This window comes from Vicia villosa, linkage group LG4 (genome assembly GCF_029867415.1).
Source record: "Vicia villosa cultivar HV-30 ecotype Madison, WI linkage group LG4, Vvil1.0, whole genome shotgun sequence".
Taxonomy (NCBI): Eukaryota; Viridiplantae; Streptophyta; class Magnoliopsida; order Fabales; family Fabaceae; genus Vicia; species Vicia villosa.
Genome location: NC_081183.1, coordinates 95,457,439 through 95,529,527, shown reverse-complemented (window position 1 = coordinate 95,529,527; position 72,089 = coordinate 95,457,439). Strand labels below are relative to the sequence as shown.

At 34.7% G+C, this 72,089-nt stretch overlaps 5 protein-coding genes and 1 pseudogene across 5 annotated transcripts; 3 read left to right on the top strand and 3 right to left on the bottom strand.

The window, feature by feature from the left end:
* The first annotated feature begins 5,813 nt into the window (after window positions 1-5,813).
* Window positions 5,814-7,202, top strand: LOC131597541 (photosystem II protein D1-like; annotated as a pseudogene).
* A 1,835-nt stretch (window positions 7,203-9,037) lies between these two features.
* On the top strand, window positions 9,038-11,809 carry LOC131599366 (protein DEEPER ROOTING 1). Its single transcript, XM_058871749.1, has 5 exons — window positions 9,038-9,125; window positions 9,426-9,498; window positions 10,142-10,560; window positions 11,053-11,245; window positions 11,505-11,809. Exons 1-5 carry the CDS (start codon window positions 9,120-9,122, stop codon window positions 11,522-11,524), a joined length of 711 nt encoding a protein of 236 aa, XP_058727732.1. The 5' UTR covers window positions 9,038-9,119; the 3' UTR covers window positions 11,525-11,809.
* A 1,681-nt stretch (window positions 11,810-13,490) lies between these two features.
* Window positions 13,491-14,887, bottom strand: LOC131599365 (uncharacterized). Its single transcript, XM_058871747.1, has 6 exons — window positions 14,617-14,887; window positions 14,322-14,513; window positions 14,125-14,235; window positions 13,944-14,025; window positions 13,756-13,851; window positions 13,491-13,670 (listed from the first exon to the last, which is right to left on the bottom strand). Exons 1-6 carry the CDS (start codon window positions 14,775-14,777, stop codon window positions 13,566-13,568), a joined length of 747 nt encoding a protein of 248 aa, XP_058727730.1. The 5' UTR covers window positions 14,778-14,887; the 3' UTR covers window positions 13,491-13,565.
* Window positions 14,888-39,300: 24,413 nt separating this feature from the next.
* Window positions 39,301-49,473, top strand: LOC131594991 (sm-like protein LSM1B). Its single transcript, XM_058867198.1, has 6 exons — window positions 39,301-39,494; window positions 39,761-39,843; window positions 39,988-40,056; window positions 40,144-40,259; window positions 40,356-40,418; window positions 49,097-49,473. The coding sequence occupies exons 2-6, from the start codon at window positions 39,783-39,785 to the stop codon at window positions 49,172-49,174; spliced, it is 387 nt and encodes a 128-aa protein (XP_058723181.1). The 5' UTR covers window positions 39,301-39,494; window positions 39,761-39,782; the 3' UTR covers window positions 49,175-49,473.
* Window positions 49,474-50,035: 562 nt separating this feature from the next.
* Window positions 50,036-53,314, bottom strand: LOC131594989 (pollen receptor-like kinase 3). Its single transcript, XM_058867196.1, has 2 exons — window positions 51,231-53,314; window positions 50,036-51,107 (listed from the first exon to the last, which is right to left on the bottom strand). The coding sequence occupies exons 1-2, from the start codon at window positions 52,567-52,569 to the stop codon at window positions 50,536-50,538; spliced, it is 1,911 nt and encodes a 636-aa protein (XP_058723179.1). The 5' UTR covers window positions 52,570-53,314; the 3' UTR covers window positions 50,036-50,535.
* Window positions 53,315-53,447: 133 nt separating this feature from the next.
* Window positions 53,448-55,229, bottom strand: LOC131594990 (photosystem I chlorophyll a/b-binding protein 6, chloroplastic-like). Its single transcript, XM_058867197.1, has 4 exons — window positions 55,072-55,229; window positions 54,778-54,992; window positions 53,740-54,254; window positions 53,448-53,625 (listed from the first exon to the last, which is right to left on the bottom strand). The coding sequence occupies exons 1-4, from the start codon at window positions 55,119-55,121 to the stop codon at window positions 53,608-53,610; spliced, it is 798 nt and encodes a 265-aa protein (XP_058723180.1). The 5' UTR covers window positions 55,122-55,229; the 3' UTR covers window positions 53,448-53,607.
* Window positions 55,230-72,089: the final 16,860 nt, after the last annotated feature.

Below are 72,089 nucleotides of genomic sequence, written 5' to 3'. Positions count from 1 at the left end.
TATGTAGGCTCTTCTAGGCTTGTTGTGACCTTTGCTTTGATTCTTCTCTTTCTCCTTTTTAAGGTACGGACAATCAGGTTTGTAATGACCAACTTTACCACAATTGAAACAAGGACCTTTGGATTTTCCTTTGTTATTTTCATCTTGTTTGTACTTGTTGAATTGTTTCCTATAGTTGATCAAGCTTTTTGTCGGAGTGTTTTGCTCCATTTTTCTTTATGTATTTGTTGTACCTTCGCATAAACAGTCCCATTTCCTCATCATCCGAGTCTTCCTCATCACTAGTATCACTATCCTCTTGCTCTTGCTTTGAGGTCTTGGAGCTTGAAGCCTTTAGAGCTATTGACTTCTTCTCTACCTCTTTCTCCATGTTCTTATCTTTCTTTGCCCTTTTCTCATGCATGTCAAGGCATTTAAGATGTTGCTCATGTTCTTCAAGTTTACCAAAGAGAGTGGTGATGTCTAAGTTATTTAGATCATTTGCTTCCTTTATGGCTGTAACCTTGGGTTGCCATTCCCTGTTTAAACACCTTAAGATTTTGTTAGTAGCAATAGCATTGGAAACAGGTCTATCAAGAGAGTTTAAACGATTTTTAAGATGCACGAATCTCTTTTTCATGTTTTCGATGGATTCACCATCTTCCATGTGAAAGAGTTCGAATTCTTGAGTTAACGTATTGATTCTAGCTAGTTTAACATCATCCGTGCCCTCATGGGCAACTTGCAATGTGTCCCACATAGCTTTAGCGGATCTAAAATGGGAAACACGATAGTATTCATCAACTCCTAGAGCTGATATTAGAATGTTTCTCGCTTTCCAATCGTATCCATATCTCTTTTCATCTTCAGCATCCCAAGTATTTTCTGGTTTAGGGACAACAACACCAGCTGCATTTGTCATGGTAATTTGAAAGGGACCATTAACAATTGCTGTCCAAATGTTCCTATCAATTGCATTGATATGAACGCACATACAATCCTTCCAATAGCCATAGTTTTCACCGTTGAAAACTGGAGCTCCATTGTGAGCCCCTTTAGGTCCGAAAGCCATCTTTCCAATAAGTGTTTCACGTAGCACGGAATAAACCAGAGCTCTTGATGCCACTTGTTAGACGCTAGGCTTAAGGATCTAGAGGGGGTGAATAGATGCCTCGGGATTTTTCGGATTTATTTCAAATTTAGGCGAAAGCGTTTCGAGATCGACTCGCGTCTATTCCAAACCACTATTGAAAGAATCGGATATGTGATTAAACCACGAAATAGTTAAGAGTTAACGATGAAAAGACCGCTTAGAGAATCAATTAGTTAAGCTAATGTAAATCGTTTAACTACTTGCTTGATTAACTTTGTTTGCAATGAATTGATAATGGTTGAAGCAATATATCAAACACTTGGTAATAATGTCCAAATTGATTATGATTCAATGTGTGGTGACTTGTGATGTTTATGCAGAATCTTATCACACAAGTTTAACACTTGAACCTTTGATCAATTTGCAATTATGACCAGAATTAAGCGAAACGTAAAGGAAAAGATAAAAGCGATAAGAACACGATATTTGTTCTGGCAGTTCGTCGATCGTCCTCGCTACGACTACATTTGCCCCCAATTCCAAACGGGAATTGGGATGTCTTTCATTATGATTGAAAACAGTTTATACAAAGAAGATAACAAAGCGATAACGATAAACCGGATATGTTGATCCTTTAAATCTTCTTCCCCTTGATCTTGAGCCAGATCAAGTATCTTCCAAGAGCTTCACTTTGATTCCCTTTCTGCAGTGTTTTGAATTGCTCGAACCCTTGTTCTTCAATCTTCACACTCAGCTGAATCTTTGATGAAGACTCTTGATAAAACCCCCCCAAAATTCACCAATCTTGGAGGACAAAATCCGCAGATTTTATTCACCAAAAACCCCACAAATCTTCACCCACTAGGAATCTTCAATTCCGTTCCATGGACGTTATCGATCTTGATCGCAAACCCTCAACGCAAAAATGATTGTGTGTAGTTGTGTTGGAGTTGAGAAGAAGAACGAAGATGAGAACCCTTTGTGTCTCTTTCAGTTGTTGGTGTTGAAAATGAATAATTAACATAAAAAGATATATATAGGAACTGGTATGTTGGTGCATAGCAAACATACAATTTGGCAATTTTTGAGGAGATAGGTTGACCTCCATGATTGCTTAGGTTGACCTAAATGGAGTATATTGAGCCAATTTGTAATTGTTGGTCGTTGGGAGCCTAGGTCGACCTAAAATCAGTTAAAATACATTCTTGAGACTTTGCTTCAGTTTAGGTCGACCTAGGAGCGTGGGTGAGTCGACCTAACAAAAACATGTTGTTTTTTCTTCACTTTGAGTCGACCTGATGATGGGCTAGGTCGACCTAACAGAGACATACTTTGTTTGCTTCAGTTTGAGTCGACCTGATGATGAGCTAGGTCGACCTAACAGATGCAAAGATAGCCAAAAATTGCATTTCTTTGAGTCATTCATTTGTGCTTTTGTATTTGTTCACTTATGATGTTTGCCATGAATCAAAAACTCCTTGGTGAGTGTAAGCTTGTACTTACAAATATGTCATAGTTTCATATATGTTAATACACTAACGTAATAATATGCATTCAAATTTTTTTAATGCATTTTAATATGACATCGAGGTGTTGGTTGATTACTATAGAAGGAGATGAAATTTGGAAAGCCATGTGCAGCATAGGAAGAAATAATATTCCCAATATAACATGAACTCTAGGTTTGGAAAAACATTAGAAAATCATACCACTCTTTGATCAATTAAGCTATTGATTTATCACATATAAATTGCACAATCAAGCCAAATAATTATATATAAGCAAGAAATAGATGACAAATCATACCTGAGTAGGAGCCTCGGAGCCCTTAGGTTGCGCTAGCTTTGCTGGAGATCCATCAAATAAACGAAAACATTATGTGTAAGCAGATCCTATTCCAACTCCAGCACCAAAAGCTATAGATGTCCAGCAAGTCTGAGGACTCCCTAGTACAATAAAAAATAACTTGATTAGTTCCATATTTATATTTCAAGGAGGTCTCATGACTGTAAAAAGTTGAGGTCCTGTTATTAATTGCAATCCAAAAACGGCCCATTATATTCGGGAGAAAAGCTTGCAAACACAAATAAAACTCATAAAATGTATTGCACTGCTATTATAAAAAAGACATAATATACACCTATCTAAGTACAGATTTTAATTCACCATACCCATATTAACTCCATTCACCAAACAAGAGGTAGCTCTTTTAATTCACCATTCAATTTACACTCAACAATCCAACAAGAAACAACCATTCACCTTTACTCCCTGTGTGTACTGCTGGCAAAAAAAACATCACTTATCACTCTCTTTAATATCTAACCTTCTTCACCAATCAACTTCACTTTGAAACCAAATGCTTCAAAAACCTTAGCTTCTTTTTTGTGGCTAAGTATCAGATCACTCCAATGGAAAACATGAGTTTCATTCTGACAACATGTTTTTTCTTGAGTATAGTCTTCTTAACTTCAACAAATGTTGAGTTTACCAAAAACACTTACATCACTCAAATGGAAAACTCGGCGAAACCAGAAGTGTTTTCCAGTCATCTAGATTGGTATTCATCAAAAGTGAAATCAATTTTGTCTAAATTAGTAGAAGCTGAAATAGACAACAATGGTGAAGAGAGAATCATTTATAGTTACAACACTGCTTTTCATGAAATGGATGCTAAGTTAAGCGCTGAAGAAGCGAAAAAGCTAGAATCTGAAGATGGTGTTGTAATTATATTCCCTGATACAAAGTATGAACTACACACTACAGGAAGTCCTTATATTCTATCTATTATGATTTAACATAGAAGCATTTTTTGAACTATGTAGGGACTTGACTACCACTCTTGTGTTTGGTAATTTAATTTGTATCCGCAACCAATCCAAGACACATCGATTATTCTAATTTTTTATTAACCAATGGAGGAAAATTTTCACTATTTTAGAACTGGAGTACCTATAAGCAAACAAAAACTACAGATTTGTTTTCATAAATGCAATGAAAATCCATCAAACTTATACGCATATCAGAAACCTAAAATTGAAGTAAGATTTTAAATCAGAACCCTATGAAACCATAACAGTTCTTTTTTTGTATTAAAATTCTATAAACAATGCCAAAGTAAATTCATACCTCTAATGCCGAAGAAGAACGATATAAACCCAGATGAAAGCGATTTCGTTTTACCGAAAAAGAATATCACAATTATGGCTTAGATTATGGTTTTTCGAATTTGCTTAAGGGATTTTCGTGAGAGAAGAAAGAGGAAATTCGAAAGTGGGGGCTCAATTAGGGTTCTTCGAATTTAGAAGGTTTGTACGTGAATTCAGTAGATTTTTGGTTTGGGAGAAGAAGAAGAATGATAGGTTTTTCGTTTGGGAGAATAGTGTAGATGTTTTCAAGTTGGTTGCATTTGTGGTAAAACACACCTGGGTGTTTAATGTCTTGACAAATGTCATGACATGCTTTATATGGTGTTATGCAAGTTGCATTTGTTTAAGCTAATAAAGGTTTTTAGTGAATGTCATGACCGATGTCATGACATCCATGTTTGACAACAGGAGTTGTTATGTTTTACTATTATGTTTCCGGATTTCTCTCAATCTACAATTTAGGAAACATTTTATTGTGTGCTGAATATTTCTCCTAGAAGATTTCGTATACAACATATTCTGTAACAGCCTGATGACGTGTGAATTAGGTTAACTTGGTTAACCCTAATTTGTTTCTTGAAAATCCTAAGGCCCGAGAGCTGCATATAAGAAGACTGCAATTCTAATTTGGAACGTAGAGATTTTTGATTGTGAAGAACCATAGTTCTGTGTATGTGTGTTTAGTCTCTTGTACTCCAAGCAATTGTCTTTTGATTATTGTATTGGAATACGTTTTTTTTGTACTTTATCACTCTAAGCTTTAAAGCACGAGTGTGTGTCTCTTGATTGAATCGTTTAAGCAAGATCAAGGTGTGTTTTTTAAGTGTGTCTTCTCTCTTGTGGATTAAAGTATGTTTGTAATCACTGTTGTGATTGAGGGGGAGTGAGTGGAGATACTCAGGTCTAGGACTAGATTGGAATTGCATTTGGTAGGTCTTAAGTGATGACTTGTAAACGGGGGAGTTTAGCTCTGAATTAATACTGCTTATATTGGATTCCCTCCCTGGCTTGGTATCCCCCAGAGTAGGTAGTTAGACCGAACTGGGTAAACAATTTTTTGTGTTCTTTACTGTTTTATGCTTTTCTGTCTTAATGTATTATTCTGTGTTATTGTGGATGTCGTAACATCCAGTAAGAAATCGCGTGTGAGTTACTAGAATTTTCAATTGGCATTAGAGCAGGCACCCTGCTTGTCTATATCTGAGTGAGATCTAGGGACACCAAAATTATGGTACTGTGGAGAAGGAGTTGTTAGTGTTGAGGAATAGACCACCTATTCTGGATGGCTCCTACTATGACTACTGGAAACCTCGTATGGTAGCTGTTCTAAAGTTTGTCGACAGCAAGGCCTGGAGAGCTGTGGAAAATGGATGGAAACATCTTGAGAAGGTAATGGAAGATGAAACCACTGTTCTAATTCCTGAAGAACAATGGAGCAGAACTGAGGAAGAGTTGGCTTTGGGCAATTTCAAGGCAATGCTTTGTTCATTGGAATAGACAAGAACATATTCAGACTTGTGCATCATTGTGATCTGGCTAAAGAAGTTTGGGATATTCTCAAAACAACCCATGAGGGCACATCCAAGTTGAAGATGTCTAAACTTCAAATGCTGACCACCAAGTTTGAAAACCTTAAGATGAAAGAGGATGAAACCATTCATGAGTTCTTCATGAATATTCTGGAGATTGCCAAAAACTCAAGAGCTTTAGGAGAAAAAATGTCTAAAGAAAAGCTTGTGAGAAAGATCCTGAGATCACTGCCTAAAAGGTTTGCTATAAAGGTGACTGCTATAGAAGAAACTCAGGACATCAGCAACATGAAGGTGGATGAACTCATTGGTTCTCTACAAACCTTCGAGATGAGTATTTGTGACACTATTGAAAAGAAGAACAAGAGCATAGCCCTTGTTTCCAACACTGAAGATAATTCAAGAGAAATCAATGGTGGAAGTGATGAAAATTTATCATAAACCATAGCTTTGAAAATAATTCAACAGGTTCATTAAAAGGGTTGATCAGAAGTCCAGACTCAATGTCAAGAACACCTCCCATGACATCAGCAAGACCTATGATCCAAGCAAAAGATATAAAGCTGAAGAGAAGCCCAATCAAGACAAAGGGGTTCAGTTCCATGGATGTGAAGGATATGGAAATATTAGAGCTGAATGTCCTACTTATCTCAAGGAGCATAAGAAAGGGATGTCTGTCACTTGGTCTTATGAATGGTTATACAATTACGGTCCTTATGAACTAATTGTCCTATCCTTCTTACTTGGTGTAGCTTGTTACATGGGTCGTGAGTGGGAACTTAGTTTTCGTTTGGGTATGCGCCCTTGGATTGATGTTGCATATTCAACTCCCCGTTGCAGCTGCTACTGCAGTTTTCTTGATCTACCCAATTGTTCAAGGAAGCTTTTCAGATGGTATGCCTCTAAGAATCTCTAGTAATTTCAACTTTATGATTGTATTTCTGGATGAGCATAATATTCTTATGCACCCATTTCACATGTTAGGTGTAGTTGGTGTATTCGGTGGCTCCCTATTCAATGCTATTCACAGTTCCTTGGTAACTTCTAGTTTGATAAGAGAAACAACATAAAATGAATCTGCTAATGAAGGTTACAAATTTGGTCAAGAGTAAGAAACCTATAATATTATAGTTGCTCACAATTATTTTGGCCGATTGATCTTCCAATATGTTAGTTTCAACAATTCTCGCTCTTTACATTTCTTCCTAACTGCTTGGCCTGTAGTAGGTATTTAGTTTACTGCGTTAGGTATCAGCACTATGGATTTCAATTTAAATGGATTCAATTTTAACCAATTTGTAGTTAATAGTCAATGTCATGTAATTAATACCTGGGCTAATATTATTAATTGTGTTAACCTTGGTATGGAAGTTATGCATGAACGTAATGCTCATAAGTCATAATTTCCCTCTAGACCTAGCTGTGCTCGAGGTTCCATCTATAAATGGATAATATTTTGGTTTAAGGATGCAAGTTTCCTCCAAAAAGGGAAAATTGAATGAATTGATCTCAATTTTTTATGATATTTGATGATTTCTGCCTCCTATAAGGAAGAGCTTAATTGTAGGAAAAGTGGAATTTCCACGACGGTGGAAAAACCCTCTGATATTATTTGAGAATAAAAATTCTTATTATACCCCCAAAATGGATTTTTGTTAGAATCATTAGCCGAAATGATTAAAGATTATGTTGATACATTCGAGTAATTAACCGTTTTACAATTAGTAAACTATATTTATTGTCATAACCTTCATTTTCCACAAAAATGGATATATTCAAATTATGACTATAAGCAAGTCCATAAATATACTCCCTAAAAATAAGTGGGTATAGGAAGTCCTATTGGGGAGATCTAGCTCGTTCTAAATATACTTGATATTCTTTCATTTTTGAAATTCTATTTGGTCAACGGACCAAAGATTCATTTGATTATCAAATGATGCATAGTGCGATACAGTTAAAATAAGGTAATCTATATCTATATTCGAATTGAAAATAAAAAACAAATATGAATAGATAGCTAAAAAACGAGTGAAAATCCATTAATGGACTATCTCCTCTAGCTTGTTCCTTCTAATTTTTCTAGGACAACAAGCTAGTTAGTTAGAAATCCTTTATTTTTTGGACTAATCGCTCTTTTGATTTTGGAAAAAAATATCTTTATCAATATACTCTTTCTTCTACACATTTCTTGCTACCCCATAACATAATGGGGAATAACTAATAATTAGGACTCATAACAAAAATTCTTAATCCATTCGTGGGAAAAACTTTTTCTACAGCAAGCACTAATCCTTTTTTAACGTATAATTAATGTGGTAATCATTCAAATAAAAAATGAAAGCTCGTTGCTTATTGTTTCCCTATAATTGAAGTAGCTAAATTCTATCCCTTTATTAATTAAACCCAACGAAATTCATTTGTTCCGAGCCAACAATTCAAAGAAAAATATTGGTCAAATTCAATATGAATAAAAAAATTTAGAATTCACTGTTGATAGGACATGCTGCTTTTTCCATTCGTTCGTTTCTAGATCAGTCGTGGTCTTACAAACCCTACCGATGGTATGGATTAACCAATTAGTTCATAGAAATGTGTAAAAAATGGAGTTGCACTTAAAAGCTGAATACTCTACCATTGAATTAGCAACCTTAATCAAATTACAAACAAGAATGTGTATATCCAATCGCAGTAAAAAAAATGAAATTCTATAAATAATAGAATCAAATGTTACATATTACCATTAGTAATAGTTTTAATTTTTTCTTATTTTATACATGTTTTTTTTCTTTCATATTTCTATTTCACCTTGAATAAAAAAAACTTTTTGTTTGTATCAAACAAAATACAACGAATTTACAATTTGATGAAGTAAAAAACCTAAATACAACGAATTTACAATTTGATGAAGTAAAAAATCTATGTGACATAAGTCCATCGATCCATTTATTCTCAATATGATTTATATTTGTTTGATACACTCTTGTCACTATTAGTGTTGTCAACTACTACATTTTTTTCCTACCCTTCATCAAAGGCTCTACTTTTTTACCACCAAGTATGTTTACATTTTTATGCCACCATAAAAAATATCTGGTGGCTAAGATGACAAGTAAATAAATAAAAAGGAAATTAATTATGCATGGTTAGGAAGAGTAGTTGTTAAAAACAAAGACATGACAATGAAATCAAGGGGATTCGTATAGTCACTATTTGGAAACTTGAACCACTAACTATGTTGGTCTATTTAAAGTCATTTGCAGCTCATCATTTTCTGCACTTAACTTCTAAGATCTGTGCATGCACGCTCTAACTTTCATTTTCTTCTAGCTTGCTAAATAATCCTCCAAAACCACTTCACCAAAAAATATGAAGGTAAGCATGATTCATTTACTTTCCCTTAATTGTCATATTTTGACATTATTATTATTATTATTATTATTTATTATTATTATTATTATTATTATTATTATTATTATTATTATTATCATTATTATTATTATTATTATTATTGTTGTTATTACTATTATTATTATTATTATTATATTATTATTATTATATTATTATTATTATATTATTATTATTATTATTATTATTATTATTATTATTATTATTATTATTATTATTCATTGCAAATTATTTTTATCATACTTACATGTACATGTTTATTTGCAGATTTTTAAATGGATGCAAAATAGGTTTAATGGCACGAATGAGAAAATGAAATCAAGCTCAATTTCAACTACTCGTAAGTTTTTTTTATATATATATAGAGATGAGGGATCAAATTACACCCGAAGAGTTACACCACGAGTTACACTCGTTCAATAACTACATCTCGAATTAATATTTTTTAAATTCAACCGTTGGATTGAAACATAATATCATATAGATCATACATATAAAGTTTGAGCTTAATCTATAATGATTTACTATGTCATTGAATCACATCAAAATTAACGTTATATGAAAGCTCATTTTAACGTTAATCTTTAGATATCTTGATGATATAGTAAATCATTATAGATTAAGCTCAAACTTTATAGATATGATCTATATGATATTATGTTTCAATCCAACGGTTGAATTTAAAAAATATTAATTCGAGATGTAGTTATTGAACGAGTGTAACTCGTGGTGTAACTCTTCTGGTGTAATTTAATCCCTCCTTATATATATATATATATATATATATATATATATATATATATATATATATATATATATATATATATATATATATATATATATATATATATATATATATATATATATATATATATATATATATATATATATATATATATATATATATATATATATATATATATATCACCTTTGAGCCCAAATTAGTGTGATGTGATGATTAATATTTATTTTCATTTCAACAGATTATATGATGAGTGATTCTGATAGACAAGATTTGATCAATGATTGGGATGAGGCACTAGTACTTGCAATTGGAACATTTGGGAATATTAATAACAATTTGAAAGAAGATTATAATAAAAATATTGATGAAGAAGATTCATATAATTCCTTTCAAGATTGTACAAAGGAGTTATGTTTTGAAGAAGATGGAAATTTTGAGAATGGAGTGAAAATAAATTTGGAAGAGAATAATTTCTGTCCAAGCAACAGTTTAATATACAATAGAGGATCAAGGGAGTGTTTGGATAAAAGTAAGAATGGCGTTTCAAAAAAATCACTTTCTTTTCTGCTTAAGAAGATGTTTGTTTGTGGAAATGGATTGCCACCAACTATTCCTTTATGCAAAGATCAACTCTCAACAGATTCTAGAATGGAGAAGGTAATTGAAAAACCATAATATTAAAGCTTTTGATTTCAATTTTTAAAAATAATCTCAAAATTACTTTTTAAATTATGTTACAAAATAGATATCTAAAATTGGAACTTTATTATTAAAAAAAAATATTTTAATTTTAAAAAATTAAATATACAGCTTTTAAAAAATTATTACTATGAATTGTTTTTATTATAATTTGTGATAAACAAATTATAAATAATTATTTTAAAAAATTATACTATAAATTGTTTTTATTAAAGAAATTATTACTAGTAAAAAAAATTATTTGCTAAGCTATTTAAATTCAACATAAGTAAAATAGTTTTATGGAAATAGATTACTTAATGAAATTTATAAAAATAAATTAAAAATAACTTATACTATAGCATAAGTTATTTTTATATGTTTTAATTTCATGACACAATTTAATTACTTTATAATCTTTATTTTTGTAATTATATTAATTTTTGATTTGTTTGTGAATTTTAATTATAGATTCTGAAAGCAATACTTCACAAAAAGATACATCCACAAGATTTATGTTCAACAACATTTGTAAAAAAATATCTTGTAAACAATTCAATGCCAGAATCTGACTATGACTCGGATGACAATGAAGAAGATGAAGAGTTTACTCCCACTAGTGTTGTAGACAAAGGATGTAAATGGGTCAACACAGATTCTGAATGTAAGTTCTTTACTTCTAATCACTATTGTCATAATCAAAACTAGTTAGTCTTCCTATTGGTTCAATTACTTATAAGTGAATTAGATCATCAAATTAATTATATTGCAATTAATTAATAATTTTAATAATTAATAAATAAATTATATATCAATTAAAATTAAGTGACCTTTGCAAATGCACGTATTTTTTACTAGTTTTAATAATAAAAATATTTATTTCTTTATACATAACTAATATATTTCAATTTTTGTTGTTGCAGATATTGTTCTTGAGATATAAATGACTTCTACTACATACATATTGATATGATGATTTATGTTCAACCCTGCTCATAGAAGATCTATATATAATAGCAAAAATAGCATGGAAGTTGTGGACCTAATATTTTGAATGTATGAATCAAGTTAAAGAATTGCGACAAACTAAATAGGGGATAATTCTGAAAAATGTTTATATTTAAGAACACATTTTCTAACACATGGATGTTAGAAATCATGTATGAGTTTCTTACGTGAAATATATGCATCTTAATGTTTGTATAAATGTAACAATTAAGGTGATAATAATAACAAGTTTTATTTCTTTCAAACTTTTGAGGTGAATTTCTAGACCTATAGTTTTTGTTTTTATAAATTGAAATATGCAATCTATTAAGTTAACTGAAATATTGACATCTCCTAGCAAATAAAAATCTCTCTTTATTTAAGTTGAATAGTGAGTATTGTTTTGGTTGATCCAACCTAATTTGGGTTGCATGGTAGGGTCTTAGAGTGGCATAGTTATGACTTATATGAGTAGGAGTGGACAACAAGTAAGATTTTGTCAAGTTTCAATCTATCTATCTACTATAAAGCAATTACTAATCAATTGGCCAAACTTACCATCTATCTACTATAAAGCAATCTATCTACTCTACTATAAAGCAATTACTAATCAATTGGCCAAACTTACCAATTTGTCCTTTGCATATTTTGCATTTATAAAGAAAAAATGGCATTTTCGTAATCAACTAAATACATCACAAAAATTTTAACTTTTTCAACAAGTGTTACATTCCCATTAGTCCAACTTGATTTAGTCTATTTTCCCTCCATAACACCATTTCTTTCTAGCACAATTTCAAATTTCAAAATTCACTTTTTTCCAATAAGCTCTTTTTAGATCTTTTGTGAACCCTAAACTTCTCTCTCTTTCTCTTTCTCTCCTCATCATCTCATCCACTTCTATTTCTCTCTCCTTTATCATATTTCTCACACTCTCTCTTCTGAAAAACAACTCTCACCTTCAACCATCTCTACTCAGGTAAGAAGCATCTCTCTCGTCTGAATCCTAGAGATGCAAATGATTTTGTTGCTGAAAATGAAAGTTTCTATGTAGTGGTGTTGTTTGATGCACGCTGACCGATGACTGGAGGTGGTGTTCCGGCGAGATGATGTGAGACGTAAACGATGGCTGCAGATGAGTCTGTTTCCTCTTTTTTCGATTAGTTTCGTTTTCTTTCTTTCCATTGTGTCACATGTTGGGCTTTTGTTAGTTTGTTTTGTTACAGGTTAAGCACTACAACACGGAAGGGCTTTCACAGCGCTTTTTTTGGCCTTTAACAGCGCTTTAAAGCGCTGCCAAAGCCAGCGCTGGCGTAGGCTACGAAAGCGCTTTTAAAAGCGCTCTGGTAGACCCCCCCTTTAAGAGCGCTTTCCTGGAAAAAGCGCTCTGGTAGGACCCCCTATAAGAGCGCTTTCCTGGAAAAAGCGCTCTGGTAGACCCCCCTTTAAGAGCGCTTCTTAGTAAAAGCGCTGGCAAAGACCAGTAAAAAAGCAAAAAAAATTAAAAAATTACGCAGCATACAAAAGCGCTTTTGGAAAAGCGCTCTGGTAGGCCCCCCTATGAGAGCGCTTTTTCCAGACAAAGCGCTCTCATAGGGGGGCCTACCAGAGCGCTTTTCCCAAAGCGCTTTTGTATGCTGCGTAATTTTTTAGTTTTTTTTGCTTTTTTACTGGTCTTTGCCAGCGCTTTTACTAAGAAGCGCTCTAGTATGTGGACCTTTAAGAGCGCTTTCTAGAAGCGCTGTAGTTGCTAAATGAGGTATTTTTATGTGCAGCCTATAATTTAATCCTCCCAGTCGACCTGTAATGTTTTCGACCTGTAATATTTTCGACCTGTAATATATTTTCGACCTGTAATATATTTTCGACTATATTATTTCAGCCATCAGTAAGACAATATATATACTAATATATACCATTATAATATCCAAAATTATATATATACATCATTACAAAATTATATATATACATCATTACAAAATCAACAATATTATAGTTCAAATCTGCATGAAAAATTGCTTAATATAAAATTGACACAATTCCTCTTTGATTTCTTCTAACTTTAGCTTCGAGTACCCAGCAGCACGGAATTCGTCAAGGTACTATAAAACAAAAACATAATATGAATAATATATTTAGGTAAATGTAATAAATTATATGAAATTATCTTAAGTTATAACTTTATACCGTGGGAGGAATCTCTAATTGATTCGCCTGAATGATTTCTTTCATAAACCTCAATACAAAGTATCCGCAGTCTGAACTGTTACGCTGTATCGGACACTACATAGAAAAACAAATAAGATTCTATATAAGTTGTCTTGTTTTACCAAGTAGCATAAATATTATAAGCAAATTTGTGAAAAGTAATGTACCTGCACTTCGATCCAGGTGATGTTGTTTGATTTAGTCCGGGATACCTGTGCGTCCCGTTGACTACGGAATACTTGTATTGATCTAATTAACAAATATATAAAAGCATATGTTTAGATCAATCCCACAAATAAGTAAATATATAAATATACACGAATATATATTTAGAACGATCCCACTTACAAATCAACGATTTCCTTCATGGCCGGATAATTGGTCCATTCACCCTTTACCGAATTCAGATAATACACGACTTCCCTTATCGGGTTGATAGCAAGCAGCAACCAGTGTGCTCTATAAATTAAAACAATAGGTTATATGAAAATATTGCTATACACTAAAGAAACAGAGATTAGATGAATAAAGAATGAGAAACTAACCCTACTGGTCGGGTATTATACGCCCAAAGATGCAGACATTCTGTATTGCCGGTGGACATGAATCTATCGACTAAGCGCTGTCTAACAGATTCCGGATCCGAAACAATTTCCATTCCGCTGCAATGGGCGGAAGACACGAACCGGAATCTGTTAGACAATGCAGTCCCGCGCAACACTCTGTCATACAACAACCTTAAATAAAAACATAATAAACATTAGATTCTTTTTATTGAAAAGTGTAAATAAATTATATTGTGGGACTAATTAAATAATATATCGGATGAGTGAATATTACCGGATGTATGATTGCATATTACTGACGCCTAGTTGATCCTGGTCAAAAATCTCTTGCAAGTCGTCAATTGTAATATGTGACTTGAACTCAATACCGAAGACACTTTCATCCATATCGATTTCCCGTAAAGCACCATCCTTCATATCGGACATATCAACCATTGTTGCGAGTGTCGCCCGGTATCGAGGCACAAAAGCACCGCCTTTTCTTGCCGCTTGCTTCGGAGGACCACTGGGTGGTACGCTACGAACCTGCTGCGTCACTTGTTGTGACTCCCGAGCGGATGCCTAAAAATCATATAAGTTAGGTAAAATATAAAATCATGCATATTTTGATTCAGATTATATATTAACACTTTAAATGTACCTCTTTTAGCGATGCAACAGACTCCTCCTCCTGTAAAATCCCTTTACCCTTAATTGCGGGTTTTATAGGAGCAGTCTAAAAATAAAATGTAAAACATAATTAATAAACGGTTTAGAATTGACATTCGAAAACTAAATGATTCATAATCGTTTTCAATTTACCTCATCACTAATGGTAATGAGCTCCGAGGGCCATGCAACAAACGATCCTATTGCATCTCGCAGCAATGTCGTCTCTGAGACCATGTCAGGTACCGGTAGAATCGCATCACGATCTAATACAACATCCACCGATACTTTCAGGTGTCCATCCGGGAGCGGTCTGTGGTGAAGTAAATCTCCCGAAGTGTTGTGCACTTTTCCCTTGCCAACTAGTCGATAATTCGGTTCCGATAAGTATAGTTGGCAAGATGAAATGCCCTAAACCAAAAGTAAATATAAAGTCATTATCATTAATAAAATAGAACAGTTTGTAAGGAAAAAAACTTATAATTACCTCGGGAAATTTCTTTTGATAGTTGATACTAGCCTTATCACTAGTTTCTCTCACCGATGAAGTGTTGCACTTTTCTCTCATATACATATCTTTATCTCTTTGCAATTCAGAGACCTGTGCTTGCAATTCCTGCAACTTTTGCAACACTTCTTCATTGGTAAGATTTGATCTTCTCCTAGAACTCTTATAAAAAGAGGTTGGAGTCACACCATGACCCTTACCCCTCACCCGACCGGGATACTCGGGAGCATCTAGTACTCTACTAAGTACGCTCTCCTCACCGGTGGATGCCGATTGCGACAAGGTCTCCTGTAATTCATTTACATTTAAATAATTATTAGTGGAGATAAAAAGTCATTTATATATTAAAAAACATTTGATTTAATTAAAGACACAGTATTATACTTACACATTCAGTATAAACTCTCTGAACATCGGGATCGACAGCGTGATTCTTGCCCACACGAGCTTCCTTCCACAACACATGTACAGGAAGTGAAGCTTCCTCACTTTTAGTCTCCTCCAACTATGCATTGACACAAACGATAAAATCGTCAATTAAAACATGCACATGTAGACAATTAATTAAATCGAATTTCTATTTACTTACAATTTTATCCTCTAAGCGTGCATATCCCAAACGCCCTTTTTTGTATGGATACGCGGGTTTGGATGCTCTCTCCCTATTCGTGGCACTCTTTTTCTGAAAAGCTTCATCTCTTTGCTTTACAAACTCAGCCCAATCTGCTTCATCAATGAAGGTCGCATACTTTGTTGGCCGTCCCGGTGCAACTTCAAGAAATTTTCCATCTTTATCCTTAAGATAGGTGTTTGTCAAAAAACTTTTCCACCCTCTATATCTCTTGCCGGCCAAACTAAGTATGTAGCTTTTACGTTCATCTGGTATCTCAAAAGTCCTCTGCAAAAAGAGTACGCATAGTGTGTTAGTATAAATAATTTAAACAATTTATCGTCAAGATAATAACAACAATTAACCATATATGATATATACCTGAAGCTCTTCCCAAATCGCTTGTTTTTTCTCCTCCAATTCTAAATTTTTCGTCTTCGATTTCCAGGTAGCTATGGAGACTGGAATATGCATACGGACAAGTGTACCAATATAACTTGTCAACTTTGCAGAATTAGGACCAATTGGTTGTTTATCAGAATTCCATTCCAATCGGTATACTAATCCTTGGTCTCTATGTCGTATGATATCCCTCATAATAGTGATGCCTCGTGCAACCTCTTTTGCTTCAGTATCAGGTGGAGCATTTGTATCCGAAGCAACTCTTTCTTGTGAGTTTTCTTGTAAGTTTTCAGGTGGGTTTTCAGGTGGAGCATCTCTATCTGAAGCCATTGAACCTGTATCAAACAAACTAAAGCACATTAGTACACTATTAATAAGCTAACAATCTATACAAGTCAAATGAAAGTCAAACCATGCATGTACAAGTAAATCGGAAACGAAATCGGTACAAATCAAAATAAGCGTAAAAAAAGAAAGTTATCGGAATTGAACGAAATTTACATGGCTATGGTAAAACGTCGCCACGGACTCAAAAACAAAGTCGGTTTTCCGAAATTCAGACCCTAAGCCCGACTTTTGATTACGGGCAGAAGCAAAACCGATAAAAAAATAGTCCCGAAATGTAAAGATAAGTGCATGAGCAGCTCCGGAATCGTCAAAATAGTATAGTTACATGTAAAGAAGTCAACAAGCGGATACATGGTTCAAAAGTTATGTACAAAACGAGAATATGCACCAAATTGAATAAAACAAATTAGTCGGACTATGTATACTATTACCTTTATCACTAACGTCTCTTTCTTTTCTTGGTAGGTTTGTGTACTACGCGTCTCTTAACAATGCGGACGGTTGGATTGATCCAAATACCCTCATTATGATCATTTCTAATACAAGATTCATTCTCATTTTGATCGTTTCTTGTACAAGATTCAATGCCAACACCAATATCACCTTGATCTTCAATTTTTTCATCAACTATTTTGTTAGATAAAAGCACTATAGACCATTTCGTACTTGTCGGATCATTGACATAGAACACTTGTTTAGCTTGAGAGGCTAGAATGAAAGGCTCATCTTTGTACCCTACCCTATTGAGATCCACTTGCAAAAATCCTGACTTATCCATTCGTACGCCACTATTATTTTCAACCCACTTGCAACCAAATACAGGAATCTGAAACTTCGCGTAATCAAACACCAAAATGCGCTCGATAACCCCAAAATATGACAAATTTGCAAATTTCGGATTTAAGTCATTCGCACTTGATATGTGCATAGCTTCAGCTACCAAGGTAACACCACTATTTTGCATAGTACTTTTATCATCCTGTTCTTTGGTATAAAATGTGTATCCATTAATTGCGTATGCGCTATAAGAAAGTACAATTACAGATGGACCATAGGCTAAACATCTCAACCTTTCTGTTACTGAAGCAGGATCTGAACGATACTTTGAATAAATATGATCTCTAAACCACGATATGAAACTTCGATTGTGCTCTCGTACTATCCAGTTCTCATTTCTATTTGGATTTAAATCTCGGAGAACAACTTTGTGCATTTCAACAAACGGCTCAACCTCAATCTCATTGTGCAGAACATACAAGTGCACTTGATCCCGTTCGACCATTGATACTGTCACAACTTTATTTCCAATTAGCCTTTTTCCTTCTTTTTTTTCGACAATATGAGATTTGGGGAGTCCAATTGATTGAACATTTGACAGATATTCAGTACAAAACTCAACCGCTTCTTCAGCAACGTATCGCTCGGCAATACAACCCTCCGGTCGACTTCTGTTTTTCACGTACCCTTTTAATATTTTCATATAACGTTCAGCAGGGTACATCCATCTCATATAAGCTGGTCCGCACAGTTGTGTCTCTTTCACAAGATGAACGACTAGATGAACCATTATGTCAAAAAACGAGGGAGGAAAATACATTTCAAGATCACATAAAGTAACAACTATCTCATTTTGCAATGTTGGTAAGATCGCGGGATCGACCACCTTACTGCAAATAGACCTGAAGAAGAAACACAGCTTAGTTATTGCGCTTCTTACTTTTTCTGGCAGAATAGAACGTATACCTATTGGTAAAAAATGTTCCATTATAACATGGCAATCATGCGTCTTCAAACTCTTTAACTTGAGGTCTTTCATGGACACAAGTCTTCTAATATCTGAAGAGTAGCCTTCTGGAACTTTTACTTCACTGAGGAACTTACACAATGTTTTCTTCTCCTTTCTAGATAGAGTGTAAACAGCAGGTGGCAGATATGTTCGTCTTCCTTTCGTCACGGGCCCTAATTCAGTTCTCATCCCCATGTTTACCATGTCATTCCTTATGTTAACGCCATCCTTAGACTTTCCTTGTATATTGAGTAGCGTACCTATAACGCTGTCAAATACATTTTTTTCAATATGCATAACATCCAGGAAATGTCTTACGTACAACGACTTCCAATATGGAAGTTCAAAGAAAATTGACTTCTTCTTCCACCCACCCTTGACAATTGAATGTGCAAAAGGCTTGCCAAACTGAGTGCTCACATCTTTCACCTTTTCAAAAATTTGATCACCTGACAAAAAAGGCGGGGCTGTACGATGTTCGGCCTCTCCATTGAATGCTTTTCTCCACCCACGGTAGTGATGATTAGAATTTAAGAATCTACGATGGCCGAGAAAGACATTCTTCTGACAAAGCGCCAATCGTGTCGTATCGGTTTCATCTTCACAAACAGGACACGCCTTTTGACCCTTGTTGCTGTACCCGGATAGATTTCCGTATGCTGGAAAATCATTAATTGTTCCAAACAACATCGCCCTCAAGTTGAAACTTTCTTTCCTATACCCATCGTAAACCTCCACACCTCTCTCCCACAAAAACTTTAAATCTTCGATTAAGGGTGCCAAGTATACGTCTATGTCATTCCCTGGTTGTTTAGGCCCAGAAATTAGCATAGATAACATCATGTACTTACGCTTCATACATAGCCACGGAGGTAAGTTATAAATCATAAGAATCACAGGCCATGTGCTATGCGAGATACTTTGAATACCATGCGGGTTCATTCCATCAGTAGACAATGACAACCGAAGGTTTCTTGCTTCTTTTCCAAATTCAGGATATTCAGTATCAACTTTACTCCATTGTGGTGAGTCTGCCGGATGTCGCAACTTTCCATCAATAATTCTTTCATCTGCATGCCAAGTCAAGTGTCTTGAATCGGTCTCACTACGATACATGCGTCTAAATCTCGGAATTATAGGAAAATACCATAAGACTTTAGCAGGAGACAACTTTTTCTTATATCGAGGGGCACCACATTTAGGACACTCATTCAACGCTGCATACTCGTTTCGAAACAAAACGCAATCGTTTGGACATGCGTGTATCTTATCATAGCTCATTCCAATAGAAGACAACATCTTTTTGGCTTCATACGTTCGATTGGGAAGAACATTATCCTCTGGTAGCATATCTTTCATAAGGGCTAATAACTCTGTGAAACTTTTATCCGACCATCCATTGTCCGCCTTTAAGTTGTACAACTTTAACACCGCAGACAATCTTGTGAATTTTGAACAACCATCATACAACGGTTTCTCTGCATCGCTTACCAACCTCTCAAACATTTTGGGACAATCCGCAAGATCTTCTTCAAGCGCTTCTGCAATCTCTTCGACTCGATCGCAATCGTATGTGTCTGTGCAATCGTCGTTTGAAGCATACTTCCTATTACAACTCGACCCAGCATTCCCGTTACTTTTCTCACCATGCATTGTCCAACATGTATAACTTCTATCAATTCCAAACCGTAGTAAATGGGATCCCAACTTTTTCCCGTCAACCTTATCCCCATAACAGCAACCCAAGCAAGGACACGACATTCGAAGCGGGTCTTCGGAGTGCGCAACCGCAAACTCAACGAATTCCCATACCCCTTTCTCGTACTCTTTCGACAATCGGTTTGATCTCATCCATGTCTTATCCATGACTTAATTAAGCTAAACAAATGCTTCTTGGTTTCTCTATCAGGTACTAAGGAATTCTGTCAAGATAATAAATAGCTATCATCATAATAGAATACCTAATCAGAATACCTAATCAGAATACCCGACTTCTTAAAGAAGACATTACCTTATTTCAAGGTAATATAAGTCCACAAACCAAAAAATTGGTTGAGAGACACTAAATTGATATTAAATAGAACCATAAACAATAAACTATAAGGAGAAAATAACAAACTATAAGCAAGAAGAAAGGGATAGTAACCTGAGTTAGACTTGATGTGGGAGATGGGTAGGTTTGAATCGGCGTTGTACAAGTAGAAACCAGAGACTTCAAAGTAACTGTAAAATTAAACACACACGCACGATGCAGTTAAATACAAATATCATAAAAGTGAAGGAACTATATGCAATCTGTAGCACAAACTACTATGATTTTAGAAGTAGAAACCATAGACTTCAAAGTAACTATAAAGTACACTTCAAAGTAACTGTAAAATTAAACACACACGATGCAGTTAATTAAATACACCACCACTAACACAATATATTTTCATACTAACAAACTCTATTTATCAGAACCACTTTTAACTAACTCTAATAGCTCATTTATTTTTACTTATTCACATGACATAAGTGAACTAGCATTTGGGAATGGCATAATGAAATCACATGCATACATTTCCATACATAAAACAAGTTAATAAAATGCAGAATTTGATTCACACCAAACACATGTAACTTTATTCATTTATGATTCACCATTACATGATCACTACTACATATCCATCCATGGCATTAGCATCCACACAATTTGCATAGTTTTATATCACAATTGAAAGCAAGATAAAACAAATTTGAATTGAAAAAACAAATGAATTCATTAACATTCATATTCAATATGTATGTACATGGTCATAAAGAATTACTAAGCATCTCACATGGTGCACACAATTTCCACCCTTGGAATCCCATTAAATCCGCTCAATCCTCACTCACATATGCCACAAACCCTAATATACAAACAAAGCAAAACAGGGCCGGGTTTGAAACCTCACACTCTCATCCTTGTTACCTCACTTTCATCTTCAACCTCACATTTCCAGAATTAGGGTTTCAAGAAACAACAAAATAGTGAAAGATGATAGAAGATTTACCTGCAAACGAATTCAGAGTTGTTGTTGCTGAGAGGAGATGTTGAGAATGAACGGCTGTGAACGAATCAGAAGAACGATGCCGGCTGTGAACGAAGCAGAAGAACGAACGGCGACGGCGGCGACGGTTGGCAAGAAGAACGATGACGGCTGTGTGGAGGTTGGCGGCGACGGTACTGGGTTTGTGAGAAACAGTGAAGAAACAATGAAGAAACAATGAAGAATGAAATACAGAACGCGCGTTTGTTTTAATTTGTTTTAAAAAATTTAATTTTAAAATGAGCTACTAGAGCGCTTTTCAAAAGCGCTTTCATAGGTATACCTATACCGGCGCTTTTTCTCTAAAAGCGCTTTCGTACCATATACCTAATTTTCCCTATACCAGCGCTTTTGGAAAGCGCTCTCGTATCCACCCTTTACCAGCGCTTTTTAGAAAGCGCTCTGGTACCCCCCCCCCCCTTTACCAGCGCTTTCTATAAAGCGCTCTCGTAGCCCCCCCTTTACCAGCGCTTTTTAGAAAGCGCTCTCGTACCCCCCCCCCCCCTTGCCAGCGCTTTTTTCCCTTGTTTTTTATTTTTGTTTTTTGCGCAACCTATAGCAGCGCTTTTCCCAAAAGCGCTTTCGTAGATGCGCTGCTAAAGGACAAATTTGTTGTAGTGAAGGTAGAAGTTCGTCCTACAAAAAAGATAAAGTCTGTAAGTGATGACTTCAAAATGTAAGAATGAATTTTTGACAAAATGTAAGAATGACTTTTTGACAAAACTGTTTCTGATATATTTTGAGTACCAAAATAGTTTCACAATCTTTCTGCTATGATTTCTTTTTCCCTTTCTTGTAAGAACCATTATTGTTGATATTTTTAGAAGTTTTTTGACATTGGTTTCTTGTGGTTCTGTTTCCACCTTATTTTGTATGTAGGTGGGCACCTAAGGTAAATTCATTATATATGAGGTTGCTGATATTTATACAGTATCTCATGGTTATTGGCAATATTCTACAAATTGTATGCTAAACTTATGTTTGTTTCCCTGCATGTGTCCTTCATATACATTTGATACTATGATTCTAAAGGATGTGTTTTATGTTGAAGGGGACTTCTTGGTGGTTATAAATTATTTGAACTTATTCCAACTTTAGTCTTTTAAGCATTGATGGAAATGGAAGCTGCCATTGTGAATGTGGATGGAAATGAGATTGAATACAAACATATTGATTGCTTAAATACAAACATATCGATTGCTAATTTTACATAAATGAGGGATGTTTTAACATGTGAATCTTTGAGTAAGGTGATGAAATATTGCTGGCAGTGTGTCGATTCAGAGTTTTGGAGCAGCAGCCAGCCTTAAGACCTATTGTCATGGAAATGGCTTAATTTCAAAACAAGCAGGATCAAAGATGGTACTCAATTCGGGTTCCCGCGCCCTGGAATGTTTTTAGTATATTGGGGGATAACTAACAGCGTGTTCAATTACCCGTAATGGGCGTTATGTTAATTAGTAGTTTCTGAATTTCTGATTGATAATGCTGTTGGTGTCATATCAGAGTGGTCCCGCGCCCTGGAATGTGTTTGTTATATTGATTTTTCTTTTGTTCTGCATATGTTTGTTTCAAACTTGCTCCAAGTTTGTGTTTTTGAGACATTTTGATGTTTTTCTACAGATTGTGAAGGAAATGAACTAATTCCATATGCAAAAGTATTGAGTTTTTTACTCAGCTACTAAATATTTTTGTTTAGTTCTGTTATCTTTACTGCTAAGTTACTCATTACCTTAAGTGATACTTATTGACCTACTAACTCTATTGACCTACTAACTCCAAATTTATTGACCTATATCATTGCTTTCATGCTACCCTATTGAACTACTAACTCCAAATTTATGCACAAGCCAATTTTAATCCATGTTTCATCTATTATTATTCTGATCGTCTCTATCTTATGTCATGCTAATATGTTGATCAAATTGCATTGGTTGCAAAGAGTATGAATAAGCCAGTTTATGTGGCTGCTGCCCTACAACCAGTTGATTTCGGTGTACCTATTCCATCCAAGGTTGACGAGCAAAACCGAAAAATCACCGAAATGCGAAAAACAATTTTTGCATACTAAATATGCATTCATTTCTGTGTAGAATTCCTTGGGATTCAGTGCTCGAAGAGGATAGTCTTCCATAGAGTGTTTACTAACTTGTGAAGGAAGATGAATATTGTGGTGATATTAAGGTGGCTCTTACTTTTACACATGAGGTAATAATAATGCTGTAGAATCTGTTTTTCTATTACTTTTACTCATGTTTTGTGACTTTTTATAATTCCTATTCAAATGTACTATTAATTATTGGTTGAAGAGAAATTATGAACAAGGCTACAATGAAGAGGAGGAAAGCTCAGAGCTGTGGTGGATGGAAAGAATCAGCAAGAGATTTTTGAAGTGAATGAAGGATTTAAATATTTTTAAGATTCAGAATTACTTCTATAAAAAAATAGTATCTATTGCCTGGAATTTTAATCATTATGTTTTCTGTGTGATGATCTCATAGTTTTCTGCTTTGATTTTCATTCTTTTTGGTGTAAACTATATTATGTTGAATAAGTGATATTTTATGCATATGTATAAATGACCGATCGCATGTAAGCCATGGATGATGAAAATCATATTTAATTATGGCATAAAAATGTGTAAAATGAGTATGGACAGATACAATAAATGTAGATATTTTTTTTCTATATTTTGATCAATGGCAAAATTTAAACATTGATTAATGACCATTATTATAAAACAGAAACTGATTAATAGTCATTATTATAATTTATTTATACATTTAAAAAATAATCTCTTTTGAGTAAAAACTTTATAGTGAACTAATCTCTTACTTTAAACGTAATGGTATTTTTCTATCTCACTTTTATGTTTGAACTCATTGTCACACTACAAACTCATTTAAAAAAAATTATTTGCAATTAGAGAAATAGAGACAAGAAGAGAAAAATTACAATCAAAATAAAATACAAAAGGAGAGATACAAGTTGTGTTTATTTAACTTACTAATATTTTGTTTTGTCAAAAAAAAAACTTACTAATATTTTGTTAAAATCATAATGTAAATACCGTGTTTAATTTTGCATGTCCGCAATTTTATTATATTAATTTATAATTTATAATTTTTATCATGTATCAAATCATTCTTATCATTAATTTATTATTACCAAAAGTATCAAATTATCAATTTTTTAAAATTTGTAGAAAATAAGAATTTTTTTATTTAATTTAACAATATCATGAAGTGTTACGGGAATCAACTAAATCAGACAAAAATATCACCATTTTCACGGGACACTATCACTATAATCCCTTTTTTATTTTAGTTAATAAAATATTTTTAAATATTTATAATTATTAATAATCCCTTTTTCTTAATTTTTATTTTAGACGAATTTGATTTATCATGTCGGTGATTTGCTACATATTTATTTTAAATATTTTTAGTTATTAGTGATTTTATAATAATTATATTATCTTCAATAACCAAGTCTTATCAAATAAAGTAAGGGTCTTCTATTAGAGGTGTATTGGGCTTAAAATTTGTATCTCATGTCTTTCTTCTGGAATGTTCACATGTGATTATACCTTTAATGATTTTTCTTAATTTTATTTACTCTTTAACTTATAGTGATCCATATCCCTTTCTTTTAATTGTTGTTGGACCGTTAATTATTAAATTATTTGGCCATATTTTGCTATTGTGTTCTTGACCTATCTTAAACCTTTTTGTGAATCATTATTTTAACTTATAACCTAATTTTGCATACTATTAATATCTTATTAGTAAAAAAAAATTAATGGTTAATTTCCATTATATATATATATATATACATATATATATATATATATATATATATATATATATATATATATATATATATATATATATATATATGTAATTTGATCAAACTTTTTTACTTCACATTTTTTGTATCCTTAAAGAAATACTCCACCACAATTAATGCACTCGGGTGACAGCACGGGTCTCTGACTAGTTTTGTTAAAAAAATTAAATTCTAAGTCTCGCTTATAATTTTTTTAAAATAACTATTTTTTTAAAAAAAAGATATTCAAATAATTACATTTTCAGAAATATTATCAAACTAACAATTTTTCAATTAAAAAAAAAATCAAAACCTAAGAGGATGTGTCACTGCCTGTGGCGCATGCATGTTAATTTACACTGAAGCACCATTGTCTGTGGCGCATGCTTATATGTCATGCCACAGACAGTGACACATGCATTATAGCATTAGGAACATGCACCACACATGCTGACTCTTGTGTTGTTTTGTTTTTTTTTAATTATAAATAAGTCATTTATTTTCACCATTTACCACCCATCTCTTCATTCCACTCTTAAACATTTATTTCAAAATGTCTTACATTATCAAAAGAAATGCTTAATTTTTTCGCCAACAAAGTCTCCGCTGAAGATCCGACTTTGAAACACAAAGACTTTCGAGCATGTGAGAATTGGATCAAATTATAGTGGGTCTAAGAGTAGCTTCCTGTTTCGACAGAGTGTGTCGAAGACCTACATATTATAGTCGAAGTGTGTTCTAGTATGTGGGTGTTGAAATGCTAGGGTTGTTAGTATTTTGAACTGGACTTGTTTGTTATGTACAATTGTTTAAGTTAGCTTGTACTCTAAGTTGGTTTGTAATGGATATTTGTGAAAAAGCCCATTAGTTTAATATGTTAGGTTTATTATAAATAGCATACTAGTCTCTTATCATTGCACACAACAAATTCTAATTTAGGGTGAGAGGGTTATTTGTTATTTTTGTAACTTGTAATCTTGATTGAAAGAGAAAGTATAGAATAGCAGTTATAACCAACCCTTATTGTTCTTATTGCTCAGTTAGTATTTCGAATTGGGCTTGTTTGTTATGTCCAATTGTTTAAGTTAGCTTGTACCCTAAGTTGGCTTGTAATGAGTATTTGTGAAAAAAGCCCATTAGTTTAGTATGTTAGGTTTATTATAAATAACATACTAGTCTCTCATCATATCACACAACAAATCCTAATTTAGGGTGAGAAGGTTGTTTGTTATTCTTGTAACTTATAGTCTTGATTGAAAGAGAAAGTAGAGAATAGCAATAATAACCAACCCTTATTGTTCTTATTGCTCCTCTACTTTTTCTTACCCTTGTGGGTTTCTTGCCGAAAGAAACCTAGTATACTTTGGGATTCCATAATCGTTTTTCACAATAGAGCACTATAAGAGGAGCTTGATCCGTTGGTTATATGGAGACATTCTTGACGGTGAAAAGATTAGAAGAATTGATAGGCTTGTTACGGTGTTCAACCAAAATGGAGAAACTCGTTTATGGGATCCTGTTAAAACCGACAAGGATGTATGTATGATGATGAATGGATCATATGGTATTGTCTTGTTGGTTGTAATCTCCTAGATATGTTGATGTGTTTAACCGTTTTATTTGTTTATCGTGTTGTTATTTTATGCGTAGTTGTCTTTATTTTGTTGTACCCGAATGTTGTCTTGAATATGAAATGAAAGCTGAATTTGATATGAAATTTCATGGTTACAACAAATAAATTATATATCAAGAGTGACATACAATAATCATGTTGCGGAGCTTAACCTATCATTGAGATGATTTTTTCTACTATGTCCGGGTTAATGGCATGTACTGCATAATCTTACCATTTTGTTTATCGTATCCATTTCGGTTCGAATATGAGTGATGTTAGGGCGACCCTTTTTCTTCCTTTGCATATGATCATTGTGTCAAACAATGTCCCATAGATAAATATGTAAAATTCCATATTTTCCATTTATTAATTTAATTAGAATTTAAATTAATTATTTGAATTGTTCGGTATTTTAATTGGATTAAATTGGAAAATTGAGAAATAATGTTATTGGGCCGGTGTTGTGTTTAGTAAAAGGGAGGTGCTAAGTGTTAGGCCTTACTAAAGTTGGATTTTATTTTCATAAAACAAGGAAATAAGAAAATTTTGGAAATAGAAAGCAAAAGAGAAAAAGAGGAGAAGAGAGCAGAGAACGTGAAAGAGCTTTGAAAGAGGAAGAACCAAGAACTTTTGCATAGGTAAGGGGGGACTCTTCTGATTATCAGCTATTATTGGTTTATGAATGATAGGATTTATTAGGTGGGTTAGTTCTTTCAATTGCATGTGTTCTAGGTTTTGGGGTTTTGAAGCTTTTAGGTTCAATTTCATGATTTTGATGCAATTGAATGCTTGTGAATGATTGTTGATGTTAGATAGAGTTATGGTGTGTTATATTGTTGTTAAATTGCTGAATTTGACTCTGTATTGATGTTGAGATCGTATTGGTACGAAATTGAATTTGTTGGAAAAACTGAGTTGCTGTCAAAAAGTAAAATTGCTGCTACAGAGGGTGTGTAATCGGTTACGGTAACCGACTACACTGAGTGTGATTTTCTAGAATTTGTGATTTCGAGCTGGTAACCGGTTACGGTAACCGATTACCAGTTGTTTTTCAATAATAGCGAATAGGTTACGTCAAGCGTAACCGGTTATGCTATTTCTGGTAACCGGTTATACTTAAGCATTTTGGAAAAATAAGTGATTTTTCGTGCATGTATCGGTTACACCATTTTGGTAACCGGTTACACTGTAGCTTTTTGAAAAAAAATAAATATTTTCCAAAACTCATAACTTTCCAACCGTGTTCCCGTTTTTAGCGCCGTTTTTAGCATTGTAAAGCTAATGGAATATTTTATGTGATAAAATGGAGAGATGAGGGAGGCTCGATTTTATTTTAAAACTCTTATTTAATTATTTTGGTGAAGTTATACATTGTGTGCATGTATTGTTAAATGTGGCAATGCAGTAATGTGGTGATGATATGATTGTATTGTTATTGTTGTGATGATGTATGATTGATTATTGAATGATGCTGAGACATGTACATACTGAGTTCGATGTTGATAACGGTGAGTTATGTTGAGATGAAATTGTTCATCGTATCGGTGATGATGGTGAGTATGTTATATGTTTTGCATGCATTCATAATTATTTTGGTGGTTGAATCCCTGTGACGTTTGGATCAGTGGATGGCATAATTCTCATTGTGTGGAATCAGTGTTGGCAGGGTCGTATCTCGGTGATGTTTAGATCGGTCAGATGGGTTAATCCCATGATGAATTGGTACCAAATGCATAGTGTCAGTGCATTGCATACATGTTGTTATAACATGATTGGAAGATTTTCGATGTTATTTCATGGTGATATGGTTGATTGTTTATGAACTCATAACATTTGTTAACTGTGAATATGTATCACCCTTACTGTTGACAATTTTCAGATTGAGGAGTAGCGACTATTGAGCTTGGTGAGGATAGCTTATCGTCTAGTCCGTTAGTTGTGTCGGTGTCATGCTCTGATCTTGTAACACTGAGGAACGCTAGTTTAGAGTTGATTATGATACTCTTATTTCCATTGGTTTTTGGATTATGTTTTAATTGGTTTATGCATCGGTGAAGTTTATGCTATTCCGTTTTAAATTAATTTCGCTGTGTTGAACATGATTTATTAATATTGGTATTTCAATCCTCGTGAAGCATGACAATCGATTTTGATAATTGGTTATTTTAAATTGTGACATCCTTGTTTCATGTTTACTCTGAACATTATAATAATTGCCACAGAGGTTTAGAAGGGTGTTACAAAGTAGGTCAATAATCCTCATTTTCTACCACGTAGAAGCTATTGTTCTACACATTTAATATGTTTCTGACTTTGTAAACGGGAAATAGATGTCTGTAAGGGTTCTGGCGAGCATATGAACATGTCGCTATGACATGGGAGCGAGGCGTACAAAAGGCTTGAAACTTTCTGCAATCTTACCAACATCAATCTAGTTAGACTTAATAGTATCTCCTTGCACTTCCTCTATTATAGTCCATTGTATCTTGTACACCGAACTAACCTTTAATATAGTTAAACATCGTAACACCATGTGTGTACACTGATCCAACACATGTGTTTTAAACATCACAAGAACCATTGCTTCGTTTCCAAAATGATTCAAGGCCTCAATTCAACCGACCTCTCCGCCCACACGTAACCCAACCAACACAACCCAACTACGACAACATGGACACCAAACTCGATTACGATAGCGCCACTTACTGGGGAGATATGATCGACAATTTGTTAAATAACACTAATATCCCAAGACCCTCGCACCAAGCACCTCTAACTCGAGCGAATACAAGGAGACCTCAAACACCTCAGGGAAATCTAGTAAGGCCTCGAAGACAAATATAGGGGTCGAACTGTGGAAGTGGTAGGCGTTTAGGTAGATGAGGTAAATAAAATTACCTCCAATTGTGTAAATTTTTTTGTTATAATAGTATAATTTAGTATTTTCTATTTAATATTTTTTAAATTTATTTTTGTTAAAATAAATTAAAAACACAAAACAACGAGGAGCCAACATGTGTGGCACATGCTCCTAATGCTATAGTGCATGTGTCACTGTTTGTGGCATGACACATAAGCATGCACCACAGGCAATGACACCTCGGTGTAAATTAAAGTGCATGCGCTACAGGCAGTGGCGCATCCTCTTAGCTTCAAACTTTTTTTGTTTGAAAAGTGGTTAGTTTGCCAATATTTCTGTAAACATGGTTATTTGTTTTTTTGTTGTTGAAAAAAGTAGTTATTTTGAAAAAATTCCTCACTTGTAGTCTTGTTAATGTATTAGTCTATTTAAAAGTATTATATTTGAATATATGTAAATAAATAATTTAACTAATATTTAAAAAATCGATGAGACTAAATATTTATTTGCATTGATTTATCAGAGCATATCTAATAGTATATGTTGTTTAAGACTATTATTTTGAAAAATTTATTAAAATAATTTATGAGATTCTTCATAAGGTTTTTTAAAAAATTTATTTTCATACATTTTTTAAGGGACATAAGCTTTAATTTTTTTATTTTGATTCAAAGTATAAAATATAATAATAATAATAATAATAATAATAATAAGTTATTCATATTTATTTAAATAGACCGGCCTAAAAGAATTTTAAGATTTTCTTATTGCATGTGACACGATTTTTTTAATTAAAGAGGCTTATAAAAATCTTCGGTTTTTTCTACTTTAAAAAATCTAGTATGGTCTGAGCCTATGTAGGTTAAGACGTAGGTTCTTATTAGTTTATATGCATTATTCTCACGCTTAAATATAAGCTAGCTATGAAAATCTTTAAAATATTATAAAATGCACAAATACATATATAAAAATAAATTGTATAAAATATTAATGAATACAAATAACAAAACAATAACGACACAACTCAAAAGTATTTGAGTTTTACTATTTTTGTCTAAAGAGTTAATTTTTAGTTTATCAAACAAATGTAACTCAGTGTCTACTGTCAGATTCAAGTTTGGATTTATTCAAACTATTAGTTTTTTGCTTTTAATTGTTTAAGATTTTGTAAGATTTTAATAAAGATTCTAAAAAAGTGTGAAAAAGACCAACTCACGATGAAATTATCCCTACCAGACAAGTTTATAGTGTTTTTACTATAAAAGTTAGGATGACAAAGAATAGATAAGACTTGAACACAAGAATAATAAGAATGGGAAAAAACGGACAGTTGAAAAAATCACATGAAACATTAGAAAAAAATCGCAAATGAAGCAAAGTGTGGTGCATAGAAAAAAGGAATGTGGTACGTTTTTACGAAGATTCAGAATTATGTTTTTTAGCCCATTTATATCTTGATGTCTGTGTAGTATTTTGGTCATATCGATATCTTTGTAACTTCGATTTAGGTGAAACTGACAGAAAGTGAAAGCTAACATCCAGGGTTACAACTCTTATGAAGATGTCAAAGTATGAATAGGACTATAAAAGGACTTAAAATAAAGAGTGAAAGTATGACAATGTTACAATGATGAATTATGCAGTTGAATCATTTTGTTATATTCTCTCAATCCTAAGAGTCCATTATCAACTCATATTCAAATAAGAAAGAAAGACAAGGGTTTGAGAATCCAGTTTTTATGACCATTAGAGCAATTTTGAGAATCTAGAGAAAGGAAAGCTCAAGGAGGTATTGGGGAGTCATTTTCCAACGTATTACTGACATTGAAACTTCTTAATTCATCTATTTATGTGTTACTCTTCCATCTTATTTTACTTTATGATTAGAATAATGAATGACTAAGTTTCTTTGTGTTAGGGATGACTAATTTAAATTGAATATCTTGTGTTTTGAATTAATTTTATCATTTGAAGAATTATAATAATATATAATCATTATTTGTGTTTAATAATTTTTATTGATTAGCTATCTTTAAAATAATGTATCTTTTTTGTTAGAATGAGAGTTTAATGTAAATATTTTCAGAACTGCTATTCTTTCCTTCGTCACTTAGAGATAGAGATAAACCCTTGTAACCATATTAAGGCTAAATGCTTTGTTTTGCTTATGATTTTATACACATATTATAAGTTGAAATAAAACTAAAGATTCATTCACTGAGAGATTAGGGTTAAATAATCTAGGAAACACTAATCGAACTGTTTAAGTAACTCAATTGATAAGGTTTATTAAAAAAAACATAAGGAAAATAAGATCAATCGCATCCCTAACATCTTTAATCATATAATTTTCATCACTTTGTATTTTTCCTTCATTTATTGATTATCTTTTATTTTCTATTAATGATCTTTTATTATTAAATAAAGATTATCAATTTTTGAGTTTGACGTTAGATAGGTTTTCCATTTTTTTTATCATTTACGACAATTTATAGTGCACTTACTAAAAAGTCAATCATAGTCATAGTCTAGTCCCGATGATGGTTTACGAGTAATAGGTGTGGTCGTTTCAGTTCACATATTCTTTCCTTAATGGGTTGTTTTTTTAGGTCCGTTAAGGATTTGTTAAGTTTCAACGATTATAAATATGTATCTCTATCACTTTTATGGTTAAGTTTTGACGACAAAGGAAATAGGTGGTAATCTTAGTTAGTGATGTAAATGATAGAAATACTTAGGATTATTTTCTTGGGATTTGAGAAAACTTTGAGGGCATCTAAGGTGATTGAGAAATGCTTATAATCACCTTGGATTTGTGTGATTCATATATAGAGAGTTGGAGATATTGAGAAACACCAAGGATAGAAAATAGGGTTTATTCTTCGGAACTTGAGAGACTATTTTTTCGTAACTAATTTGTAGTCTTTTGTAATAACTTTTAGAAGTATAGTGAATTAGATAGCTTTTCTATCCCCCATAATATATTAGTTTGATTGAACTAGGTAAATAAGTTTGTCGTGTACTTCTTTTTTATCTTCTTCTTGTGAATTTTCTTACAATGATGGTAGACTATTTTGTTACTTAAGGCCATTTATCTTGGTTGTAGATATTCTTTGTCTTATACGTCTTTACTGTAACACCCCAAATCTACCCCGCAATAAATAGGAATATCAGAGTACAAAATTTCAAGAAAATAGAACATAACGATTCGGAGCATCACATTTTAAACAACAAAATCACATACATATATCATGCTCAATCACTTAGATACATAACACACATGTAGGAGAACAATATCGAAATCATTAATCATTGTCAGCCAATCAAGTACTTGCATCGCAGCGGAAAATCATATGTCAACAACAATACAACTCATAATATCATGGCCAAACACGGCACGATACATCTAAAAAGTCTCAGCATAATATAAGGACAAGGTTTAACAAGGATAAACACAAGAAACCAAAACATAAACAAGTAATCCAACGTTCCCCGAGTGCTACGTATCAGAGCATCGACACACACCGACTCGAGCTATAGGTACACGACTACTCCGCGTCATTACCTGCACGTTACCAACGGAGGGTAACATTCAAACAGAAAAGGTGAGATATCAATCATTATAAAGAAGCGTATGATAATATTCAAAGTGGAGAAATAATCATACATCGGTCACCACTTCTCAACATATATCACTTATTACTATTCACAACATTCAACATCTTACCGACAACAATAATATCAACCTCAATTAAGGCATACATAGTCATTTATCACATATGCTCAACGAAACAACCATCAAGTCGACACAAGATAACACTCATGTTAAGCACACGCAAATATTCAAATACGACTCATCATACGACTTTGTTTATGCAACTCGAACAATGCAAATGCATGTGGTACCATTAGAGTAAAACTCCCGTCTCAAATAATTGCCATTGGGCCGTCACAAACATTTGCCACTAGGGCCGTCTCAAACATTTGCCACTAGGGCCGTCTCAAACAATGCAATGAATGTGACTCAATGATGCACATTCACAATCACACTTAACGACATAATCGACTCAAACAACATGAACTACGTATACACCATGATCAACTCAAACGACATAATCAATTCCGGATATCCAACGTCAACAAAATCCAATTCAAGGAGATTCCAAGAGTTTCCAAAGTTATACAAAGCATATTCTACAGCAAGACATCAATTAGGGCTTCGCGTAGGTTCAAACGGCACTTAAAAAGGAGTTACGGTTCAAAAGATACATCATTTCAAAGTTTAGAAAAAGTTCTGCAAAACAGGGTTCGCGGCGCCAACAGGGTTTGCGGCGCGAACTGAGTGAATCAAATATTTCCTAAGTTTCTGCCAAGCAGTTCGCGGCGCCAAAAAGGGGTCGCGGCGCGAACTGAGCGAATCCAAAAATCTCCAACTTTCTGCCAAGCAGTTCGCGGCGCCAACAAGGGGTCGCAGCGCGAACTGAGCAGATCCAGAACTCTCCAACTTTCTGCCAAGCAGTTCGCGGCGCGAACTGAGCAGATCCAGAACTTCCAAAGTTTCTGCCAAGGGGTTCGCGGCGCGAACTGGCGATTTTCAGAAAACCCCAAACACAGAAAACAGCATACGAAACTCATCCCAAAACCCCTAAACTCAACCCAATCAAGTTGGAAAACATCAAACATCACGAACAACCACAGAATACATGGTATCAACACAAATACAACACATATTATGGGTCTTATAACATCATAACATCATCAAACATCAATTAAACACATTTCAAATCATCAAATCAAGCATTTGTTCATAGACCCTAACATCTCTACACACAACTTCCATGGATGCAACATACAATTAAATCCCACCCAAAACATCATCATACATCCCTTTAGCATGAAAGAATCCCACTCTTACCTTAGGTTTGGATTGAAGACAACTCTAGCTTCAATATTGAGATTCCCTTCTTTCTCTTCACTCTACTATTCTCTTCTTTCACCAAAACCCCAAAATGAACTTCTAATTTCTATTTCCTCTAAAACCCTTGTTTTAGTTAAACCCTTACTATCTTAAATTACTAATGGGCTCTAACTAACACCCCTCACTTACTAATACCGACTTAGGCCCAATAATCAACAACACTTACTATCTTATATTATTTACTAACAATCCCCAAATAAAACAACATAAGATCAATTAAACATATAACTAACACATAATGCACAATTAATTCACATAAATAAATAATTAAAGAAAAACGGTCGTTACATTTACTACCAGCAAACTTAATATTATTGTTAAATTTCAATGGTAGCTTTATTGGTTTAATATAAGTGTAGAATGGTCTATAGGGGGACGCATAAACTTTTCCCTTCTTAAAAAATTATTTTGAAAAACAGAGTTTAACAGTGGAAATTTGAAGAGCTTTTGGAATATATTACACTTATTCGATTAATGTTGAGATTAATTTAAAATATGAAAACAATGATAAATTTACTAAATAATAGTGAGAGAGTTAATATAAGTAGATTCAAACAGATATATTTAATGAAATTTGATAAATTAAGATAATAATCTAGGATTATAATTTTCCAACATAATGAGCAACAACAACAAGAGTTATTCAGAAGACGAGATATAATACAGACCTACACCTAATTTTTAAATTGTTATTAACAGGAATTGAACATAAAAATATACACACTGCTAAAAAGCAATAAACCTAAAACATGCAAAAATATACATAAAGTAAAGAGATAATGTACAAGAGAATGTATGCCGAGATTTATATTAGTTTGGTGCATCGTCCTCACTTGCATTTAATCCAGTCTTGAACGGCCAGCCTTTAGAAATTGTTGTTGTCTTCAGCTATTAATTTTTATATATCAACCTTTACTACAGATGATAATCACAAATCAAAGATGAAATAATTAGAAAGATTAATTTTTATATTTCTATTTTTTGGTTTTTCTTCAAATGCACACAACTCACAAGGATCCACGATCTTGAGCAGATACATCTTCACCCACATCTTCACGCACTCTAGAATCCCATCCGTAACAATCTTCACTCGGTTCTACCAGAATTTATTTGTCTAAGTCTTAATCTATTGACATATGTTAGAAACTCCTAAACCTCTCGAAGAAGACTTCTTATCTTTCTTCATTGGAACTCTATCTTTAAAAATACACAACCTGATTATACTATCGGAAAAATCTTCACAAAAACATTAGAACACCAAATGAATCACCTCATAACATGAACTCACACTCTCTCCTAGAGTTTAAAAACACTCACTAAATGTGTTTTGGTTTGAGGTTGAATATATTCATAAAAATCCCACACAAACAACTTTTCTCACTCAGGAGATTTACACTCAAAAATGTTTTTCTTCAAGGTTTATTTGGGAGAGATTTTTGTGTAAATGATGAACACTAAAACTTTATCAAAGTTTATTGTGTGATCGATTGCAAAATTAGATAAAGAGTTTATACATGTTTACAGATAAGGCATATAAATAATGCAAAAATGACAATTTGATTTGAGTCAAAGACAAAAGGAGTGATTTAAATCTAGTGATAGAATGAGTAGAATCAAGAGAAGAAAACTCATAATTTTCCATGGTGATTCAAATCATGATTCGAGTCATAGGATTTGAATCACACTCATTCATATTTTGAATTAAGAAACCATAATTGCTTTCAAAAAAATCTGTTTGTTCATGGTTAGAACCAAACCAGACCATGATTCAAACCACAACATCTCATGATTTAAGTCAAATGAGGGTATAATTCGAATCATAGTTTCAATACCAAGTTCCAAATTCTTAAGCTTACTCATTATTTAAATAAAGGCTTTGTATGATTTGAATCATGATTCCCGAAGCCAACTTCTAAAAAAAATAAAAACTCCATGCTTTGAATTAAGAACTTACATGATTCGAATAATGTCTGCTAGAATTTCTTGATTCAAGTCACGGGCTTTCTAATTCAAATAATTTTACGTTAAATTTTAGTTAAAGGCTTGTTTTATGCACTAAAAACATTTTATGCATGAAAAATAATCATTTTCTAAGAGACGTGCAACAAACTTATTGTGAAGGATTTAATTGCTAACAATAATGAACGAAATGACAACCAACAAAACACCTAAATAAGATAGAGATACCCTATGAGAAATTTCAAGATATGTGTGATTGAGCCTTTCAATTTCACAACAAGTGATTTATACTGTGGGAGAAAGGGGTTTTGTTTACAAGTGAGCATCATGGATACTAAATTAGATATTGAGAAGTTTATTAGAGATAATAATTTTAGATTGTGGAAAGTGAATATACAAGCAAGCTTAACACAACGAAGGTGTATTGAAGCATTGAAGTGGGGGAGAGTTAATGTTTACATGCCTAAAACAAATAGATAAGACTAAGATGGTGGATAATTGCAGAAGTGTCATTATCTTATAACTCAAGGATAAAGTTTTAAGCAAAGTTGCTAGGAAGAAGACGACGACTTCAATGTGGAAAGAACTTGAATAAGTTTATATGACAAAGTTTTAAGCTCACAAATTGTGTCTGTAAAAAAAAATCTACTCTTTTAGAATGGTAGATAACAAATCTATAGTAGACCGATTCACCGAGTTTTACAAGATCAATGATGATATGAAAATATTGGGGTGAAGATTGATGACAGGGACAAAAAATTTACTCTTGTTAAGCTCATTACCCAGATCCTTTGAGCACTTCAATAATGTCTTTTTTTATGGCAAAGAAGATACTATTACTCTGAATGAAGTCCAAACGATTATGAAATCCAACCAATTTTCAAAGGTGTCAGACATATATGAAGATTGACGATAGTGGTGAATATTTGAAGATTGATTTGGAGAATATCAAAAATCATGTTTGACGATATAAACTATCGCACTAGATTTGAACATGGGGTGTTGAAGATTTCACATGGTGGAATGGTCGTAGCTAAAATGGTCTAAAATATTTGGATCATATATTTAGATGGTTCCAATGTTATTAATCATTCATCATTAGCTAGTGAAGACTTTCATGAGAAGAACAAGCTTTGGGATTTGACGTTAATGCATGGTAGATGGATAGAGGTTGTTTTAGGGTATTTTAATGAATTTTGCAAGAGATAAAGGATAAAAACACATGTGATAGTCTATGAGATAGTGCTAGAAGGTAATTTGCTATGAAGTTTATGGGGTAAGGCTGGTGCTAAAGCAACTTACTTGATTGGCAAATATCCATTTACAAGAATAAATTTCTAGATACCTATGAAGGTTTAGAGCAAGAAACATGTTAGTTACTTTTATTTAAAGGTTATCAAAGTTTTGCTAGATGTGTATATCAAGATATTCCAATTTGATGACAAAGTTGTGAAACATGGGTATCCAAAAGGAGTCATTTATTACTAATTATAAAAAGTGATCCTAAAATACTTAGTTACTCCCTAAATCCCAAAATATAAGAGAAAAAAATGCATTTTTATTGTTCCAAAATATAAGAGAAAAAAAATGCATTTTCTTGTCCCAAAATTAAGAGAAAAAAAATCATATTTCATATTTTCAAGATAAAATTAAATGCAAATTACATTTGATTTACGTTCTCTCTCATATTTCTATAACCAACAACCTAACAGATTTGTTTTAACATCTTTCTAGACATTTTATTTTATTAAATCCATAAATTAAATTATTATATTTATACTTTTCTTAATAAGTGTTTTTTTTTTTCATTTTTTATCTTATATTTTGGAACGGAGGGAGTATTTATAAATGAATTTTAGACTTTTCTTTTCTAAAACACTAAAATTATTGTGTTTGTTTATCAAAACATTTTTTTAATATTATAAAAAATATATCTTAAAAAGAAATCATTCAAAATAATTTCTTAGAGTTTAATAAATATATAATGACGATGAAAAATAATTTTATACGATTGTATAATAAAAAATAATATTTCACTATGTCATGTCACATTTTTAAAAATATATTACATGATTTGATGGGATTTACGTAATTTATCGTTGATAGTATAAAATTATTTCACATTGTCGATACACATTCTATTTTTTAAATTTTTAAATTTTAATATTTTAAATGATTTTCATATTTTTAATTTTTATAAGAATCTATAAAACATTTCCAAAAGCAATTACTATTAATTTACAAAATAATTTCTAAATTTTTATATTTTCATTAAAGAAAAGATATGTTTTTTATTTATCCTTTTTTTTTTTTACCAAAAATGGCATACATTACACCAACAAAAAAAAAAACAAAATATCGTGCCAAGTTCCAAACCAAACTGGTGAAGCTCAAAGGCTTGAAAGGTCAAACTCAGAGTTAGTGAAAGACTGCAACAACAACAACACCAAGATTCGATTTCACACTCTCATTCTCACTCTACAATCAGAGAGAGAAACAAACAACCCTTCTTCCATCAAACTCGCCGATCCAAAAGGTTCAATCTTACCCTTTTCAATTTTCCGTTTGTTTTTGCCCCTTTCAATTGAAATATGATATGGGGTTGTGTTTTTCTTGTTAAAGTTTCGATTTTTGAATTATGGGTTTGGTTTTTCAGGAAATTTTTGGGTTGGGTGATATTTTTTTGATAATGTGTATGTAGAAGTTGTAAATGTGCAGAGATTTTTGTGATTGAAATTGTGGGGTTGGAGTGGAATTGAGTTTGAAGAAAACTATGGATTAATGTTTGTTGGTTTTTTTCAGGTTTTGTTCAAGAGTTAGCTCAATGTCTTGGGCTGCCCCTGATGAGCTCTTACTCTCCACCTCTCTTGCTACATACCTAGACAGTAATCTCTTTCTCTGATATTTTTTTATGGTTTTTTTTGTTCATGTGCATGCAGATCTTTTCTGAATTGTTGATTGCAGGGGTTATAGTTCTTGTTGGATCGATGAGAACGAGCATTTTATGATGCTAATTTTTTATTTTGCAGAAAAACTTCTTGTTTTGTTGCGAGATGGTCGAAAGCTTTTGGGATTATTACGGTCGTTTGATCAATTTGGTAACTACCGATTCTACTCGCATTCTTCTCTGTGAAGTCTCTATTATCTAATATTAACTGACAATTTGATGCAATGGCAATTTACAGCTAATGTTGTTCTAGAAGGTGCATGTGAACGAGTAATTGTTGGGGATCTTTATTGTGATGTCCCTTTAGGACTTTATGTAATTCGTGGGGAGAATGTTGTCTTAATTGGAGAGCTGGTATGATGTGTTCTTGATTGTTTTGTATCATTTGACTTTGTTTACATGCTTTTTAGGGGAATCTTGATTATTTTATAACCTTCATCGTTGACTTAGGACTTGGGAAAGGAAGAGCTTCCACCGCATATGACATGTGTGTCAGAAGCTGACATAAGAAAGGTTTGGCCATCCACTCTTATTTCTCAATTTTACCATAAAAAAAATTATAATTATGAGGGCCTGTGGACCAAATAATTATCTCTCTTGACGTGTCTTGCAGCAATGTTTCAAAAACTTGATTAGTCATTTTTAGGGATTTGGTTTCCATGCCGTAAATGCATGACACGTTCATTCAATGCTTTATAATATCGCGTCCCGGTGACGTATATGAAGCTTTCCAAATAACAAAATTGCGGCCACTTTGGCTCATTTTGAAAGCTACTGACAGTTCCGCTTCGTTCTTTCTTCTAGCGAGAAATTGACGTGAGCTTGTGGTTTTTTATATGCGGTTTCTCCTTTGGTAGTACTATATAGAGTTTTCCCCCTTTCGTAAAGTGTATTGACCATTTCTTTCAAATCCGCCAGCTGCACTTTCATATGGTCTTCATTCGTCATAGTAGGGCCATTAACATGATTTGGTGAGAACTCAGTTTTCCTACTTCCAATTAGTCCTCTGTTCTTCAAAGAGGATTCTCTGTATGAAAGAAAGTTCCTAAGAATTCAAAATGCAAGGATCAGCTTCACTCTCGTAATTTATGTTTAAGCAATGAAGCACAGATACGATACATCGTATCGTATCCGATACACCGATACGTCACTCATTAAAAAATGTAAGATACGATACATTTTATATATACATATATAAAACTTAAATTTATACACTAGTTAAATCAATGTCCGACAATAACCAATTGAATTTGCAAAATTTAACATGAATAGAAGAATTATGAAAAGAAAAAAAACTATCTTGAAAAATAGTAGTAATTAAAGAATATTAAATTGGTGTATTATAAATTGCATAGGAAAGATAAGAGGTAATTAAAGGTTACACGAGTAATTAAATAGGAGAAATTTGATTCTTATTATAAAAAAGTGAATAGTCAAGAGGAATTAATGTTGAGAGAAGAATATTTAAAGAGAGGAAAGTCTGAAAAACATGAACAGTCATGAAATAAACTAGCAGTATCCCTGACGTATCGGAAATGTTCGACGGCATATTGGGGCGTATCACCGCCGTATCGGAACTTTTTTCGTTTTTTGTTTTTAAATAATAAAATTCAGATACTTCTTCGATACGTATCGGTGACGTATCTGAGCGTATCGGATATGATTCGACAAAAATTTTGAAGGTCTTCATGAGTCTTATTTATCATAGCTGAAGTATGCATAGAAGCTTTGTGTTGCTTATACTTAGGCTGAGCAAAACAAACGTAATCACAATTCTCCATCAGTGCCTTCACAAAATCTTCCTCGAAGATGACTCTTATTAATCAATGTAACTCTTAAGTATGGAGTTTTTATATTGAGTCTAAGCCATCCTTACAAAATCAACTTGAAAAGTGAAGTGTGTCACTCTTTATTAACTCTTTGCAGGGCTAATTTGTTTTCAATGTGGGATTTGAATGTGGTGTGTACATCACAAGCTCTCATCAGCGTGTCTAAGCTTGTGCAAGTGATGAAAAATGGATATATAACAAGTTAAAGTGACCATTTATGTAGTTTACAGTGGATGTGAGTTATGACCTATCTACCCATATATGTAGTCACTAGGTTTGCAAGCAGCCTTGCAAAGTGTAAAACTTATCCTTGTAGTATTATCGAATATCCGCCATGGCGTCGCTATTGCGGTTATCAATAGCCGTTTTTGGATTGACTGCAATGATAACTATTGACCGATATTGGTGGTTTTTCCGCCATAATCCATTGTGACGGCCACAAAGCTGCCAATATAGCGGGATTTTGGCTCTCCACCATTGACCACCATCCGCCATCGATAACACGTGTGGTACATGTGTAAAAGTCTGCAAGATTTGCCACAACAAATTGGTTTTATGGAAATCATGGTTGTCAAGATCTTGAGTTAACTCGTACAATCTTGCTTCGTAAGGTTGAGTTAGGCCTAATCCAAAATTTTTAGATGGTATCAGAGCTTATTTAAGATCCATTGGACCTGTTGCTATTATGTTTTCTGCTTTCTGGTCACACTCCAAATTTTCAGTTTTGGGCGGGAGGGGAATGGGTTAAGAGTTATTAACTAAGAGTCTTGAGTTTATGACCAAGTATCAAAATCGTGCTTACAAAACAATTTCTATGTAAACTCGGGTAGATTAACGGGACTTGTATATACTCACATATCACGAGTTTGAGAAAGATTGACCGGTCCTTCAAAATACTAGTTATTTTCCCTTTACATGCCTAAAATGACAGTAGTTGAGTGTTGTGTCAAAATCCTAAAATGCAACCGACCGGTAAATTATAAGGCTTATTGTGGACAAAACATTGACCTCGCAATTGTAGCAGTCGGTTCTGCATGTGTATTGTGGGAAATCTTGCAGTATTTAAAGAATTAATTTAGAAAACATAGAATATCTTCCTATTTATGTACAAATTAATATGATTAGGAAATCTCATTAATTTTAGAGATATGCAATTAGAACTGCATAATTACTATTTCCTTAAATAGTATAGGAATTTTGTATATATATATCCTTGTACCTTTCAATGTTTAATATACAAGAAATAATTTACTTTTTCACATGGTATCAAGAGCATCCGTTCTGGGTGCCTCTTTCCGCTGCGATACCTAAAAACACCAGCCTTCCTTGCTGGTGCTATTTTCGTGTGCATTCATAGCACATTTTTTCTTTGACTGCTATTGCAGTTTCCATTGGTTTAAAAAAAAGTCTTTTGAACCACTTTTTTTCTCGATCCTACAATGTCGGGATCTGATACCGACTCTGAAAAACCCACAAGAGTTGGGACAGAAGATGTCAAATCCCAGAACTCTGGAGAGCTGCAGAATATCCATTCTGCCTACAAATTGAATGGAAAAAATTATCTCAAATGGTCTCAACTCATTCGTACAATTCTGAAAGGAAAAGGTAAAGTGAAGCATCTAACAGATCTTGCACCTAAGGAGGAGGATCCCATCTTCACCAAATGGGATGAAGAAGACTCCATGATTATGGCATGGTTGTGGAGTTCCATGGTTCCAGAGATAAGTGACACCTGCATGTTTCTCAGTACAGCAAAGGAGATTTGGGATGCTATAAATGAAACATACTCCAAGGCCAAAGATGCTGCCCAAGTATATGAAGTGAAGGTGAAAACTATGGCAGCAAAACAAGGTAATAGAACAGTCACCGAATATGCTAATCAGCTCAAGGCATTATGGATGGAACTTGACCATTATAGGGTCATAAAAACCAAGTGTTCTGCTGATGCAGCAACTTTGAAGGAGTATATTGAACAAGACAGGGTGTATGATTTTCTGGTTGGTTTAAACTCTGATTTTGACCAAGTCAGAATTCAAATCTTAGGGAAACAAAAAGTTTCCAACTTTAATGAAGTGGTATCTATTGTGAGAAGTGAAGAGAGCAGAAGGAGTCTAATGTTAGACACTCCAATAGTTGAGAATTCAGCCATGCTAGCTAACTTCAGCAAAGGAGAAGGGGCAGACAAGAGTGTTGACAAAAGGAATGGAGAACCAACAAACATGGAAAAGAAAGGGGATGAAATGTGGTGTACTTTTTGTAATAAGCCTCGCCATACTAGAGAGAAATGCTGGAAACTACATGGGAGACCTCAAAACCGAGATAGAGAGTGGGGGTCTAAAGGGAATTTCCCAAGAAAAGCAGGACATGCTCATGTTGCTGCTGTTGGCAAAAGTGAAGGGAATAAACCAGCTGAAATGACCCATTTCAATTCGGAAGAAATTGAAAAGATGAAGAGTTTTTTGAGCAAATTGGAAAAACCGGCTGCTGCCTCATGTTCATTGGCATATTCTGGTAAGCTTTTATCTTTTAATTACGGCAAGTTACCATTTTCTTTTGGACTAAATGCCTCAGGTACACCCTCTAAAACTTTTTGGATACTAGACTCCGGAGCCACCGATCACATGACACCTTTAGCTAGACATTTTTCAACCTATTCCCCATGCCCCAGCAATAAGAAAATTGCCACTGCTGATGGCACTCTTATAACAGTTGCTGGTCAAGGAGATGTCCAAATTAACCATTCAATAACCCTAAAAAATGTTCTCCATGTCCCAAAATTATCTATGAGCCTGGCCTCAATACAAAAACTTACACAAGATTTGTCATGTAATGTTATTTTTCATAATAATGATTGTTTGTTGCAGGACAAGATTTCGGGGAGGACGATTGGACATGCTAGAGAATGTAATGGCCTTTATTATCTAGAAGAACCTAACTTGTCTTCTGGAAAAGACTTGCCTTATTCACTTGTATCAGTGATGACAAATAAAGAAAAAATCCTACTATACCATTGTCGCTTAGGACATCCTTCATTTCAAGTCATAAAGTTGTTATTTCCCTTTCTATTCTCTAAGTTAGATGTTGAGAGTCTTCATTGTGAGGTGTGTGAGCTTGCTAAACACAAGCGTGTGTCCTTTCCAATAAGTAATAAAATGAGTATTTTTCCTTTCTATCTTGTTCATACTGATGTTTGGGGTCCCTCTAATGTGCTAAATGTGTCTGGTGCTAGGTGGTTTATAACTTTTATAGATGATTGCACCCGTGTTACATGGGTTTTTTTGCTTAAACACAAATCAGAGGTCAGCTCAACCTTTTTGAATTTTTACTCCATGATAAAAAATCAATTTGGTGTTAACATCAAGAGACTTCGATCAGATAATGCCAAAGACTATTTCAATAATGCACTTAATTCTTTTTGTCAAAAAGAGGGCATTATCCATGAGTCTTCTTGTGTTAAAACACCACAACAAAATGGAGTGGCAGAAAGGAAAAATGGACACATCCTCAATCAAACCCGGGCTCTTTTATTTCAAAATAATGTCCCTAAAACTTTTTGGGGAGAAGCTGTCCTCACTGCAACCCACCTTATTAATAGGCTACCTACTAGAGTTTTAGAATCAAAGAGTCCTATGAATGTCTTATCCTACTTTTATCCAAATCTGTCCACAACAAATGATCTTAAACCAAGAATATTTGGGTGTGCTTCCTTTGTTCATACTCATAGTTCAGAAAGGGGAAAACTTGACCCTAGAGCTCTTAAGTGTGTCTTTGTAGGATACTCTTCCACTCAAAAGGGATATAAATGTTATCATCCACCTTCGAAAAAATTCTATGTCTCTAGAGATGTTACTTTCAATGAATATGAGAGCTATTTTTGTAACTCTCATCTTCAGGGGGAGAACTTTAAAGAAGATGAGGGATTCTTCTTTCCTGATTTGTCATCAGAACCTGCTGACCATCCTGGACAGGTTGTGCAGCCCGAGCATCCTAAACAGGTTGTGCAGCCTGGGCAGCATGTTGAACCTGAAAATGTTGATGTTAGATTTGGAAAAAATTTGGTGTACTCTAGAAAATCAAAGGCTGTTTCAGACACTATGCATGTTGAAGAGTCCACCCAAAATCAAGATCCTAACAAGGTAACCTTTTCTAATTCTCTATTAATTCCTAACCCACCAACTGAACTTGCAGAAACTGAGAAAGTGAATGAAGATGACTTGCCTATAGCCATTAGGAAAAAAACCAGAGAGTGTACCAAACATCCACTTTACCCTCTTTCAAATTACTTATCCTTTAGAAACTTCTCACCTTCCCATAAAGCCTTCCTTACTAACCTAAATAACACCTCTACACCTACTACCCTATCTGAGGCATTATCTGATAGAAAATGGAAGCAGGCCATGAATTTAGAAATGGAAGCTTTAGAAAAGAATGATACATGGGAGTTAGTGACTTTACCAATAGGGAAGAAACCAGTTGGATGCAGGTGGGTGTATACAATAAAATACAAAGCTGATGGCTCAATTGAAAGACATAAGGCAAGGTTAGTGGCTAAGGGATTCACACAAACTTATGGAGTTGACTACTTGGAAACATTTGCCCCGGTTGCCAAAATGAACACGGTAAGAGTAATTTTATCCCTTGCAGCAAATTATGGTTGGGACTTGCAACAGTTTGATGTAAAAAATGCATTTTTACACGGGGAACTTGAAGAGGAAATTTATATGCAGTTGCCACCAGGATATGATGGAAAGGGTGCTCCGAACACAGTGTGTAAACTAAAAAAGGCCTTGTATGGGCTGAAACAGTCCCCACGAGCATGGTTTGGCAGGTTTACCAAAGTTATGACAAATTTGGGTTATAGACAAAGTCAAGGTGATCATACCTTGTTTATCAAACACTCAAAGTCGGGGGAAGTGACCGTGTTACTGGTTTATGTTGATGATATTATATTAACAGGAGATGATGTAAAGGAGCAAGAAAGGTTGAGTCAATGCTTGGCAAATGAATTTGAAATCAAGACTTTGGGCAAGTTGAAATATTTTTTGGGAATTGAGGTAGCCCACTCCAAGAAGGGGATTTTCATATCTCAGCAAAAGTATGTGATAGATCTTCTTAAAGAGACCGGAAAATCAGCATGCAAGCCTGCCAACACTCCAGTCGATCCGAACCAAAAGCTTGGGAATTCAGAAGAAGACATTGAAGTAGACAAAGAGATGTATCAAAGACTGGTGGGCAGACTTATATACTTATCTCACACCAGGCCAGATATTGCCTATGCAGTGAGTTTAGTCAGCCAGTTTATGCATAACCCAAAGGAGAATCATTTGCAAGCTGCACTCAGAATTGTTCACTACCTTAAAGGAACCCCAGGAAGAGGAATTCTATTCAAACGTAATGGAAATGTTAGGCTTGAAGCCTATACAGATGCTGACTATGCAGGGTCAATTGTGGATAGAAGATCAACAACAGGTTATTGTACCTTTCTTGAGGGAAATCTTGTAACTTGGAAAAGTAAAAAGCAAAGTGTTGTGGCAAGGTCTAGTGCTGAAGCAGAATTTCGAGCCATGGCACAAGGTATATGTGAGCTCCTTTGGCTGAAAATCATCCTAGAAGATTTAAAGATAAAATGGGAAGAACCAATGAAGCTTTATTGTGACAATAAATCAGCAATTAGCATAGCTCATAATCCAGTTCAACACGATAGAACCAAACATATTGAAGTTGACAGACACTTCATCAAAGAAAAACTTGACAGTGGCTTGATATGCACACCATATGTGTCATCTCAAAATCAGCTTGCAGATTTTCTAACTAAGGGACTCAACAGCCACAATTTTGAAAGAATCTTGTCCAAGCTAGGAATGGATAACACCTATTCACCAGCTTGAGGGGGAGTGTGGGAAATCTTGCAGTATTTAAAGAATTAATTTAGAAAACATAGAATATCTTCCTATTTATGTACAAATTAATATGATTAGGAAATCTCATTAATTTTAGAGATATGCAATTAGAACTGCATAATTACTATTTCCTTAAATAGTATAGGAATTTTGTATATATATATCCTTGTACCTTTCAATGTTTAATATACAAGAAATAATTTACTTTTTCACATGTATCGAGCATTATAGTGTGATTCCATTTGCAAAGGGTGAACAATGTTGCTTTGAATCTCAGTCCCAAAGCTCTTGGCACGAACGAAGTCAGGAACCAAAGAATACGAGTCGATCCTTCATTGCTAGTTTGCAGTAAACCCAAAAGGACAACATGGTGATCGGATCCTACTCTAATGAGCTAAAACCAGCTTCAACAAGGGGAACCCAGTCCCACTATACTCTTCCCTCTTTAGTAATTGTGAATATCATGCTTCTTCAATGTCCATTGATTTCGAATTTGGTATGCTTTTTATGTGCTTAGTTGCGTCAATGTTGTTAAAAAGCCGCTAAAGCTGCACTACACCGCCATAGCGCAGCGGTATTTGGACAAACAACTATTGTTTTGTGAGACGCTGTTTAGTACAAAATGTTGTCAAATATTTTCTGCTACCTAGCGGAATTTAGCAGAATTTAGCAATCCACTATTTTCTGCTACCTATAATTGACAATACTGCTTTGTATTGCTTATAAAGCTTGCACCGTTCAAATCCTAAAAAGCAACGTTTGTGAGGATTAGTTAGACTCTGAACTCAAATTAGAAAATCGAGCAAGAGCCTATCCTCTATCTTAGATCTGTTTTGGGTTAACTGCAGTGTCCATACTCCAAGCCCCTGGGTGAGGCAGGTGTTGGAAAAACTGGCTTAACTGCATTTTATTTACCTTAATTGTCGCGGTAAAGCACTCTTAGGGCCAATTTATTTTCTGAAAACACTTTCGGTTTTCAATATTTGTATCACTTTAAATTACAAAAGTGTCACATTGCTTTCAATCTGTTTCCTGTTTTCAGTTTTTGTACAAGAAACATTGAAAACAAAAAAGAAAATTGTTTTTGGTGTTTCCTATACTAATTCCTTGAAAACAAGGTGGCAATTTCGCAAATGAAAGTGAATAGAAAATGTTTTCACTAACGGTTGGAAACTATTTGATTTTCAGCTCACTATATCATATTCTAAGTAGAATTGTCCGATTTCCCTACATGATTGAGAGTTCATATCAACAATTAGTTTTATCTGGAAACACGGAATCAGATTCTGCTTTTGTTTTATACTAGTTTGAAAATTGAGTTCTGATAGCATGCAACATGTATTACTTCAAAGTTTACATTTCTTTACTAAAATTATACTTACTCAAGTCTGGTGGCATGTTTTTCATCTATGTTCTAATTTGCTTATGAACCAAATTTTATTTCATTTTCTCGGCGTTTCAGGCTCAAAAAGCAGAGCGCGACGCTAGTGATCTAAAGGGCACCATGAGGAAAAGGATGGAATTCCTCGATTTTGACTAAAACTTCCTACCGCCTTCAAGCTCGTGGTCCCATCTGCAAATTTTAATGCAGCTGTGACTCAAGTTTGATAACAAAAGTGTGGAAGAAAAAGTAATATGGTTGATGTGGATTTATCTTCCGTAGAAACTAGCGCGACATGAGACAAAATACTTCACAGTTAATAGTTTTTTTGGTTTCTTTTTTTGTAATTGAAATCAACTATCAATGATATTTATCTATGCCCTTGAACTTGTTGCATTTGGATTGTGTTAATGCATTTGAAAGCATGTTGTATGGTTTTAGATTCTTGTTTGTGCTCATTTACCTTTAAATATGTTTGTTTGTATAAAAGCTAGTGTTGTATTGCATAATATAAATTAGGGGACAATTTCTCTACCCATTCCAAAAAGTTGGGTAGTGTACCTTCCACCAATCATATTGCATCATTTAGTTTTATCTTATTTAATTAATTATTAAATAATAAACTTTTTGGTTGTTTCCAAGACATTTTACATTGAATGTAATTTTACCCAACTTTTTGAGTTGGGTAGATAAGAATTCACCTATAACCGGCTTGTAGGGTGATGATTGTCCCCTACTTATAAGTAAACATTCAAATTATTTAGTTTGATGTGAGATTCTTATCAGACTCTCATGCCCAGATGGTGGATGGCCAGGTAGTTGATACCTGATAGTAGGTGGTCGGCCAGGTAGTTGATACCTGATAGTAGGTGGTCGTTCCACCAAATTTTAAACAAAGCTAGGACGATATATAGTCAAATATAAACTAAAAACACAAGAAAGGACAATTGAATGAGGAAGTGAGAGTAAGAGTACAATTACAAACAGAACCAGTCTCTTGTATCTGATATACATGGCAGTTTTGTCAAAAAATAAACTAGTACTAGAAAGGAAAAAAAAAATTCTAAAATATTCTTTACAAACTTAAGGGATGCTGTCCTAAAATGTTTTTTATTGCACAAATTTTGTAAGGGCCAATATAATATCTAAGCATAGACTTGATCTTCTAAAGGAAAGTATATGAGAATCACTTCAAGTTTCAGCTGCTCTTGAAATATGACTTCAAATCTGTTTTAGACCCTTTTCATAATCCACATTGCTTTATGAAGTTATCCAATTCCAATCATTCACCTTTTCAACATTTTTTCTTTCTTTCTCTCTTCTTCTCTATCTATTAAAGTTAGATATTAGACACGACACTGATAATAATTTTAAGAACAGAAGATGAAACTGAATCTACGCGTATCAGTGTCGTGTTGAAAACCAAACGTGTCGGTACACCAACATAGGTAATATTTCCATTTTCTCTGTAATTCTGACCTACATATTTTAACTTTAAGCTATCTTTATTTACTTGATTTTTAGAGTTGTATGTCCTCTATCCTTCTAATAGCTTCTTTCATATGTACTCTTTGTTCGGGGTTACTTTCGGTACAAGCAGCACCAATTAAGAGAAGTTGGAGCATATTATTCGTCGAATTTGGTGCATTCTTTTGTAACTCAGGATCAATCAATTCAGCTTCTCTTCTATCAGAAATCGCCGTTAGAACCCATTGAACAACATCAGTACCACCTTTACCATTACTATGATACTGAGATGGGAATTTCCCTGTTATGAGTTCAAGAAGGATGATTCCAAGGCAATAAACATCGGCTTTCTGCGTAAGCTTCTGGTTTTGAGCGTAATCCGGTGTTTTGAATGCAAACATTGATTGAACTGCAATGCTCGGGTTGATCAGTGGTTGAAAAGCATAATCACTTAACATAGGTTCATATTCATCGTTTATTAGAACATTGCTCGATTTCAGGTTTCCATGAGGCAAATCATACGTGCAAAACTCGTTGTAAAGGAAGCTTAAACCTCTCGCGATTCCTTTAGCAATCTTTAATCGGATAGGCCAAGTTAACTCCGCATGAGATGATCCTCTGTCACCTGAAAACGTAAACCAAATGACATAAACAAAATGCTTATAGTATATATGCATGCAACTGCGACTGTAATTTAAAACCATAACTTGACCTAAGTTTTATCGACGAACTAGTAAAACATGCATACCGTGCAAGACGTATAACAAGCTTCCTTTAGGCATATACTCGGTAACGAAAAGCTTTTCTTCTCTCCTATAATGATAAGCCAAAGGAGTCAAAATATTAGCATGTCTGATCCTCCCAAACTGTCTCATCTCAGCATCAAACACGTCTTTACCGATTTTATTCATCTCCCTCATCCTCTTCACAACCACGCTCAACCCGTTCGCCATCGCCGCTTTATAAGCGGATCCCAATCCGCCATTCCCCAATACCTCAGCAGCAGCTTTCATCAAATCCTGTAAACCAAATGTACCCTTCTCATCATTCACCATTACAAGATCACCTAGCCCATTTCTAGTCCCACCCCCCATTCCTCCTCTTTTCGACGATTCTCCCACGTTCCTTCTCCCGACTCTCTCTGATGCGGACGTAGATCTACTTATTGGCACGTTCACTTGCATGACTTCTTCGACACTGGAGTCTCGGCTGGAGTCTCGGCTCACGACGCTGAAATCATCGTCGCGTCTATGTTGTCGAGACTTCACAAACATAAATATACCCGCTGCTATAACTGCCAGTATCAGAATCACTATCACCTTAACTGCCAAATCAGATCCTGAACTGTTTTCCGTTAGGCCATCTGCTAGCGAATACTCGGAGGAAGACGAAGCGTCACATTGTTTTTCCAACGGTTTTCCACACAAACCTTCATTTCCAGAAAACGAAGCTGCACTGAATTTGGCCAGGCCTTCTGGAATTGGACCTTCTAACTTGTTATTCGAGACGTCGAATGATTTGATATCTTGTTTGAGATTCGGTAACTGCCCGGAGAACTGGTTTCCTTCGAGGTGAAGCTCTTTGAGGAGGTCGAGTTCTGTTAAAGAAACCGGAATGCTGCCTGTGAATTTGTTATTGGTGAACCATATTTTCTTCAAGGAGGTTAAATGAGCGAAAAAGTCGGGTGGAATAGGCCCGGAGAATTGGTTTTGCGTGAGGAGAAGAGACTTGATCATGCCGAGTTTGTTGAACTGCGGAATAGGACCGGAGAACGAGTTGTTGACGAAGCTGAGTGTTCTTAGGCCGCGAATCTCGGAGATAGCATCGACGTCTATCGTTCCAGAGAGGCCGAGGTCAGAGAGATGGAGACCGGTGATCACATTGTTGAAGCAGATAACGCCAGTCCATGTGCCTGAACATGGAGAGACGTTTGGGATCCATGAGGCTAAGTTTTTGTCGGAGTTTTTGAGAGATAGTTTTAGTTTGAGGAGGGATTGAGTCTCTGATGGTGGTGGTGGTGCGGTGGAGAGAGAGAGTAAGGAGAGAGATAGGAGGAGGAGGAGGTGGTGGTTGGCAGCAGCGGCCATTTGTTGTATTGCCAGCTGCCGGGTGTTATTATAGGAGACAGTTGTTGGTCGGAGAGGTTAAGGTTGTTTCTGTTATTTTGATGTTTTTGTTGTTTTTGGTTTTGGGTGGTGGCGTAAGAGAACGGATGGTGTGTCATGTTGGTGTGTTTTTGTTTGTGTTTTTGTGTTTTTGGGATGTTGGTAATGTGGAGAGAGAGGTGATGATGGTGTTTTGCCACAAATTGAAGTTGGATTCTAAGAATAGAGGTTGCATGGAAATAGTTTGGGTTTGTTACGATATTTTTGGAGATGATATAGGTTTAGGAGATTTGTTAAGTTGACCGAGTCATATGTGTTCGAGAGATGTTTCTATTTTTGGCATCATCAATCAAAGATGTGTGGGGGACAAAACTGATTGTAACATACAAAGGAACATATTTGTCTTAAGTTTTTAAGACCAATCTCCGATATGGTGGTGTGAGATGTATCGGTAAGTTTAGCACTCAAAAACCCATAAACTGGGTTAAATTTTAGATTATGAACAATATTCTGCCTTATACACCTTTAAAGATGGTCTTCGTGTATGTTAATTACAATTTAACTGTCTCAAATTTTAGACTGTGAGCGATAGTCCATCTTACACGCACTCAAAGACAGTCTATTCTAGTTAAATTTAATTGTCAAATTTTAAATCATGTGTGGTAGTCTGCTCTTGTCCGTTCTCAAAGACGATCGTTTCTATCAAGAAAAAAAGATAAGACCCTCATCTCACACTATATTAGACTTCAACATGAATTCAATATTATGAACTTACAATGAGGAGCATGAGCATGGAAAGCATGCTATAGGTTTAGCCTTGAAGCTTTCCAAATTATAAATTATAGGGAAAGCAGAAAACAATACAAAAAACAATACTACTTTCATTTTTGTTTAAAAGAATATAAACCTTTTGTCAATGATAAGACTCAGATTATGAAACACATTACATGTAAATAATAGTAGAATATTTCTAGGACAACATTGTGCAGGTTCATTCTGACGCTTCTCCAAATCATAGCACTACCTTGAAGTGAAAGCCTGCACATGTGAAATTTTCTGTCATTACCATCCACATTCATAGTCGATGCGAGGCTAATCTATAAATGAAACTTAGTTAAACATAGTAGAAATGAAGCGAAGAGTATTAATTACCGAGAAAATGTTGCAGTGACCGGGATCAGCAAGATGAGCCATCAAATTCTGAATAGGGCTATCTCCAACATAAACAGCTTGAAAACAAAACCCGACAAAAGCAAGCATAGCAAGTCTTCCATTCTTAATCTCTTTAGTCCTCAAAACCATAACAGGCTCAGGAGACCCTCTTCCCCACTGCATAAAATCAAACCAAAGCCCGCCGGGATAACCAACATCTGGTTTCGGGTTAGGCCTATTTGGAAACTTGGGCTCGATATCAACGCTCCCCGGGTTGACGATATCAGCCCATCTTCTACCTTCAACCCAGCCCATTAAAGCTAGTTGAACAATGAAGAGTGTTATTGGGTCTGCGAAATAGTGTACTGAACCTGCAGTGTACCATGAGTAGTTTTTTATGTAGCCCATTCCTTCGAGTATTTCGGGGATTAGGATTCCTGATACTCCTAACATTGCCCATCTTCCATGCACTAGCTCTGCTTGCGCAAACCATTTTAGTAACTCTGGATCAGAGCCTGAGAGAATCAAATCCACATGTTAATAATTACTTGCTGGTGAAGAATTAATACTTAATAAGCAGAGACACGGACACCGGATGACATAGACACAAACATGAATAAAGATGACACCGAATGACATAGACACAGACACAAACACAAACACAGATAGCATCAGATGACATGGACACAGACGACATAGACACAAATGACACTAGACAACATAGACACAAACACGGATACGGATGACACCAAATGACATAGACACAGACACAAGCACAAATGACACCAAATAACATAGACACAGACACAAATGACACCGGTGACATAGACACAGACAAAAACACAGATGACATAGACACTTACACCCGTAATAGTTTTAGTAAATAAAAGTGACTAAATATAATCAAATGGATCAATGCGTGGTGTCCAATCATATGTCAGACACGAGACACATCTTCAATTTGAAATGTTTGTGCTATATAAGTCAATATATCATAAAGTGTAACATTTTTATGTGCTTGGTGAAAGTAAGACATACCTAATCCAAGAGGGTCAAAACCAAAATCACCAGGAAGACTGCCATCAAGCCATTCAGGAGCTGAACTACCTGGAAACCACAAAGGCCTATCTGGAGGAAGTGGTATACACAAATCCGACACACCTTTTTTCGCATTTCTAATCGTAAGTGTCCTTCTTCTACTTAACCATGAAGTTGTTGTAGTTCCTTGGTGTAAAACCTTTTGACATATTTCTCTGCATCCAAATACAAAAACAACTATATAGTATAATGATAATAAGTTAATTTAAATTGTTGAAACAAAAAGAGATGAACCTGTTTGGAAAACTTGATGATAATGAAGTGGATGAAATGGCTAAAGCCATGACTCAGACAGAGATGAAATTCTTAGACGGAATGGAAGAAATGGTTTATCACTTTATCTGTTATATATGGATGATGGATAACTTTTGTAATGTGTGTCTTTGGAACAGAAATTTAATGAAGGGCCAATAGTGTTTGAATTTCACACGTGGCTTTGATGTGAGAGCTTCAAATCATCAGATTTTGTCAATTGAAAAATACTTGGGCTCGGATGATTGAGGGCCCGTTTGTTCTGGTTTTTTTTAAAAATGATTTTTATAGTGTTACCAAATTTTGTGAAAAATTTTTTTACAAAGAAACTTTTTATAAAAGCTTCAAATGAAAATTTTGTTTTAATAGTTATTCTTAAAATGTGATTTTAGGTATTTCATCTATTTATGGGAAAAAAATTTGAATATCAAAATTTCAAAAAATCACTTAATTTTGAAGCTATTTCAAATAGATTTTCATAAAAATCATTTTTGAAATACAACTTTTTAAAAAAATTATGATTTTGGTTAAATTTTGGTCTTCAATTATATATGTTTATGTTATAGGATATCAAATTAAGTGTTTCATTTTAGAAAAAACAAATATAAAAAAACTTGTAATATTTTGAAAAACGGTTTTAAAAAATCTATTTTCAAAAATACAAAGAAAAAATCTATTTTTTTAAGCTGAAACAAACTGGCCCTGAGTTAAGACCAAAATAGTTTTTGGCTTTTGTAAACTTTGGGCTGCTTTTTGCAACCTTGTTTTTTCTAATAAACTCTACAACATAAAAGTGTGTGTTTTTGTTTTATGATTGTTTTAGTGATGGATTCCACTTATAAACCAATAAATACTCCATATTGTTGTTTGATTTTCTCAATGTTACTTATATTGATATGACTTAATCTGCGTTGCATAGGTACCGGTACGTACCCAGTATCCGGTATAGGTACTGGTACGGGGTACGGCATTTTTAGAAAAACTAAGGTACGGGTACGTTAGTATAATGCTTTAAAAATACAATTATAAAAATAATTAAGCAATTATATTATTTAAATAACGATAAAATAATAAAATTAAAAAATAGTTTGCTTAAATATATCACACTTCAAAGTATTAATAAATCATAAAATCATGGTTGAATATCAATATTTTTTCTCCAATGAATGCAGCTTCTAGTTCAGGTTCATTGAGAGAATGAATCCATATCTGCTCCAATTTTTTTTCAGTGAACCTATTTCTTAATTTTTCTCCCAATTTTTTATTTATAAATAAAATAAATAAATAACTAATTTTTACTTAAGCCAAAATTATGTTATCCAAAAAAATTTAAAACCGAAAAAAAATAAAAAAGTTTGGGTACGTATACCAAATATGTACCGGTTGGTGTACCAAAGCAAAATAAAATAAAATAAAATTGATACGGCTTCGGTGCGTACCGTACGCGTATCGTACGTGTACCGGTATCCGATACCGGTACTTAACCTATAAAACGGAGTACCCGTGCTTCATAGTACTTAGTCAACTGTATTTTCTTATATCTTTTATGAAAAGAAAGACAACATCATTTTAGCATTAGAAAAGTGTCGTGACTTGTTGAAGTCTTTAGAAAATTTTCCCAATTGTGGTTGTTCAGGACAATGCTTTGAAGAATATTGTTGCCAAAGGTTCTCCTAATTCTCTACCGTCTCGTCATCATATTTCTTAAAGAGGTTAAAGGTAGTGTACTGACAGTGTAAAAAAGTTTTACACTGCCATCCAATAGAAACAAATCGTTTTGCTATGTCATATAAATTTTTTAAAATTACAGTCTGACTTGTCCTGATTCATGGTCATGATTGGTTGACAGTGTAAGTACATCACTCATTTTTTCTTTCTTAAAATGTTGGAGCAATAAGTAGGTTGAATGTCAAAGTGAAATATTTGAAATCTAAGGACAGAAAAAAGAACAAATTAACTAAAGTATGTAACACTATAATGAATGCATGAAAAACTATGATGGAGTATGACTCGGAGGAAACATATCTTCCCTCTATTTGTTTATTCAAAATTTTATGTTTAAATTTTCCCAATTTTTTAGAATATGTGTGGAAGGTACTATAGTGAGACCGATGAAGGGGAAAGTGATAAGGGTTTGGGCTGACAGCGTTATGCATATTAAAAAACTAATGTAACTACTCTTAATTATTGAATCCTAATTTTACATATATCACTCCTATTATTTGTCATATATTGTAGGATTCAATTAAGAGTAATTACATTAGTTTTTTTCCCGAAACAACTACAATATGTCTACCTAAAAATAAGATTAAAGCAAAAGGTGCACTAAAGAGGGATTCTTCTAGTCAGAATGATCGTTCCACTAGGCATTCACCATTTTTTTTTGAGCATGTCGACTCTTTGTATGTAGATACACACGCTTCACAATCACAGTCATTATGACCAAGTGTATGTCATATTACTTAGTCACTTAATCCTTTTCTAGTGTGACATACCTTCCCAAACAATATGAACTTTATTTATGCATCAATATTTTGAAAATATCATTGATATTTAAGTAGATGATCATTGTGGACTCAATGTTGTTCTTGGGCTACTTGGTTAGTTTTTTGAAACTCAATTTAAAAAATAAATATCAAGGTTGTCTCAAGCAGTTTAGATTGAAAAATTGGTTCGATCAAGCCATGCACGGTCTGACCCAAAGTCGGCCTAATGCTTGGGGATAAATGGATGATTATGTTACACATATGATTTCTTATTGTAAAAAAATATAAAAGTGTTGTGATTATACTAAGAAGATATAAGTCTGGTGAAACATATTTTCTATTACGAGGCGCACCAAGATAAAGGGAGCAACTAATTTGACTTGGATATGTGTATAATAGTCATTTCTTATAGGTAAGTTTTTAATTATTAATTTATATGTTATGTTGTTGTTTCTTGTGTGTAATAGTCATAACTCATGTTACAAGTACACTAAAGAAACTTCAGACCGAAAGTGTAGATATATTCATAGAATAGTTAAATATAACAATTTGAGTCGTGCTCAAAGTGATATCAAAGTTTGAAATGATGTTAAACATATTGGATTAGGATAATTTTACCAGGCCCAAGAAAGGACGGTCCTGTTAGCTGCAAATTCGATGCTCACTAAGGAAGAGATGTCAAGGAAATAAAAGAAATATTTTTGTAAAAAGTGACTAACTTCGACAAAACATATGGATGTTTTTTTACAGGACATTGGCAAAATGCTAGCCATACTAGCAAGCTTATCTTCTATTTGGGACTTAGAAAGATTTTTAAATCAATCGAATTTGGAGTTCGATGTAACACCCCAATTCTACCCCGCAATTATAAGTGAAAATCAGAGTGCATTTAAAAATATTCATCAAACGATGAGATGTCACAATTCGACTTAACCCAAACAAACATACTTATATTGCATTTAAATAAGATACATAGCATTCGGAAACATAACTTCCAACTTGAACTTAGAAACATCTTTCAATTCAACTTAAAACCAATATCAACATAGAATACAACAATTAAACATATACTTAATTACATGTTAACCACATCATAATTATTTCATCATGTGCTAACCATTTCACTTCTATCATATATATAATTTCATTAGATTCCCAATGCTTTAAACGACGCATAAAACGGAGTTACAGATCAAAAGTTACAACATTTCAAGGTTTCGAAAAAGTTCTTGACAGCAGAGTGCGCTATGCGGACCACCGGCAGGACTAGGCAGTAGCTTCCCATTTTCGCAGCTTCGCTTAGTGGACCCTGCGATTTTAAGAAAAATAACAGAGCGAACAGACCTGCGTAAACCCAGTTCTACCACCCCAAACCCTTCTCAAACAGCAATTTGAAGCATACAACAATACCAGCTAACCTTATTCATCACTAATAATCATTCAAAGCATGTTTTCAACCATAATTTTATGAAATCTATCATAAACTCTAACATTACAAAACTATCAAATTAAAAGATTAAAGGTTAAACACCATTCACAACATCATTCATTCATCTAAACCTCTAATAATACAACCAATTTGCAGCAACCATTTATCAATTTCACATTCATCAACATTGCAACACAATCATGGATTTCAATTATGAAACCTAATCTCTACCATACTCATCATCATGTCAACCCTTGGAGAGTAAGAACCTCACCCTTACCTTAGTAAAAGTCTCATCTTCAATGGAGTCATTCCTCTCTTCATGCCATAGCTTTCTTCTTTCTTCCCTTCTTTCTCTTCTTTCTCTTCTTTCTCTTCTTTTTCCACAAAATAAGTTATGAAACTAAACTTCTAAAACCATAACTCTTACTATCTCACTAATGCGCCTAACCCACAATCCAATCTCATTGTGTTATATTTCTTCCACTTAAGTCCAATTCATAATATCCTTCTAATTACTCAATTAAGCCAAACAACACACATAAATAAATAACCACACTACATAACCGAATATTATTTCCAATAATATTCCGCATCTACCATCGATCCATAACTCAAATATACCGACTCGCGAATTCATAATCCTCCGACTAATCTGACCACAAAGTAACTGCACAAATCAATACATTAATCCAAATTACGCCTTTAGAATAATACCGATAAATCTCAACTTTAACTAATTCCAACGAATAAATCCTTAATAAATTTAATTAAATAATTAATTAAATTCGGGGCGTTACAACTCTCCCCTACTTAGAATATTTTCGTCCTCGAAAATCCATCCGACATAACCGTCCTCAACTTCGCTTCCAACTCTCCAATTCTCAATTGCGTTTGACAACACTTCGACTACCAAAATAACTCAATCTGGCTTAAATCCGGTGTCAATTATTCGACATCTCAACGACATACTCGTTAATGTAACACCCCATAATTTCAGTTTATTAATTTATTTGGATTTAAATTAAATAATTGGAATTTTAGTATTTTATTTGAATTTAATTGGAGAATGATGGAATAAGAGCTATTGGGCTTGTGTGTGATGTTAGTAAGAAGGAGGTGTTAAGTTAGTAAAGCCCATTACTAATTTAATGTTATTTTTATAAAATAATAAGGAATTGGAAGAAAGGAAAAAGGAACGTGAAAAGTAGAGAAGAAGAGACGAGAGATTGGGAAGCTGATACGTGAAGAGGAACAAAGAGGGAGAAGACCAATCAAGAATTTGGCTAAGGTAAGGGGTGATTACTCTAATTATATGGTATTATGATTTTGATGATGATAGGATTGAATTAAGGAATTAGAATCTCTATTTGGGATGTTAGGTTTTGTGAAATACCAACACCGACATGTATGATTTGATGAATTGACTGCAATTGATGATGTAGTATTGTTACTGAAGGATAGAAAAACACTTAGAAAGGGGGGGTTTGAATAAGTGTAGCTTTAAAAACTTGACAGATAAAAATAAATTGCACAGTTATTTTTATCCTGGTTCGTTGTTAACTAAACTACTCCAGTCCACCCCCGCAGAGATGATTTACCTCAACTGAGGATTTAATCCACTAATCGCACGGATTACAATGGTTCTCCACTTAGTCAGCAACTAAGTCTTCCAGAGTCTACTGATCACACACTGATCACTCCAGGAACAACTGCTTAGATACCCTCTAAGACTTTTCTAGAGTCTACTGATCCACACGATCACTCTAGTTACAATCTGCTTAGTTCACTCCTAAGACTTCCTAGAGTATTCTGATCCACACGATCACTCTAGTTCCTTACAACTTAATGTAATCAATCTAAGAGTATTACAAATGCTTCTTAAAAGCGATAATCACAAACTGTGATATTTCTCTTAATCGTTTAAGCTTAATCTCACTAAAATATTACAAAAGCAATGTAGTGAGCTTTGATGAAGATGAAGATTCTGAGTTTAGATTTGAACAGCGTTTCAGCAAGTTGAATAAGCGTTGTTTTGTTCAGGATCGTTAACCTTGCTTCTCATCAGAACTTCATATTTATAGGCGTTGGAGAAGATGACCGTTGAGTGCATTTAATGCTTTGCGTGTTCCGTACAGCATCGCATTTAATGTTATACGCTTTTGTCAACTACCTCGAGCCTTGTTCACGTTGTGTCTACTGACGTAGCCTTTAGTAGCTTTTAACGTTCCTTTTGTCAGTCAGCGTAGCTTGCCACTTGTACTTTCTTCTGATCTGATGTTTGTGAATACAACGTTTGAATATCATCAGAGTCAAACAGCTTGGTGCATAGCATCTTCTGATCTTCTGACCTTGAAGTGCTTCTGAGCGTGATACCATCAGAACTTCAGTGCTTCTGTTCTCTTGTTCTTCTGATGCTTCCATAGACCCATGTTCTGATTCTTCTTCGACCATCTTCTGATGTCTTGCCAGACCATGTTCTGATGTTGCATGCTGAACACTTTGAGACAAAGCTTCTGAGCGCTGAATTATGCGTACTCTTTATATATTTCCTGAAAGGGAAATTGCAATGGATTAGAGTACCATATTATCTTAAGCAAAATTCATATTATTGTTATCATCAAAACTAAGATAATTGATCAGAACAAATCTTGTTCTAACAATCTCCCCCTTTTTGATGATGACAAAAACATATATAAATGATATGAATTTGCGATCAGAAAGAAAAGACGGCAAAAGACAAATTACACAGCTATAGCATAAGCATATGAATATGTCTCCCCCTGAGATTAACAATCTCCCTCTGAGATAAATAATCTCCCCCTGAAATAAATACTCGAAGAACTTTTAATAAAAGACTTCCCTGATTATTTCGGTAGAGACGATCATATAAGCTTCTGCCTTTAGAGAATTCATAGCTTCTGACTTCTGCTTCCATAGGACAGCTTCAGAACTAGAATTTCTTTAGATCCCTAGAACACTCACAGCTTCTGATTCCTGCTTCCATCTAGGACAGCTTCAGAACTTGAATTTCTTTGATCTTCTGAACATTCACAGCTTCTGATTTCTGCTTCCATTCAGGACAGCTTCAGAACTTGAATTTCTTTGATCTTCAGAACATTCACAGCTTCTGATTTCTGCTTCCATTTAGGACAGCTTCAGAACTTGAGTTTTCTGGATCTTTAGAACATTCGCAGCCTCTGATTTCTGCTTCCCTCGGATAGCTTCAGAGCTTGAATTTCTACCAACATCACTTCATGCTAGATTTGTATCAGAACATTGTTGAATGTACCAGAGCATCATCAGAGCATCTCTACATCCTGAAATGTTACAGAACAAAAACTAAACGACAAAAGTCAGCATGAACGAGTCAGAACATAAAATGTATATTCTAACACATTATATGTATCAGAGCTATAACATTATATGTATCAGAGCCATATAGGCTAAAATAATGTATCAGAGCAAATAGAATTTTGTCAGATTGAAAATAGACAAATATGGATCAAATTCTATTATCAGTGCTTCTGATCTATTCTTCTTTCTTGCTTCTGATCTCTGAAGCTTGATAGCACTCAGCTTGCTTCAGTTTCCATGGTTTTGCTTCTGTGTTTGCTTTGAAGATTTTCTTCACTTCTTTATACCTGCAAAACACTTAAACCATATAGAACTTGCAGTTCTTGTTAGTAAATGTGTGGGAGCTTTACCCAGCAACTGATAGATTAATCAAATCATTTATCATTTATCTTCTCCCCCTTTTTGTCATAACATCAAAAAGAATATTTCAAAAGATTCAGATGCATAAAACGACAAATAAAAACACTGGAATGTAAAAGCAAAGAAACTTTTCATTGATAATCAAAAGATATTACAAAAGGTTCCTATGTTTAACAAGATGAGAAACATTCCTAGCAAATACATAAAAAGTCATCCCAAGAGGAAATGACTACAAAAATTAAAAACAGCACCCTAGCAGGACACGCTCTGTGTCAACCCATCAAGAATCCCTGTGGACTCTTGTCTTCCAGACTAGAACCTCCACTGTAGGAGAGATCCAAGTGACCAAAGAGGAAGAGAGGGACAATTCACAGACAGAGAGCTAATGTTGCAAACGGGGCTTTCCCTCAACATAGAAGTTAAGAATATCATTCTTAACCTTCTCCCATAACTCAAGAAAGTCTTCTGTCTTTGGGTGAAAGTTGATAACAACATCAAAGAAGAGGTATGACTTGAGAGGTATTAGGAGAGCCATCCCGAGATATGCAGAGATCTGTCGCCTTTGAGTCATAGATCTTCAACAGGCTTAGGGTGAACGCTAGGTTTGAGCTAGGATTTTTTTAAAAAAATTTTGTTTGAACAGGATGTTAGAACAAGATTTGTTCTTATCAATTATCTTAGTTTTGATGATAACAATAATATGAATTTTGCTTAAGATAATATGGTACTCTAATCCAATGCAATTTCCCTTTCAGGAAATATATATAAAGAGTACGCATAATTCAGCGCTCAGAAGTTGTATCTCAAATGGTTCAGCATGCAACATCAGAACATGGTCTGGCAAGACATCAGAAGATGGTCGAAGCAGAATCAGAACATGGGTCTATGGAAGCATCAGAAGAACATGAGATCAGAAGCACTGAAGATCAGAAGATGGTATCACGCTCAGAAGCACTTCAAGGTCAGAAGATCAGAAGATGCTATGCACCAAGCTGTTTTGACTCTGATGATATTCAAACGTTGTATTCACAAACATCAGATCAGAAGGAAGTACAGGTGGCAGACTACGCTGACTGACAAAAGGAACGTTAAAAGCTACTAAAGGCTACGTCAGTAGACACAGCGTGAACAAGGCTCGAGGTAGTTGACAAAAGCGTATAACATTAAGTGCAATGCTGTACGGAACACGCAAAGCATTAAATGCATTCAACGGTCATCTTCTCAACGCCTATAAATATGAAGTTCTGATGAGAAGCAAGGTTAACGATTCTGCACCAAAACAACTTATATCAAACTTGCTGAAACGCTGTTCAAATCTAAACTCAGAATCTTCATCTTCATCAAAGCTCACTACATTGCTGTTGTAATATCTTAGTGAGATTAAGCTTAAACGATAAGAGAAATATCACAGTTGTGATTATCGCTTTTAAGAAGCATTTGTAAACTCTTGAATAGATTACATTAAGTTGTAAGGAACTAGAGTGATCAGTGTGATCAGTATACTCTAGGAAGTCTTAGCAGTTGGCTGAGCAGTTTGTAACTAGAGTGATCGTGTTGATCAGAATACTCTAGGGAAGTCTTAGGAGTGAACTAAGCCTAGAGTGATCGTGTTGATCAGTAGACTCTAGAAAAGTCTTAGAGGGTATCTAAGCAGTTGTTCCTGGAGTGATCAGTGTGTGATCAGAAGACTCTGGAAGACTTAGTTGCGGACTAAGTGGAAAACCATTGTAATCCGTGTGATTAGTGGATTAAATCCTCAGTTGAGGTAAATCATCTCTGCGGGGGTGGACTGGAGTAGCTTCGTTAACAGCGAACCAGGATAAAAATAATTGTGCAATTTATTTTTATCGTCCAAGATTTAAAGTCACACTTATTCAATCCCCCCCTTTCTAAGTGTTTTTCTATCCTTCAATTGGCATCAGAGCGCCGGTTCTAAGGTGCAAGCACTTAACCGTGTTTAGAAAAGATTCAGGAAGAGAAAAACGCTTCATTTAAAAGATGGTTGATGAAAGTGAAAAGTCTACATCTACACCTGCATCTACATCTGGCTCTGCTGAGCAATACAACGGTAACAATGGTTATACTAGACCGCCGGTATTTGATGGTGAAAACTTTGAATACTGGAAAGATAAACTGGAAAGTTACTTTCTGGGTCTATATGGTGATCTATGGGATCTTCTAATGGATGGTTACAAACATCCAGTAAATGCCAGTGGCGTGAAGCTGTCAAGGCAAGAAATGAATGATGATCAAAAGAAGCTTTTCAGGAATCATCATAAATGTAGAACTGTTTTGCTGAATGCTATCTCTCATGCTGAGTATGAGAAGATATCTAACAGGGAAACGGCCTATGACATATATGAGTCCTTGAAAATGACTCATGAAGGAAATGCTCAAGTCAAGGAGACTAAAGCTCTAGCCTTAATCCAGAAGTATGAAGCCTTCAAGATGGAGGATGATGAAGACATTGAAAAGATGTTTTCGAGATTTCAAACTCTGACTGCTGGATTGAGAGTTCTTGACAAAGGATACACCAAGGCTGATCATGTGAAGAAGATCATCAGAAGCTTACCCAGAAGATGGGGTCCTATGGTGACTGCATTCAAGATTGCAAAGAATCTGAATGAAGTTTCTCTGGAAGAGCTTATCAGCGCCTTGAGAAGTCATGAAATCGAGCTGGACGCAAATGAGCCTCAAAAGAAAGGTAAGTCTATTGCATTAAAATCAAATATCAAGAAATGCACTAACGCTTTTCAGGCCAGAGAAGAAGATCCTGAAGAATCAGAATCTGAAGAAGAAGATGAACTGTCCCTGATCTCCAGAAGGCTAAATCAACTCTGGAAGACCAAGCAAAGGAAGTTCAGAGGCTTCAGAAGTTCAAGGAAATTTGAACGTGGAGAATCTTCTGATGACAGAAGATTTGACAAGAAGAAGGTCATGTGCTATGAATGCAATGAGCCTGGACACTACAAGAATGAATGTCCAAATCTTCAGAAGGAAAGTCCCAAGAAAAAGTTTCATAAGAAGAAAGGTCTTATGGCAACCTGGGATGAGTCAGAAGATGATTCAGAAGATGAGCAGGCTAACTGTGCGCTGATGGCGACAGAAGATGACGGATCAGAATCTACATCAGAATCAGATTCTGAAGAGGTATTTTCTGAACTTACTAGAGATGAGTTAGTTTCCGGTCTAACTGAACTTCTGGAACTCAAGTCTCAGATTAGTCTCAAATACAAAAAGCTGAAAAAGCAATTTGAATTTGAAACAAAGAAGCTTGAGTTGGAGAATTCTGAATTAAAAGAAAAACTTTTAAAATTATCCAATAATGTTGGATCTCCTTCTAATTCAGAAAAATCCACTCCTAGTCTAAACCATATTCTGAAAGAATATGATTTAAGTTTCAGGAAGTTCTTATCTAGAAGTATTGGCAGAAGTCAGCTAGCTTCTATGATATATGCCGTATCTGGAAACAAAAGAGTTGGCATTGGTTTTGAGGGTGAAACCCCATACAAACTTGAACCTGTTGATGAAATGAAAATCACATACAAGCCATTGTATGATCAGTTCAAGTATGGCCACTCCCATGATATTAGGCACACTTCACATGCTCAAAGTTTTCACATAACACACACCAAAAAGCATGTGACACAACCTAGGAAATATCATAAAACTCACATTAAGAATTATCATGCTGTTCCTCCTATTGCTTACAATGTTAAACCCAAGTTCAATCAGAACTTGAGGAGAACTAACAAGAAAGGACCCAAGAAAATGTGGGTACCAAAGAAAAAGACTATTTCTTTTGCAGATTCTCTTGGTGACAAAGAAGATAAAAGTCAACATGACATGTCTCCTGGACTCAAGTTGGTCTCAACACTTGAAGGGAAGAAAGATTGTCTTCCAAGTTCTGGTTCTTAAATCTGTTGAAGAATCTATGTTTGTAGGATTTCAGAAAAGAAGCTTATTAGTCTTGGAACCATCTCTGATGTTTGCCTCTAAGGCTTTGATGTTTCTTTCTTGATTATTCTGAATGCTCTAAATGCTACAGAATATACAACATTGAAACATTGATTGTGGACAAATCAAGAAACATCTGTTTTGATGATAAACTTGTTTCTGATGAAACAAAGAGCTTAAGAATTTCTGCAGATACAGTTTTGTCTTATCAGAAGCTGCAGAACAAAGAAGTGAACCTCCAGAAGCTGTGTATATCAGAAGTAATAAATCAGAAGATCATTCAGATTTATATCAGCACACTTCAGAAGAAGTGTTTTCAGAAGAGAAAGTTGATCAGATCAGAAGCAGTGATCTAAATCTGAAGGCGTAAAATCTCTCTGATATTTACAGCTGTCATCTATTATCTGATGATGAACACGTGTCTGTACGGTTTGTACAAAGCGTGCAGTTGAAAAGACGCCGACCTAGGTAACTGTATTAAATCATTTCATTTACTGTGTTCTCTCTCCTAATGTCATTTCTCATTAAATGCATAATGATTTCTTTTTAAATCTTTTAAATAACCCGCTTCATCTTCATTCCCTCTTTTTCTCTCTTTCTCTCTCTTTTGTGCATTCACTTCGTTGCATTTCTCTTCAAACCCTAGTTCTTGATTTGATCTCAAAGCATTATCATAATGAATCCTTCTTCTCGTTCATCAATCTCTAAAGATAGAATCACTTCCACACAGAACCGTTTAAGCAAAAATGATGCTCCATTGAAAACATGCTTAATACCCACGAAAGAACTGGAAGTTCTATGTGAATCGGCTGTGGACGTCAACAACCTTAAAGCAAATGGCTTTCAGTGTGATGCAAGAATCTTTGAGCAAGGATGGTCTAAATATCTTGATAGATTGGTTGGTCCAATTTATCCTGAACTTGTAAAGGAGTTTTGGGTACATGCAACAGTTACCCCAACTGCCATCATTTCATTCGTGCTAGGGCATGAAGTGACTATCACTGAGAAACTCATCAGAAAGCTGTACAATCTTGATGATGAAGAAGGTTGGTCTGAGTTTCAACCCCATACAGTTGACTGGACTTTAGTTGAAAAACAAATCTCTACGGTTGTTGGAACTGATTCTCATTTTACGGGCAACTTAAAGTCTTTTTATAAAGTATGGGCTGAGATTATTCTGGGTTCTCTTCACCATAGAAAAAAGATGCGCTGCTCCTCCTACATCAGTCCGACTCACAAGTATACTCTTTTCTGCATTGGCAAAAAGATAGAGATCAACATCTCTCATATTCTATTTGAGAATCTGAAAACCTCTATCTTTGAGTCAAGAGAAGATGAAAGGGCGAAGTACCCTCATATTCCAAGAACAACCATTCCTTTCGGAAGGATGATTTCAGACATTCTGATTGAAAGCAAAGTGGTGGACTCCATCAGAAATCGTAATGCCTCGCATTTTCTTGGAGTAACTCAAGGTCCCATCTTCAATGGTGTTGATCTGTTCGGACTGGAAGTCATTAAGAATGTACCTGTTATGTGCACAAGCTTTCCTGACATTCTGTCAAGAAGAATTGCTGTTGAAGGATTCATATCTTTGTATCATAAAGAACTTGATCAAGTTGTCAAGTTTTACTTGGAAGATTGTGTGAGGAAGCAATCAGACGTTGATCCTGCTTGGATCCGTGGCAGAGTACTTCCATCCAAAGATGATATTCTGAAGAAGGATAAAAAGGAACGTCAGGCAAGGCTAAAAAGAAAGGCACAAGAAGATGAGGCTGAGAGAGCCAAGAAGTTGAGGGTCACCTATGATCCTGACAAGGTGGACTCCAATGAACGAAGAGATAAAAGGATCAGAGATTCCTTTCGCAGAACCAGATCTTCTTCTTCTTCTGTACAAATCTCCAGAAAGGTCTTTACTCCACCTCCTTCTGTCCCTAAACCATCTTTCCAATCACCTCCATCTGAACCAAAAGTAAACTTCACCCTACCAAATCCTTCTCCATCATCTTTCCCCTCTCCCATACTAAACCCCACACCTTTAAGTATTCTTCCCCCAACTCCTTCTGATAAATCTCTCTCACCAATTCCCTTTACAAACACTCCATCCTCGTCTCAATCCATCATTTCTGATATTACATCCTCATCAATCATTCTCTCAGATATCCCCTCTTCCTCATCCACCGTTCCTCCAACTTCTATATCTCATCCCTTTCCTATCGAAAATTCCGAACCTTACTGTCTTCTCTATCCTGACTACAAATTCACCTTCAATCCGCCTGAACCTGAACCTGAACCCTATACCTACCTGGAACTTTTCAGACTTGAGGTGATTAGCAGTCTAGACCTTCTGAAGGATGCATTCCTAAATGGTCTGGATGATGTTTCTACAAGAAATCTCTGGAGAAGATTTCGCAAGGATTTTCAAGTAGAAGCAATAGCAGTACAGAAAAGACTAGTGGCTGCTGCCCCTGGTTACCCTGGTTACCTTCTGGAGGGAGATAATGGTATATACTACCATCCTCTCAGAAATTGTGTTGCTGCTGAGGAGAAGCCCTTTGTGGATGAATTGGAAGTATTAAGACTGGCTGCTGAAATGGAAGCAAATCCATGCAGGGATATGGTTATCTTTATTCCTGACTATCCTGTTCTGCTAGGAGACTTCAAGACTCTCTTTGACTATCTGAGGGAAAACCCGTCTGAGAAAGATCCAAACTTGGTCATTCCAGAAGTTGTTGACCCACCAGTAGTTGAAGGTCCTTCTGCTCCAAGGAATTTAGCTGCCATTCTTCAGGCACTAGAGAATGGAGACTCTGAAATTCCTGCTGCAGAGTATGGAGATGCTTCTATGCAAGAAGCAGATGCTGAAGATCATGTTGCTAAATCAGACCCTGTTGAGGAAATCCCAGCAAATGATACTTCTATGGAAGCTGCAGATCAACATGCCATTCCTGTAGTTGAAAGCGGTGAAGCTTCTTCTGATGAACCTTCTTGTCTTGCAAGGACTCTAGAAGCGATTCAGAGGAGACAGGATGAGCAAAGCTCACTCAATGACAAGTATGATGCTTTCATTGAAAGGCAAGAAGGACACAACAACGATGTTAAAGCGATGCTGGCCAAGATCTTATCAAGACTAGGGCCATCTTAGATTGAGTCTGTGTTGTTTCTTTCTTTTCTTTGCATCTGTTTTGGTTCTGTGCATCTGATCTTATCATTTTGTACTTCTGTACCCAATGGTTGAACCTTAATGAAATCATCTTCTTCCTCCATGTGTTCTGTTTTATTCATCTGAATCTTTTCTATTTTTTGATGTTATGACAAAAAGGGGGAGAAGATAAATGATAAATGATTTGATTAATCTATCAGTTGCTGGGTAAAGGCTCCCACACATTCACTAACAAGAACTGCAAGTTCTATATGGTTTAAGTGTTTTGCAGGTACAGAAGTGAAGTAAATCTTCAGAAGCAAACACTAGAAGCAAAACCATAAGAAGCGTTATTCTGTAAAAGGAATAAGCTCTTGGAAACTGAAGCAAGCTGAGTGCTGTCAAGCTTCAGAGATCAGAAGCAAGAAAGAAGAATGAATCAGAAGCACTGATAATAGAATTTGAATATCATTGTCTATCCTGTTCTGACAAAATTCTATTTGCTATGATACATATAATGTTATGGCTCTGATACATTATTTGCTCTGATACATTATTTCAGCCTATATGGCTCTGATACATATAATGTGTTCAAACATACATTTTATGTTCTAACTCGTTCATGCTGACTTTTGTCATTTAGTTTTTGTTCTGTAACATTTCAGGATGTAGAGATGCTCTGATGATGCTCTGGTACATTCGACAATGTTCTGATACAAATCTAGCATGAAGTGATGTTGGTAGACATTCAAAGTTCTGAAGCTATCCGAGGGAAGCAGAAATCAGAAGATGTGAATGTTCTAAAAGATCCAGAAAATTCAAGTTCTGAAGCTGTCCTGAATGGAAGCAGAAGTCAGAAGCTGTGAATGTTCTGAAGATCAAAGAAATTCAAGTTCTGAAGCTGTCCACGATGGAAGCAGGAATCAGAAGCTGTGAGTGTTCTAAGGATCTAAAGAAATTCAAGTTCTGAAGCTGTCCGATGGAAGCAGAAGTCAGAAGCTATGAATTCTCTGAAGGCAGAAGCTTATATGATCGTCTCTACCGAAATAATCAGGGAAGTCTTTTATCAAAGTTCTTCGAGTATTTATTTCAGGGGGAGATTATTTATCTCAGGGGGAGATTGTTAATCTCAGGGGGAGACATATTCATATGCTTATGCTATAGCTGTGTAATTTTGTCTTTTGCCGTCTACTCTTTCTGATCGCAAATTCATATCATTTATATATGTTTTTGTCATCATCAAAAAGGGGGAGATTGTTAGAACAAGATTTGTTCTTATCAATTATCTTAGTTTTGATGATAACAATAATATGAATTTTGCTTAAGATAATATGGTACTCTAATCCAATGCAATTTCCCTTTCAGGAAATATATATAAAGAGTACGCATAATTCAGCGCTCAGAAGTTGTATCTCAAATGGTTCAGCATGCAACATCAGAACATGGTCTGGCAAGACATCAGAAGATGGTCGAAGCAGAATCAGAACATGGGTCTATGGAAGCATCAGAAGAACATGAGATCAGAAGCACTGAAGATCAGAAGATGGTATCACGCTCAGAAGCACTTCAAGGTCAGAAGATCAGAAGATGCTATGCACCAAGCTGTTTTGACTCTGATGATATTCAAACGTTGTATTCACAAACATCAGATCAGAAGGAAGTACAGGTGGCAGACTACGCTGACTGACAAAAGGAACGTTAAAAGCTACTAAAGGCTACGTCAGTAGACACAGCGTGAACAAGGCTCGAGGTAGTTGACAAAAGCGTATAACATTAAGTGCAATGCTGTACGGAACACGCAAAGCATTAAATGCATTCAACGGTCATCTTCTCAACGCCTATAAATATGAAGTTCTGATGAGAAGCAAGGTTAACGATTCTGCACCAAAACAACTTATATCAAACTTGCTGAAACGCTGTTCAAATCTAAACTCAGAATCTTCATCTTCATCAAAGCTCACTACATTGCTGTTGTAATATCTTAGTGAGATTACGCTTAAACGATAAGAGAAATATCACAGTTGTGATTATCGCTTTTAAGAAGCATTTGTAAACTCTTGAATAGATTACATTAAGTTGTAAGGAACTAGAGTGATCAGTGTGATCAGTATACTCTAGGAAGTCTTAGCAGTTGGCTGAGCAGTTTGTAACTAGAGTGATCGTGTTGATCAGAATACTCTAGGGAAGTCTTAGGAGTGAACTAAGCCTAGAGTGATCGTGTTGATCAGTAGACTCTAGAAAAGTCTTAGAGGGTATCTAAGCAGTTGTTCCT

Coding starts and splice junctions, on each gene's coding strand:
- LOC131594991 (XM_058867198.1), top strand. CDS start 39,783: ATGTCTTGGGCTGCCCCTGATGAGCTCTTACTCTCCACCTCTCTTGCT. Junction 40,057..40,143: donor ACGGTCGTTTGATCAATTTG/GTAACTACCGAT, acceptor GGCAATTTACAG/CTAATGTTGTTCTAGAAGGT. Junction 40,419..49,096: donor CAGAAGCTGACATAAGAAAG/GTTTGGCCATCC, acceptor TCGGCGTTTCAG/GCTCAAAAAGCAGAGCGCGA.
- LOC131599365 (XM_058871747.1), bottom strand. CDS start 14,777: ATGGTTGATATGTCCGATATGAAGGATGGTGCTTTACGGGAAATCGAT. Junction 14,236..14,321: donor TATAATACCCGACCAGTAGG/GTTAGTTTCTCA, acceptor TTTAATTTATAG/AGCACACTGGTTGCTGCTTG. Junction 13,852..13,943: donor TCACCTGGATCGAAGTGCAG/GTACATTACTTT, acceptor TTTTCTATGTAG/TGTCCGATACAGCGTAACAG.
- LOC131594989 (XM_058867196.1), bottom strand. CDS start 52,569: ATGGCCGCTGCTGCCAACCACCACCTCCTCCTCCTCCTATCTCTCTCC. Junction 51,108..51,230: donor CTTGTTATACGTCTTGCACG/GTATGCATGTTT, acceptor TTACGTTTTCAG/GTGACAGAGGATCATCTCAT.
- LOC131599366 (XM_058871749.1), top strand. Junction 9,499..10,141: donor AAGCTCAATTTCAACTACTC/GTAAGTTTTTTT, acceptor TCATTTCAACAG/ATTATATGATGAGTGATTCT. Junction 11,246..11,504: donor GGTCAACACAGATTCTGAAT/GTAAGTTCTTTA, acceptor TTGTTGTTGCAG/ATATTGTTCTTGAGATATAA.
- LOC131594990 (XM_058867197.1), bottom strand. CDS start 55,121: ATGGCTTTAGCCATTTCATCCACTTCATTATCATCAAGTTTTCCAAAC. Junction 54,993..55,071: donor TCATCAAGTTTTCCAAACAG/GTTCATCTCTTT, acceptor ATTTGGATGCAG/AGAAATATGTCAAAAGGTTT. Junction 54,255..54,777: donor TTTTGACCCTCTTGGATTAG/GTATGTCTTACT, acceptor TGATTCTCTCAG/GCTCTGATCCAGAGTTACTA.